We start from the raw sequence: 72,089 nt of genomic DNA, 5'->3' as shown, positions 1-72,089 counted from the left end.
AATTTTAAAAATTTAACCATAGTCTTAAAAAAAGGATAGAAAATTAAAAAAAATATATGTTTAAAAAATAGAAGAAAATAAAAAAATTAGCATTTAAAAAACCTTGCAAATTCACTGAAAAAACCATGGGTTTCACACACGTTATAGTTAGGAATTAGCATTTAAAAAACCTTGCAAATTCACTGAAAAAACCATGGGTTTCACACACGTTATAGTTAGGAATTAGCATTTAAAAAACCTTAGAAATTCAATGAAAAAACCAAAGGTTTCACACATGTTATAGTTAGCTGGACATTTCACTCGTAAAAAACCAATGAAATTCCCCCGTTATAGTTAGTTCAGCTAACTATAACTCGCGCGCCCGCAATGCACTGCTGATGACGTCACATATTACATCACTCATGACATGGTCAGTGACATCACTCATGACATCACTGATGACATCTCAAATGACATCACTGATGACATCACTGATGACATCATCCTTGTGATAGAGTGGCAGACCACCTCTGCCCCTAATATAACCTTTGATACACACATTCAAAAATAGAAATTAAAATTTTCAAAACAATGGACATCCCAATACCAGTTACAACAACCTATTCAGTAATTCTAAGATCCACATACACATCCACTCATTCACCAACAGTCCTGTACAGTCACTCATACATGTACTCACTCATCATATGTACTCATACACGTATACATCCTGTTACACAATGCCACTCATCCATAGAGGTACTCACACACATAGTCACTCATGCTAATAAAGAATCAAACATACATTTACTTGCATATACAGTTATACACACACCGCCACACTTACTTCTACAGAAACTTACACATACTTAGTCTTTTAAACAATCACTTATAGAAACACATACTTATTCATACAGGAACTCTTCCAATCTCTCACTCTCACATATACTCGCTTATATACACCAATTGTCACATATACTAGTTTAAAACATATGTAGTTACTCATAGAGACACTATTGAGACAGTCATTCACTCACTAACACACCCATGCACACACTCATTCACCCATAGAGTCCTGCACACATGCTGTCTTCAACACATACAAAGAGTGAGTCACTCATTCATGCACCTATGCACTACGTAATACCCCCCACCGAACCATACAGACATCAGACACTGATACTGAAAAAACCAACTAATAACCTATATAGACACCCATGTAGCTACTCACCAACCCATGCAGCCACTTATACACAAAGTGAGAGACTGATACAGATATTTACATATTTAAACATTACTCACTAAGCCATGTATTCACTAAGATACACTTAATCAGTCAGTTATACAATCAATTTTTCAAAAACAATTCATCCATTTAGACACTTATATACCCATTTATTCTTCCATCGACCTTGAGATATACATATATAAAACATATGTAATTTTCAGAAAAACACACATTCACTGGATGATGTCATCAGTGATGTCATTTGAGATGTCATCAGTGATGTCATGAGTGATGTCACTGACCATGTCATGAGTGATGTAATATGTGACGTCATCAGCAGTGCATTGCGGGCGCGCAAGTTATAGTTAGCTGAACTAACTATAACGGGGGAATTTCATTGGTTTTTTACGAGTGAAATGTCCAGCTAACTATAACATGTGTGAAACCTTTGGTTTTTTCTTTGAATATATATATATATATATATATATATATATATATATATATATATATATATATATATATATATATATATATATTCACTTAAAGAACCATAGGTTTCACACATGTTATAGTTAGGTGGACATTTCACTCGTAAAAAACCAATGAAATTCCCCCGTTATAGTTAGTTGAGATAACTATAACTCGCGCGCCCGCAATCCTCTGCTCATGACGTCACATATTACATCACCCATGACATGGTCAGTGGCATCACTCATGACATCACTGATGGCATCATCCTTGTGATAGAGTGGTGGTCGCGCGAGTTATAGTTATCTCAACTAACTATAACGGGGGAATTTCATTGGTTTTTTACGAGTGAAATGTCCACCTAACTATAACATGTGTGAAACCTATGGTTTTTTAAGTGAATTTGCAAGGTTTTTTAAATGCTAATTCCTAACTATAACGTGTGTGAAACTTATGGTTTTTTCAGTGAATTTGTACGGTTTTTTAAATGCTAAGTTATGTATTTATTATTATATTTTTTATATATTTATTTTACAATAAACTACGTATTAACATTTTTTTTTTAATGGTTTTTCACCGTGCGTGCACGGTGCGCACATGGTGCGCGCACCCCGCGATTTTTTTTAAAAAAAAATAAAATGTTTTTTTCTGCCTTCGGGGTCCTTCAGGGACCCCCTGACAAAGGCTAGGGGGTCAGGAACTCTCTACCCTGCCCCCTTTTCACGTTCGCCACCTTCCTTTTTCACTCTCGCACTCAAAACAAACAAAATGGTGGCCGACACTTACTGACTTCGACCAATTCGAACGTTGACTGACATGTAACCACCAATCAGAATTACACTCGCGCACGTTAGGGTGCGCGCACCGTGCGCGCACCGTGCGCGCACTGTGCGCGGCTATAGATATTTATGTACTTTAACTGCAATTTTCTCAGGAACTACTGAACAGATTGACTCCATATATGCAAAAGGCACATCCCTGACCTGAGGACTACCTCTTTGCCAAATTTCAAGTAATTCTGTTCAGCCGTTCGGGCTGTACCTTCGACTAAAGGTCCTATGGGAAAATGCATGGGGAAAACATGTTTTGGGACCCCCCTTTTTTCTTGGCCCCCGCTTGACGAATCCCCCCGAGACTTTCAGGGTAGGAGGTGAGCGGAGCGCCCCATTAGTTTTGAAAATTTCGCGAGGATTCGTCAACCGGTGCCAAAGTTATTCAAAATAGAATTTTGAGATTTCCTATGGAAACACGGTCCTAACTATAACTATCTACTGGCGACCACCAGTAGATAATATATGTATAATCACCATAGTGGGTAAGCCACTGAAAGCTCAAACCTTGGCTACCCTTGAGGTGTTGTTGGAACCTTGAGCCCATAATAAGCCAAGCTCTCATGTGTCTTCTGCCTGCCACCCCGGCTCTACTCTTCATGCACGTAGAGGTAAAACATTATAGTAAAGAAGGGTTGACAAATAGATACCCATTTAGTGGCTGATTTCCGCAAAGAGAAATCAGAAAAACTGGACTAATCATGGTTTCCCAGCTTAAGCAAACTGTGTCATTGTAGGCAAATATTTTACTTTACCATCCTCCTTTTTGTGCACCATCGCAGGTGAAAGCACCTTCAAATATGGGACTTCAGAATACCAGCTTTACAAAAACCTATTGTGTTTGATTAAACGGACTATAATGTGGCTCAGACTATGAGAATCTGGGCCACATACAGGGTTCACCTGACCAGTGTCCTCCCTCTTAGTTCACCAATGGCACTGTCACCACGGGGGGACGGGGTCAGAAATGGTAGTCTGTTCATGTCTAAAAGCGATTTACTTTTAATGAGTACTTCTCAGTGCAGTGCTATAATGTAACGTATTAATGTCAAAGTATCCACGTATTAAAGAAATGCACTTTTTGGGATTAAACGTTGTTTAATTTTACGTGATGTTTGTTGTAGGTTTTACATGGCAAACATTTTCAGGGCTCGGCTTGTGCATGGGCTCTAAGCCAGAACCTTGGCTCGGCTCGCCCTGTCAATTTGTTGGTATATATATATATTCCTTGACAGTTATTCCACCTGCAGCCACCAAACTCAGGATGGTTGCTTCCAAATCGCGAGGGTGGCACTCGCATATATATGTATATATATATGTGTGTATTGAAATGCGTTATGCTGGAATCTATGCTGTGAATAAACACATGTTGAAAAGAGGATGGGATGGTGGGCTTGTTTCATGGTGCTGTTCTTTTGGCTTGTGTGTTCTTTTGTAATATTGAACGCAGGGCCGGACTGGCCATAGCGGGCACCGGGCGTTTCCCTGTTGGGCCGCTAGGGTAGGGGGCGGTTTTGGCCCTCTGGGTGGCTGTTTTTGTTACAGGGGGCCTGCAATATTGTCCCCCCTATAACAAAATCGGCGAAACCGGCTTGAGCAAACAGCTCAGCCGCACCCCCCCCCCCCCCCCCCCCTTTGCCCCCAGGGGGCCCGGACGGTTTCGGTGCCCAGTCCGGCCCTGATTGAAAGCAGTGAGGCCCCCTTTACAAGCCCCGATCCTTGACTGAGTATATGCCCAGGCACAGGCATTTGATGAAGCACCCCCCGAATCGATTTGAAGATATGTATGTACACACACACACACACATATACACTTATCATGGCAGTTACGAGTTAGTTAGAGCACCTGTATTTAATAAATGCACATTCACACATGTATTAGTACAATGCAAAGGTTACATTTGAGTTTATTATGACACTACAGCACAATTTCCTAAAGAAAAACAATGTTTTGCTTCATAGATTGAAAGTAACAATAATTTTACACAGGGAAACAACTCTCCTAATAGTCACAAGGTTGCTTTAGTGTGATCTGCCTATGGTGCCAATTTGTAACACCTTGCATCCTGGTTTTCATTATATACATCAGTTAAAACAAGTGCACATGGAAAAAAATACCATGGCATAGAACATATATGCTTTGTCTCTCATGAGTCATGGCCCATCTCCAAACACAATCATAATAAGTACATATTTCACTCTGTGTACTTGTGTATATATCTATATATATATATCACACAAATACACAAACAAACGCACAGAGTGTAAAATGCTCTTTATTACCATACATTGTTGGAAATGGGGGAACTGTTACCCACTAAAGTCTTCTTGGGTGACATTTGTTTTCACTGCTGTGCGTGTGTGTATGTGGATATATATATATATATATATATATATATATATATATATATATATATATATATATATATATATATATATATATATTCTTTTTTGTTTTACCTATTCATTCTCCTTTTTTAATTTATATGTGTCAGGTCTACTCGTGACTGGAAATGTTTAGCCCTTTTGTGTGTCTTGGCTGTTTAAAATCATAATATCGAAAATCCTAATTTCTGACAGACATATTGGAAATTTTCAAGGAATTTACTTTACTGATGAAGCAGATCAAAATTGTTTTCGGCATCTTGAAAATTGCAATTTTGGTCAAAATCGAGATATGAGCGTTGTGGGAAATTACAATTATGCAGCCGTCATTTCGTATCTCAAAACACAAAGGCACTAGAAATCACGATTTTTCCATCATGGTATAGTTTTCCATTCGAATATTGGCGAGTTCACGGGCTTTTTCGGGTTTGTGTTCGTAAATCAAAACCAACCTTTAACAGACGGACTGATGGGTGGATGGATTTTACTCCGCTTTTAGGGACTAGACTGTGCGGTTAAAACACCTGGACTTTTATTCACAACACATCCTGTATAATACGCGCGCCTACATTATTTAGTCCTCCACCGGCTGCCAGACGATTGAGTTCTTAACCAGAGAGCAGCGACGGGTCGGCCAGAGTGGAAATCCTGTGGAGGTGTGTGCCTCCCTCCTCCCGCTGGGGGTGCCCTGCTGCCGTGGCACCAGGTCTCACACTGGCTCAGAACGCGAACCTGCACAAGAGAGAGAGAATGTTGTCAAGCGGGACTGACAGCTGAATTGACCAGTGACGATCATAAACACCTCACCGGGACCGGGGCTTCCGGTGACGTGCCCGGCTGGTATACAAAGCGGAAGGTGCGTCACACTATCAGGGGGTAAATGCGTGCACACGTTTCGCAATTCCTGTGAAGCCAGACATGACAGGCTGTCCCTACCGGGCTATTTGGCGGCGCCTTCTTCGTTGCCTGGCCCAGCACCCCCTAGAGACGTGGTTTAAGCAGCTTAAGTGGGCCTGTCATTGGGCTCATGGGCTAGTGAAGTGGACCACACGAAAAGGTGAATTCGTTGTTTATGGGCCTCTGTTGTCAGCAACCAACATGCTCATAAACTGACTGCTATGGAATGCCATGAACGAGGGAGGGAAGTGTAGTAGCAGCAGTTACTTTACTGTATAGAAAAAAAAGAATTATTTTACAATAATATATCACAAGATAAATAAACATTAAGATCATGAAAACATTCAAACTGCCACTAAGATGGACAAAATACATTTAGCTCAAGCGTTTAAAAGATGAAAAGAGGAAATATCGAAACTTTTGGCAAATTGTCAGATAAAACTAAAATCACTTGACGAGATACAATACTAATAGCGTGAAAGGTGAACCTGATGATAGCTTTGACAAACGCCCCTCTTAAATATTTTCTCCTAAGTTCCAATAATGACGGGCAGAAACATTAAGTGCTCATAGATTCCTCCTTCTACCTGCTAAGATCGCAGCCTGTGGGTGTTGTACACGGCTGAAAGGCACAGCGCAGCAACAGGGAAAGAGGAAGGGTGAACACTGTGGTGAACAGAGACAGGGACTAATAGAAGAAGTGCACGTTAGAGAAAAAATAAAGAGAGAAAAAGTAAGGATGGGAGACAAACGAAGGGTAGGTACAAAGTGGAAAGAACGGGAGGGTGAAAGAAAAGATGAAGGGAAGGTTGAAAGAATGAATGAATGAATATGAATGGATGGACCCTTGAAGGATGGATAGATGGAAGGGCGTCGGCGGAGTAATGGATAGACGAGTTAAAGAATCCAAAAGTGGATGGTTTGATGAAGGATGGACATATGGGGAAGATTGAAAGCATGTATGGGTGGACTATAAATCCACGGGTATATAGCCGGTGGATGATGAAAGGAGGGATGTCATGTATATAAGAAAGGGACAAAGTATGGGTGTATATATATATATATATATATATATATATATATATATATTATCTACTGGCGGTCGCCAGTAGATAGTTATAGTTAGGACCCTATTTCCATAGGAAATCCGCAACATTCTATTTGGAATAACTTTGGCGCCGGTCGATGAATCCTCGCGAAATTTTCAAAATAGGTGGGGCGCTACGCTCCGCTCCTACCCTGAAAGTCTCGGGGGGATTCGTCAAGCGGGGGCTGAGAAAAAAGGGGGGTCCCAAAACGCGTTTTTCCCATGCATTTTTCCATAGGACCTTTAGACACAGCTACAGCCCGAACGGCTGAACAGAGTTACTTGAAATTTGGCAGAGAGGTAGTCCTCAGGTCAAGGAAGTGCCTTTTGTAGGTCTGGTGTAAATCTGTTCAGTAGTTCCTGAGAAAATAGCATTTAAATCAATATATATATGTGGGCGGAGCCTAACCACACATCTCATCCTGAGATCTGATTGGCTGTCAGCACTTCATCCAAGAAGTGTTGGCAGCCATCTTGGGACCAATATACATGATAGCACCTCATTAAAAAGCATTGCAGTTAATAGAAGGTTTTAAGACTTTAGTTACATTATAAATCATTTGTTGATGGTACCATACTCATTTTAGGAATTGTGGTGTGGTCTAAGGTGGTTTTACCATGTGAAAATGCCTTCTGCTGTGATATCATGAATCATGTTTGAGAGAAAACTATTTTCTCATGCTTTTCCCACAGAGGTTTGGAAGGTGATCTATAAGCTAACTGAGAGCATATTTTCTGTAAATTCACATTATCTTTCTAAGTCATGTGAGAATGAAGTCTGACATTCTCAGTAAAACATGTAAATCCAACAAGGGCAGAGACTGTCAGTTGATTCCTTTGTGTTCTACTGCAGCTTTCCAGAGTGTTCCAAAGAACTACTAGAGCGCTAACCGTCCTACTTATGATAAATGTATGGCACACCTGAAGCCATCTTGCTTGGATTAAAGTGGTAACTCTTAAAACATTTAATTTAAAAAGGAACAAAATGAGGGGGTTTATTTTTCCATAAAAAGTATGATTAGTGCTGCAGAAAGAAAAATTAGGGCACATTTTGAGTGACTTCTCAAATCCTGGCATGCAGACTGAAACATGCACTTTCAATACCAGCAGCAGTTTTCCCTGGTGAGCAGTAGCTTTACTACAGTGATCTAATGAGCAAAAAGAGTGCTAACATTCTGATTTTATGGCAAATGTGTGACACATTTGAATGCCTTCTTGATGGAATCAAAGTAAAAAACTGAAAGTATTTCCTACTGAGGAGACTGCAGTAAATGAGGAAATTAGGAAACTTCATAACAAATAAGTCTCCCAAGATGGCCACCAGAGACAAAAGAGCCCAAATGTAGCCCAAATATCACCCAGATGTAGCCCAAGTATAGCCCAATGACAGAATGTCCAAGAATGTTCTTAAAAACAACTAGAGCACTTACTGTCTTCATTATGACAAAAGTATGGCACACCTGAAGCCATCTTGATTGGAATAAACTGGTAACACTTAAAACATTTAATTTAAAAAGGAACACTATGAGGGGGTTCATTTTGCCATAGAAATTATGATTAATGCTGAAGAAAGAAAATGAGGGCACATTTTGAGTGACTTCTCAAATCCTCTTCTATTTCATTAAAAAATTCTGACATGCAGACTGAAACATGCACTTTTAATACCAGGAGCAGACTTCCATGGTGAACAGTAGTTTTACTACAGTGATCTAATGAGCAACTAGAGTGCTAACATTCAGAATTCATGGCAAATGTGTGACATATCTGAATACCTTCATGATGGAATCAAAGTAAAAAACTGAAAGCATTTCCGACTGAGGAGACTGCAGTACATGAGGAAATTAGGAAACTTCATAACAAATAAATCTCCCAAGATGGCCACCGGAGACAAAAGAGCCCAAATGTAGCCCAAAATCACCCAGATATAGCCCAAATATAGCCCAATGACAGAAGTGTGCAAAACACTTATTATTTTGTGTTTTTGCAGTGTTATATAGTGCAGACTTGTCAGGTATTGGAGTGCTTTACATGAGCATTGGTTACATCACACAAGAAAAAATTCATTTTGGTTGTAGACATGGGGAGACTAAGTGATTTGACCAGAATCACAGAATGTCGAGCTGAAGCAGAAACTTCAACCTGGTTCCCCAGTTGCAAAGTCTGCAGTTCTGGAAGTAACACCACATCCTCTCCCCTAAGTGCAACATTTAATCAAGTTGTCAACTAGATAAAAAAACATAAAGATAACAAATAATTTAAAAGTGCTTTGTCGCTATTTGAAAACTCAGAAAATATGTCCTTATTTTAGTCTTTTAGAGCACTAACCATAATTTTGATGCCAATAAGACCCTCTCATATATGTAATTTCTAAAGGAATGCTCTAGGTATTACAGTTTTGATTACATCAAGATGATGTCAGGCGTTCCACACTTTTGTAATAAATATAGAATGTTAGCAATCTAGTTGTTCATTAGGATACTGTTGAGAGGCAGAGGCCAGGGGCACGGACTCTGAAAATTGAAGGCAGGTAGGAGGGTGCAAAGGCAACAATTTAACCACACTGAGCAGGCAGGAAGGGCCGTGGAAGCACAACAGACTGGAGGGCAGTGGAAAGGGGGGCAGGGGCAACAAACCAACAATACAGGACTTGCAAGAGAGGCTGTTGGAGGGAAGATCTATTACGGGTCAAGGAAGCTAGGGGCGGTCCCCAGAGCCCCGGGAGCCACCACAGAACTGAGCAGGAGAGTGAGTCAGGGACAAAAGGGGCACCTTAATTTGAGCCGGGGTGCCTAGGAACGCTTGCTCCAAAAATGAAGAAAACAGACATATGAGACATGGAATTGGAGGCAGAATACAATGGCAGTTTAATGAGAAGATGCAACTTCAAAGAAACCGCAGAATAGAGACATAAAGTACAAAATACAGAATCCAGATAATCATACAGCTGTCATGATATTCTCTGTATCTCAATTAATGGACTGACAGAGAGAGAGAGAAAACACATCTATAAATGCATCATGAGAAACAAGTTACACCAAGGAAAATGTTACCTAGGGACACTCACATTTACTCTTAGAGCAAGCATTCCTGCAATTACAATACATCTTTTAAATGCAAAAGTAAAGAGAACAATGGTTAAACATAACATGACATTTCATATAGGTAAAATAGAATAAGATACTTCAAGCAAAGCAGAGCAAGACATTTTAAGCAAAGGAAGACAAGAGCTCCCAGTTCTTGGGGAAAACCTGCACAGCCTGTTAACCTACATACAGACGGCGAGGTTGTCCGTCGATATCTGTGGGTGCTCCCTTTTTATATCATTTTGTGGGCTCCTTTGCACGCTACATCTACCTACGTATGCTACCCAAAGGCTTCGTCTGCAGATTTTACCAGACATTTCGTCATTTACCCACTTAATGCTGACAATGGACTGGGTGAAAAGGTCAGTCTCTCAGGCCAATCGCTTATCGTAAGTTCCATAGAGCAAGCAGAAAATAATGGGTATTGTACAGGAATTCAATATATTCATGTATAAAATCTCCTCAGTTCTCCTAACTTGACGCTCTGCGGTTGCCACTTCCTTAAAAGCGGGAAACCTGCCCAGGAAGCAAGTACCAGTCCAGGATGCAGCCTACTGTATGTCGACAGCTTCAGGGGGATGTTGAACTTTGATACCGAGCACGGAGCACTCGGGTAGGGTGGGGGCTACTAGTTTGGAGCAGAAGGCCTCGCAGACCTGCCTTCAGACTGCTATACACTAAAATTGCAGAGCTATGGTCAATTTAACAAAGAGGCCTACATATTGAACAGAAGGGCCTACACAAGGGTTTTATGCTGGCTGAGTGGTAAGGATGTCTCAGGATAATTATATAGCAACACAGGACCCGCTGGTCAATTTAATACGGCCTACAAATGCGGCTGGCAGGGCAAGGACAAGGGTCTCATACTTCAGGTGTGGACAGAACGGGCCAGGGGCCCCCTGTGATACAAAATCTACCCTCCTTCAAGGCTGTGGCAATGTAATAGACCATTGTGGGCAGAAGGAAGAGGCAATGGTAGTACAACCATACATGCCAACAGACCCGATTCAGCCAGGAAACGTCCAATGTTTTTAAGCTCAAATGGGCTTTATTTGATCTGTCTCCTGTCTACAATATCCTCTTTTTCAATGTAACTCAAAGGGGAAAATCAATACCCCAGTTTTTTTTCAAAATCTCCCTCTTACCAAGTTCAAAATGTTCGCAAGTATGGTACATTGGATCATGGAAGGAAATGGGATAGGGACATGGACTTGGATAACAGAGGACAGGAGAGACATGGAGAGGTGCACCAAACTGACCCTGCAGGGCAGGCATCAGGGTTTGCAGCAGCACAATACACCACACAGGGCATGCAGGACGGGAGTGCAGCACAACAATCCATAGAAAGCAAGAGGGAGGGGACAGGACCATGCACATGGACAACAGAGAACAGAGGGGCAAGAGGCAATGGTAGCTAGCTGACCATAATGGACAGACAGGAGAGAAGGCTGCAGCATAACAGACCATAAAGGGCAGGAGGGACGGATCAGGGGCATTACAATGGAACAGACAAGCCAGGAGGGAGGGAGTAGGGGTCTGCACATGTAAACAGAGGGCTGGGGGCAAGGGGGCAGGGCAGGAGCAGCAAGATGGCCATGGAGGTCAGGCAGGATGGGCACTAGAAGCAAGACACAACATGAAGAGCAACAGTGAGACTGTGATGGCATACACACAGATCATGGAGGGAAGGTGGGAGGGGGTCAGGGGCAGCTAACTGACCACACAGGGAAGGTGGGAGGGGCCATGGCAGCACAGAAGACCATGCATGGCAAGTGGGAGGGTTAGTGGCAGCACAATGGCTATGATGGGCAAGAAGGAGGGTGCAGGGGCATGCACAAAGGACGATGGAGGATAGAAGGGAGGGTCAGGACCTGTACACAGACAAGAAAGTTCAGGGGAAGGGGCCTCACAACAGACCACACGGGGCAGGCAGGAGGAGCAGTTGCAGCACAACAGACCAGGGAGGGCAGAAGGGTGTGGCAGTACAATGGACCATGTAGGACAGGAGGAAGAGGATAGAGGCATGGCATGTGGACAGGCAGGGTGGAGGTGGCAGGGACAGGTTACAGTCATCTGACAATGCTAGGCAGGTGGGAGGGGAGTGGCAGCTCAACAGAACACTCAGAGTAGATAGGAGTGGCAGGTCCATGGGACATGGTGGGCAAAAAGGATGGAGCAGGGGCATGCACAAAGACATCGGAGGGCAGGGGGAAGGAGAATAGGGGCAGCAAGCTAAGCACAGAGTTTAAGCAGGAGGTCAATGATGGGGCATAGAATTGGGCAATGGAGGGCAGGAGGAGTGGACTGGTACATCATACTAAATTGAGGGCAGTGGCAGCACATCAGACCATGCATGGCAGGAGGGAAGAGGCTAGTCCATGGATTCACACAACAGAGGATAGGGAGGAGGGGGATGGGGCAGCAAGCTAACTGTTCAGAGAAGGCGGGTATTAGAAACTTTATTGTTTTTAAAACATTTTGTCTGTGCAAACTACTTAAAATATGAACAAGTATGCAGCATAATCTCACTTTTATTCAGGAAGAAGAAGACGTTAGTGACTGTGACTCCGGGCTCACTTGGCAAAAACACCCCCTGACCCTCCACCCCCTATCGCAAAATGTAATGCCCGTGAAAAGGGTAGGTGAACACAGTGTTATATAGAACATAGTCCTGAGAGCACGATTGAAAATGAAAACTAGATATGGTGTATGGTATAAACTATGCACCAAAAAGTGTGATATAAGATGAACCAGGCGTGAAATATAATATGCAATACATTGTGCGCAATGACAGATTCATTGGAGAGCGCGAGATAGCACAGGCACTAGCGCGTGCTATGCGATATGCGCCTTGGAGTGTAATATGCACAGGGCAGTGTTGTGTAACCTAACTAGTCTCTAAAGTTGTAATATAAAATATGTGCTGGGGAGTGTAACGTTGCATATGCACTGTGACAAAGATATGGATCCCAAATTGTAATATGTATGGCATAGCACTGTGCGTTATAACATAGGCATCGAGGAAGGCACGTTAGATGGGGCAATATAACCCGTGCGAAGACAAGTGTGGCATGACATTTTCACGGGGTGGTGTTACAGTGCACATGGGCTAGAGAGTGTCATAGCATATGCACTAGCTAGTGGAATACAATACAGAGGTGTGTGGCACTCGGCAGGCAATGGTGGGTGTAACACAGCATTGGGCTCTGTCAGGAGCGCGCTGTGACTCGCAAGTGATGTTCGTCCCCTTTCCAGAGAGTAAAATAAAAAGTATTACACATCCGGCAGTGGATGTGTGTTTTATTAACTGTGAGGGGGGTTTCTTGCATAGTTTTGGTCGAATTTTTGTCGAATCCCCTTTGAATGGCTTGGTGTGCATGTGTATTAAATGTGCCCGTCAATAGCTACCCATGTTTGTATAAATAAACGACAAGGGTGTCTACCGGGATTAGGCACGGTAGAGCATCAGACATGTCAGAGCTTCACTAGTGGTGTAAATACATTCCACGTGGATTAATTGCATGCATAGTCGCCTTTTAATGAATATCACGCAAATCGTCATGGTGATAGGTACGTACGGTTTGTCCAGCATGTCCTAGGCGTGTCTATAAATATATATTTTTTAAAAATAATAAAAAACAGTGGCCGGCCCTGGGGATTGGGGTCAAAAAAATATAATTAGGAGACAGGCCCTGGGGGATGGGGTCATCAGGGCCAATAAATTAGAATAAGAAGGGGAACCACACAGCCCCCCTTCTTAAAAAAATAAAATAAATAAAAGACTGGCATCGTGCCGGAGGCCATGCCCCCTCCATGCAGCACTCTGCAAACGCGCCCCCAACAGGCATCTCCAGTATGCGCCAGGGAGCTGCGCTGCAGACAGGTGTTCTGAGGCCAAGCCCCTTTTTACACCTCTCTGCAACGCAGCTCTGTGGCGCTTACTGGAGGTACCTAGTGGTCTAGTGTGACCCTAGGGACCCTTAGGATTCAAGGGGACTTAATCTCTCAACTTAGAACAGCCACAGGGCGCGTTTACACAGTGGTGAAGGGAGGGGACGGGGCCTGAGGTGACGTGTGCAAACACGCACCATGGCACGTTTTAAATTGGGGATATAATTTCCCTTCAATACTGAGGGCCCCTGGGGGCTAACTAGCCCACCAAGTGCTTCCAGTAAGCGCCACTGAGCTGCATTGCAGAGAGGTGGTCCAGGCCGTGCCACTTTTTACACCTCTCTGCAACGCAGCTCTGTGGCACTTACTGGAGGTACCTAGTGGGCTAGTTGGACCCTAGGGACCCTCAGGACTCAAATGAACTTAATCTCCCAACTAAAAACGGACACAGGGCGTGTTTACACAAAGGTGAAAGGAGGGGACGGGGCCTGAGTTAACGTGTGCAAAAACGCCCTGTGGCCTGTTTTAAGAGGTAGTTTTAATCCCCATGCCCTATTATATACTAGGGGCTTATAGAGGAGGTAAGGCTAATCACAGGGGGACCCCAACGCATAATGTTCCCTAGTGTATGTAGGTGTTTTCACTGTATTCTAAGTGTCTTTTAACATAGCACTGGCTCTAGGACTGGTTAGTCAGACTCAGTTACCACCAGTATCCGTCTGAAAAAGTTGAGGGTACAGGATGATTTTGCAACAAGGCTTCTTTCTGCTCTTCTTTTTGTTCTTTCTGCACGTTATCCTTCTTCCTGCACTTATCTTCGTATTTGAGGACTTCTGTTGCTTCTTTCTGCACTTCTTTTGTTTCTTTCTGTGCATTTTTTCTTCTTTCTTCACATGTCCTATCTCTGTAGGTATAGTTAGAAATTAGCATTTAAAAAACCTTTGAAATTAACAGAAAAAACCATAGGTTTCAGGCACGTTATAGTTAGGAATTAGCATTTAAAAAACCTCAGAAATTCACTGAAAAAACCATAGGTTTCAGGGGTGTTATAGTTAGCTGGACTTTTCACTTGTACAAAACCATTGAAATTCCCCCGTTATAGTTAGTTCAGCTAACTATAACTCGCGCGCCCGCAATGCACTGCTGATGACGTCACATATTACATCACTCATGACATGGTCAGTGACATCACTCATGACATCACTGATGACATCTCAAATGACATCACTGATGACATCACTGATGACATCATCCTTGTGATAGAGTGGCAGACCTCCTCTCACCCTAATATAACCTTTGATACACACATTCAAAAATAGAGACTAAAATTTTCAAAACAATGGACATACCAATACCAGTTACAACAACCTCTTCAGTAATTCTAAGATCCACATACACATCCACTCATTCACCAACTGTCCAATACAGTCACTCATACATGTACTCACTCATCATAGGTACTCATACACCTATACATCCTGTTACACAATGCCACTCATCCATAGAGTTACTCACACACATAGTCACTCATGCTAATAAAGAATCAAACATACATTTACTTGCATATACAGTTATACACACACCACCACACTTACTTCTACGGAAACTTACACATACTTAGTCTTTTAAACAATCACTTATAGAAACACATACTTATTCATACAGGAACTCTTTCAATCTCTCACTCTCACATATACTCTCATATATACACCAATAGTCACATATACTAGTTTAAAACATATGTAGTTACTCATAAAGACACTATTAAGACAGTCATTCACTCACTAACACACCCATACACACACTCATCCACCCATACAGTCCTGCACACATACTGTGTTCAACACATACAAACAGTGAGTCACTCATTCATGCACCTATGCACTACGTAATACCCCCACCGAACCATGCAGACACTCAGACTGATACTCAAAAAACCAACTAATAACCTATATAGACACCCATGTAGCTACTCACCAACCCATGCAGCCACTTATACACAAAGTGAGAGACTGATACAGATATTTACATATTTAAACATTACTCACTAAGCCATGTATTCACTATGATACACTTAATCAGTCAGTTACACAATCAATTTTTCAAAAACAAATCATCCATTTAGACACTTATATACCCATTTATTCTTCCATCGACCTTGAGATATACATATATAAAACATATTTAATTTTCAGAATAACACACATTCACTGGATGATGTCATCAGTGATGTCATCAGTGATGTCATTTGAGATGTCATCAGTGATGTCATGAGTGATGTCACTGACCATGTCATGAGTGATGTAATATGTGACGTCATCAGCAGTGCATTGCGGGTGCGCGAGTTATAGTTAGCTGAACTAACTATAACGGGGGAATTTCAATGGTTTTGTACAAGTGAAAAGTCCAGCTAACTATAACACCCCTGAAACCTATGGTTTTTTCAGTGAATATATATATATATATATATACACACACACACACATACATACATAATATGGATGGATAAAGGTGAAGAGATGAATGAATGAATAAATAGATAGGAGGTGGAAACGGTGAAGGGGGTTGCAGTTTTCCCACTTGCTTTGTGCTTAGAGGGAGGCTTCACGTGGGGGTATGTGTGATCATTTTCATGCTACTCTCCTCTCGAGCACATCACCGTCCCCACAAAAGCCACCTTCCACTGAATATATAAACAGCGCAAGCGCACTTCCATCATTACAGAAAGAAACCTCGCACACAGAGCTCACCTACCCCAGTCACAGACATGCTCCTGCCAGTGAAAGCACACACAAAAAACTGTCACCACCACCACATACTCTTTCATTCTAGCCAGCACACTCACAACACCCGTTCAATACCACAGTCACGCTCCTCCCAGTGGGAGCACACACGGCATTCACCCACCACAGAGACCCTTTGCTACTGAACGCACGGACTTCTATTACCACCAGCCAACCACTGAGTATATACACACAGACACCGCCTTCTGCCCAGTAACACTGGCAGCACTGCAGATGAGAAGCGGTCTAGGGAGCACACATGGCACCCACCAACCACAGAAACCCGCCTTCTGCTACTGAACGCACGGACTTCTATTACCACCAGCCAACCACTGAGTATATACACACAGACACCACCTTCTGCCCAGTAACACTGGCAGCACTGCAGATGAGAAGCGGTCTAGGGAGCACACATGGCACCCACCCACCACAGAGACCCTTTGCTGCTGAACGCACGGACTTCTATTACCACCAGCCAACCACTGAGTATATACACACAGACACCGCCTACTGCCCAGTAACACTGGCAGCACTGCAGATGAGAAGCCGGTCTAGGGAGCACACATGGCACCCACCAACCACAGAAACCCGCCCTCTGCTACTGAACGCAGGGACTTCTATTACCACCAGCCAACCACTGAGTATATACACACAGACACCGCCTTCTGCCCAGTAACACTGGCAGCACTGCAGATGAGAAGCGGTCTAGGGAGCACACATGGCACCCACCCACCACAGAGACCCTTTGCTACTGAACGCACGGACTTCTATTACCACCAGCCAACCACTGAGTATATACACACAGACACCGCCTACTGCCCAGTAACACTGGCAGCACTGCAGATGAGAAGCGGTCTAGGGAGCACACATGGCACCCACCAACCACAGAAACCCGCCTTCTGCTACTGAACGCAGGGACTTCTATTACCACCAGCCAACCACTGAGTATATACACACAGACACCGCCTTCTGCCCAGTAACACTGGCAGCACTGCAGATGAGAAGCGGTCTAGGGAGCACACATGGCACCCACCCACCACAGAGACCCTTTGCTACTGAACGCACGGACTTCTATTACCACCAGCCAACCACTGAGTATATACACACAGACACCGCCTTCTGCCCAGTAACACTGGCAGCACTGCAGATGAGAAGCGGTCTAGGGAGCACACATGGCACCCACCAACCACAGAAACCCGCCTTCTGCTACTGAACGCAGGACTTCTATTACCACCAGCCAACCACTGAGTATATACACACAGACACCGCCTACTGCCCAGTAACACTGGCAGCACTGCAGATGAGAAGCCGGTCTAGGGAGCACACATGGCACCCACCAACCACAGAAACCCGCCTTCTGCTACTGAACGCAGGGACTTCTATTACCACCAGCCAACCACTGAGTATATACACACAGACACCGCCTTCTGCCCAGTAACACTGGCAGCACTGCAGATGAGAAGCGGTCTAGGGAGCACACATGGCACCCACCCACCACAGAGACCCTTTGCTACTGAACGCACGGACTTCTATTACCACCAGCCAACCACTGAGTATATACACACAGACACCGCCTACTGCCCAGTAACACTGGCAGCACTGCAGATGAGAAGCCGGTCTAGGGAGCACACATGGCACCCACCAACCACAGAAACCCGCCCTCTGCTACTGAACGCAGGGACTTCTATTACCACCAGCCAACCACTGAGTACACACAGACACCGCCTTCTGCCCAGTAACACTGGCAGCACTGCAGATGAGAAGCGGTCTAGGGAGCACACATGGCACCCACCAACCACAGAAACCCGCCTTCTGCTACTGAACGCAGGGACTTCTATTACCACCAGCCAACCACTGAGGGGCAGATTTATGAGCCCCTTGCGCCACTTTTGCGTCACTTTTAACATGGGAAAAGTGACGCAAAAGTGGCGCAAGGGGCTCATAAATCTGCCCCTGAGTATATACACGCAGACGCCATGGAGTCCACACAAGCCGCCTACTGTCCTGGAACACTAACAGCACTGCAAATGCAAAGCCGGTCTAGTGAGCAGCAGTGCACTCAGTCTGTTCACGTCATACAACGGGCATTTACAACACTCTCCACCGGTAAATGACTCTCCAGAGTGCCAGTCACGTATCCGAAAACAAAAACTAACCTGACAGGCCGTTTCACTTAAGACTATCTAGCAATAAACACATGTACTACATTTCATCCGCAACACGCCCACCCAAAGTCTCCATGGCCCTGTGTATAGAAAAGCTGGGTACTGAGAACAGTCACTAAGGAAGACAGATGAACAGGCGGCCAGCGCAGTCCGATGTCTGAAGGCGCACAGCCAACTTGTTGAAATAGACACCTGTTGGCAAGTACTGCAGGCACAGTGCGGACTCATCTTTGAACTTGAAACCTCAGGTTTCCCACACCATAGCCACCGCTGTCTGCTGGCACCCAGAACTTGTTTCATTTCCCCTCTTCTGGGTGCCCATCCAAAGCGTTCTGATGCTAACAAGGTGCTTTATGGCGCTTTACAAAAAGTGTGTCTGTCTGTCTGTCTATCTTTCTATCTGGCCTGCCCTGCCTGTCTGTATGTCTGTGTATCCTGTCACAAAGCGCGGGGTGATGGAGAATAAACGCATTTATAGGAGGTACCTTCACCTATATCATCCCTGATTCCTGCGCATGGTTCTTGGGACGCGGTTGGTTCTGTTCACCTGTGTCAGACTGCTCTGAAAAGTGCACACTTTAATGATTTAATTAGTGCCACGCATGTGACTACATTTGCGTTTCGTGGCATGCAAACTATCCGCACCTATGAGTCTCGCCCTAGTGGGCACTGGAAATGTGCAGCCATGTAATCCTTAAAAATGCTGTCCACCTGACTCCCCACAGTGCCTCGATGACGTCAACGCTGGATCCACCTCAACACAGGCAGGCCTCTTTTGGACAGGCGAAGGGTCTGCGCAGCAATCCGGTATCTTTGTAGTAAAACAGTCATTTGCAGTCGACTCTTTCCACTCAGTAACCATTGACCTGTTGAGTTTTATCGACTTCGGAAGGATCGATGCTTAATCGGCACTGACCTGCAGATAGAGGTGGACGAGTCACTGAAAGCTTGAACCAGGCGCCAGCATGAAGCCTGGACCTGGCTCAGCTCGAGGTCCTGTTGGAACCTCGAGCCCGTGACGAGCCGAGCGTTCATGGGGCTTCAGCCTGCCCTCTGGCTCCACCCTCATGTACAAAGAGGAAAACCAAAGCTTTGACATGTGAAGCATAAAGGAGGGAAAGATACATAGCTACGTAGTGGCTACTTTGTACGAAGCGAAAGCAGAGAACCTAGATTGTGTTTGATTTAATAGACTATAACGTTGCTCTATCTTTGAGGATCCGGGCCACATGGAGGGTTCACATGACAACTGACTTGCCTTTTAGTTTACTAATGGCACTGTCTCCAGGGTGGGGGCAGGGCAGGAATAGCCATGCTCAAACGCTATCACTTTTGCGCAGCGTCAGAATGTGGCGTATGAATGTCACACCACCAACACATGAAAGAAATGCACTTTTTTTCAAATTCTTTTCATTGATGACAGCTTCAACACTTTACAAACATTTTGCAAGTCAGTCCACTGCGGAGTACATTTACAATGAGTCATGCTTTACCATATCCAAATCTGCTGTGCTCTATCTGTTGATATGGTACCTGTCTAGCATTACGCGCTGTGTAGCGTGATGTGGCGCTGCTCCACCCGCGGAGGCTCGCAGATACTCCCTCTATACTCATTCCACTTTCCCCAGGTTTGTGACCATTTTCTGGGACAGACCCTTGATTCGTATATTGTCCTTTCCAGTAACATGCACCAGTCCATATCCCTCTTCCATGCAACGAGTGTTGGCACGTCTTGTGATCCCCGCAGTCCAGCGATGTTACGCTTAGCAATTATCCTTCCCAGCGTCACCCAGGTTCTCTCTTTACTGTTTTGGTCTGTGGGCCCCCAGATATTAATAGGCATAGTCCTGTCTTGGGTTCTATTTTCACCCCCAGCACTTCCCCCATACTTTGTATCAATGCTGACCAATATCTTGTAATGTGTGCACATTCCCGGACAACATGGATGAATGTACCCTCCTGGCCACACCGTGTCCTGCACTCAGAGTCGCCTCTGTAACCCATTTTCACAGGCGCTAAACCAGCTAGGTCTGTCCTGTGCAGCACTTTTAGTTGCACAAGTTTTAGTCTGGGGGAGATCGCGATTTCTGTGGGGGACGCCAGGGCTTCCTGCCACGCCTCGTCCTCCATATACACGACATCGTGTTCCCAGCATGTGCAGAGTTGTAGGAGGGGGTCAGGCATATTATTGATCAACTTCTGCTATGTCATGGAAATAGATTTATTTGGCATGTGTTCGTCCAGGATTCTGTCAAGAAATACACTTTTTTGAATTTTGAATCTTGTTTTGCCTGATGGGTGTTGTATTGTTTACCTGACAAAAATGTTCAGGGCTTGATATATAATAGATATGTGTGTGGTGTGCAGGTTTTCAACAGTAGGGCGGTGGGTAGAGAGTGGCTGTGGTGTGTGGGGCTGGGTGTGAGTGGAGGGTTAGGCTAGGGTGGTGGAGTTGTGTCGGTGTCTCAGGTGAAGTTAAAGCTGAGTGGGGAGTGTGTGTGGTGCACCGGGGCATCTGTGTGATGCAGGGGTGTGGCAGCTAGTGGGAGCTCAGTGGAGCAGTTGTGTGCGGCTCAGTGCCGGGGGAGCTAGGTGAGAGAGTGGTGTGCGCGTGGGGCGAGTGTGCAGGCCCCGGATGCGTGGTCATACCGGGGAGCTGGGAGAGCACGTGGGAGCCTGTGAGTGGAGACATACCTATGGCGGATGGTGTTCCGACAGCGGGAGGTAACTTCTCACAGTGAACGGGCAGTACTGTTGGGTGGAGTTACGTTAGCGAGTGCGGAGTGGAAACATGGGCGGGGCGGGGGCGATATTCAGGGGAGGGGCATATGCGAGGCGGGTGTCGGGGGACAGATGAATGCAGTGTCGCGTAGAGTTCCTGTACGAGGCGGGTGTGTGGGGGAGCCACAGTGAATTGGGGCTGCTCGTAGAGCTGTGTGTTACCCCAGGGTTACAGTAGCGAGTAGGGAGTACATGTTTGGGGTCGGCTGTGGGCTTCACGTAGCGGCGATTCAGAGGTCACTGTTAGGACCAGAGAAGTGTCAATCATGTCCCGGGTCAGCAGCCACTCCCACCTACAGACGCTGGCATGGATCATTCTGTCCTTCATCCACTCACTCACTGCCAGTTGCTTATCTTTGGTGGGGCAGAAGATAGACCCCGACTATTTGTAGGCCTCCGAGGGATCTTAAAACCCCGTGTGGGTGGGAGCGATGAATTCTTTGTGTGAATCTAGGCATGTCTGCGAGGTGCAGTGAAGGGTGAGTGTGCACACAGCCACAAGCAACTCCAGTGACTGAAATCATTTTAGTCCTAACTGCATTGTTCCCATGTGAGCTTCCTATTGCTTCGTTAAATTGTATTCTATTTCCTGTATGTGGCAGCGCCGGGAATAAAGGCTGCGCGCCTTGTTACCCCTTTTTACCCAGCGCTCTTGGTACAGTGAAAGCACTTCCCCTGCCCTCTCTAGGTGACGCCTTGGAAGTTATAAGCCTGCGCGGGTGAAGGAGGGTGGGGGCGTTGTTCAGGAAACGTCATTGTGTGTGCCTTGAAGCACCGGAAGCCGCTCCTGTGCAGTGGCCCCGAGGGCTCCCCAGTGCTTAATTTGTAAAATAATATGTGCCAGGGCTCTAGCCAGGAGACCACTGCCGCTTGCACCACTCATTTCTCCTAATCACGCTGCCAATACCAGTATCAGCACAGCCACCATCCACCACACACGTAGCAGTGCCACCATTAAGACTGCTAGGTCCCCCATCGCTATAAGAATGGCTTGTGCCACAGGTATTAGTCATTTAATGTATATTGAATCAACAAGCAAATGGTGTTGTGCTGCTCTCTAATTTAGGGCAGTATGCCACATGGTGGCGCTGTTTGCATAAGTGCCGGTGTTGACAATTAAGTACCAGTGCTCAGCACCGGAAAGCACTGGCTCAAATTAAGCACTGGGGCTCCCTGTTTCCACCACAGAGGAATCCCGGGGGCACCCTGACCATGGCGCATTTAGGGGTGTCTGTGCTTGGAAGAATGTCTTTACATCGCTCATTTGAACCTCCCCAAAACATCCCATCGCATCCCATATGTGTCAGGTTGGTGAGAACAGACGTGTTCAACAATGTGCTGTTGTGACAACAGGATGACATCAATCTGACGTTCTTTACTCTTGTGTTTGTAGATAGTGTTACCACGGTTATTTCACTGCCAATTCTGACTGGGCTACCCTACCCCCTTATGCATGAACTGTATTTTTGAAGACATAGGCACTTTTTAAAGTCTTATTTTTCGTGTTTTTATATGAAGCATAGACGGCATCTCTTCGCACTTGCATGCCTAGCGTCCTCCTCAGAGAGTCTTCTTGGCGCAAGGGGGCTTTTCTTCAGGAGGCCATAAACTGTGGGAGGTTGTGAACCCTGACTCTCTGGAGCATAGTGTGTGGAGCTGTAGTTGCATTGTTCGAACGTGCCATGGAGTGAAAAGCCTGGCAGAAGTGCAGTACGTGTGCCCCCTGCGCCCTGAGAAGCGGGAGAGTGCGGAGGGCGGGGCTCTGGCAGCACCATGGCGCAGAGCGGGAGAGCCGTAGGTGAAGTGGCCGGCTTTCCTTTTGACGAATGCGTGACTAAAAAGGACCCGCTCTCTATGTGACCATGTTGTTGGTAACATCCTATACCATAGGGTGGCAAGGACAATTTACTCAACCACAGGCAGGTAAATATGATAGGACCTAAGTTAGGAATCCACTGTACAATAGCCTAATCGATTCTAAATTGGAATCGCATCTAGGTTTCTCACATAGGGATCCGTATGCCCTAAAGAATGCCCCAGACCGTTTAGGCTTGCGAAAGTGGGCAGAAACATGTCGGCAAAATTTTGGGTGTGAGACATTACACTCCAGTACCCAAACCTTCTTTGTTTTTAATCTTACCTAGTGTTCCACTAATAAAGGTAAAGTTCCCCTATTATATGGTGTTGTCCAGTAAGACTTAAGCAAGAACTCCCTCTAACTAGTCAGTCTTCGAGGAGGTCGAGTACGCCCGGGTGGCATTGTCCTACCAGGGTGGGGAGAGGATTCCTATGATGAAGCATGACACTAATAAGTGTGTGAGGTTTCCTCTTCTATTAAGGATGACTTCCCCATAAGCCAGTAATCTCAATCAATCAATCAATCAATAATTTGTAAAGCACACTACATACCCGCAAGGGTTTCAAGGCGCTGAGGGTGGGGGGGGGGGTGTTGCTACTGGTCGAACAGCCAGGTCTTGAGTTGTCTCCTGAAGGTTAGAAGGTCTTTGGTTTGTCGTAGGATGAGGGGGAGGAGGTTCCAGGTCTTGGTGGCGCGGTGGTAGAAGGATTTGCCTCCGGCTGTGGTTCTACGGATGCGTGGGACGGTAGCCAGGGAGAGGTCTGCGGAGCGGAGTTTCCTGTTGGGTACGTAGAAGGAGAGTCGACTGTTGAGATAGGCTGGGCCGGTCTTGTGGAGTGCCTTGTGTGCGTGGATCAGGAGCTTGAAGGAGATTCTTTTGTCGACAGGGAGCCAGTGTTGGTTCCTCAGGTGGGGGGTGATGTGGTCGCGGCGCGGGAAGTCGAGGATTAGGCGTGCAGAGGCATTCTGAATTCTTTGCAGTCTGTTGATAAGCTTGGTCGGGGCTCTGGTGTAGAGGGCATTTCCGTAGTCGAGTCTGCTGCTGACTAGGGCCTGGGTGACTGTTTTCCTTATGTCTGTCGGGATCCATCTGTAGATCTTACGGAGCATACGGAGGGTGTTGAAGCAGGTGGAGGAGACAGCGTTGACATGTTTGGTCATGGTGAGTTTCGAGTTGAGGATGACTCCCAGGTTGCGTGCGTGGTTGGTGAGTGTGGGGGGAGTCCCCAGCGATGCCGGCCACCAGGAGTCATCCCATGCTGAGGGGTTGGGCCCGAGGATCTCCGTCTTGTCTGTGTTCAGCTTAAGGCGGCTATCCTCCATCCAGTCGGCGACGGCCTTCATTCCCTGGTGGAGGTTGGATTTGGCGGTCCTAAATCTAAGGTTTCAGGTCTTCAAAGTTTGCATCGGAACTATAGCCTACAATTTTGTTACTCTGAAGACACTTCTTTGTGTATCGCTGTCACCGTACAACTATATTGTGTTATATAGCTCCATGGATGGCGCCCGGTCCTGGCTCACTGCTGCCGGCCACTGGTGGACAGCACCGAGTGCACTAGTGCTCCCGACACCCCACGACCTTCACTTCCGGAGCAGAGGTATGGGCCAGCCTCACTTTCACCAGCGCATTCATTCTTCTAACCAGTCACAGCGGGAAAAAGCCATTACAGCGTGGCTGTTTCCCTGCATGCCATTACATCACCAGCATTAGAACGCATGCGATGTAACAACGCATAGCCATTACTACATATTTTTTTACATCGCATGCACTTTTACAACTCATGCGATGTAAAAAAAAATGGCGATCCACCTCGTTGTGAGGAAACAGAGGCTCTTCCGTTTCCTCACAACGACGTGCACCGCCCCTCAGAGCCGACATGAAGCAGGAACCAGGAGGAGAGAGAGGTAAGGGGATTGGGCCTGGGTGGGGGTTACTTTTTTAGGATAAGAGGGGGTCGGGGTGGGGTGTGTGTGTAGTGCAGGGTAGTGTTTTATGGTTTAGAGTAGTGTCGGGGGTCGTGCAGGATAGTTTTTAAGTGTAGGGAGAGGACTGAGGGTTGGGGAGGGTCATTCTGCGGGTAGTGTTTTAGGGTTTAGGGTAATGTCGGGGTTGTGCAGGGTAGTGTTTTAGTGTAGGGAGAGGACTGGGGTCGGGGAGGGTCATGCTGGGGGTAGTGTTTTAGGGTTTAGGGTAGTGTTGGGGGTCGTGCAGGGTAGTGATAAAGTGTAGGGAGAGGACTGGGGGTCGGGGAGGGTCATGCTGGGGGTAGTGTTTTAGGGTTTAGGGTAGTGTTGGGGGTCGTGCAGGGTAGTGATAAAGTGTAGGGAGAGGACTGGGGGTCGGGGAGGGTCATGCAGGGGGTAGTGTTTTAGGGTTTAGGGTAGTGTCAGGGGCAGCCGTGGTCGGTAGTAGGAGTTCCTGCAGGGCGGCGACGTCGGGAGGGGGAGGGGCAGGGTGGGGGGTAGTAAACTATGGATTACGGAGGTTTACAGGTAAGTAAACATATAAATTAATAAAACGAATTTCGTTGCGTGCACTGCATCCCCAAATGCGATGCAGTGCACGCAACGAAATTCGTTTTATTAATTTATATGTTTACTTACCTTTAAACATCCGTAATCCATAGTTTACTACCCCCGACCCTGCCCCTCCCCCTCCCGACGTCACCGTCCTGCAGGAACTCCTACTACCGACCGCGGCTGGTCAGGGGTTGTGCCGGGTAGTGTTTTAGTGTATGGAGAGGACTGGGGGTCAGTTTAGGGTTTGGGGTAGTGTTGGGTGGGTTGTGCAGGGTAGTGTTTAAGCATAGGGAGGGGACTGGGGGTTGGGGGAGGGTCGTGCAGGGGTAGTGGTTTATGGTAGTGTTGGGGGGTCGTGCAGGGTAGTGTTTAAGTGTAGGGAGAGGAATGGGGGTTATAGGGAGGGTCGTGCAGGGGTACTAAATTAGGGTTTAGGGTAGGGCATGGTAGTGTAAGTTACCTTTCATACTTTAACCATGAGTACACCTTTACCAAGCATGCTTTTGCATTGTAATAGCATGTGTGATAAAGGCATATTCGTGGTAAAAGTATGCGATGTAATGGTAGGTCGTTGTAATTGACAACACGTAGTAATACCCACGTTGTAATGGCTAGCGTGGTATTAGTAAGCATTGTAATGAGTCATATTCGTCACAGCGAGTGTGCTTGGAGACTAAGGACACAGCCACAACCCCAGCCCTCAATACACACACTCCCAGAGCAGAGGGCCAGGACCAGTACACACACTCACTATACACACCCCAGAGGGCCGTGTATACACACAAGCCCACCCGCACCTACATATACACCCATTAAGGCACGGTCTCACACTCACCACACAAACAAAAGCCCCCAGCACACGCACATCACACAGACACCCCCCATACACATAACCCCCTTCTGCAGTTTTACATATCTCTCTCACTGAGCTACACAACAGTACAGTACAGTCTAGCTCATCCTGATACACAGAGGCACACACACACATACATGGTCTCTCCCCCATACACAGAGATATCTCACACACCACCCATAGCCCTCATACACTCTTTTACACTCTTCTCTCATTGAAACACACAGAAGAAAAGGTGCACTATAGCTCATATCGATATACAGCGGTACCAGTAAACATACACACACATCTCCCACACCACACATTACTCTCACGCACACTTTTTTTTACTCTTCTCTCTCACTGAGACACACAATAGTAAAGGTGCAGTGCAGACAAAGGTCTTCCCACACACACATACACGGTCTGCCGCCCCCTCCCGCCCCCCACTGGGACCAGGTACCGCCCACCTGGACAGACGGAGAACCCATGGTTTCTCTGATGAGCTCTGGCGCTTCCAGATCCAGACAGCTCGTTAATTACAGAGGGTGTGTGTGTGTGTGTGTGTGTGTGGGGGGGGGGCGCTGCTTCAGAGTCAGAGGAAATCTGCTAAAGATCCTGACAGCAACTTAGGTGGCAAGGGGAGGAGGGCAGAGCAAATGTTGTGCCAGACGCTCTCTGCCCGTCTGTCCCAGGCCGCCTGACCGCTAGCTCAAGGGGCGACTGAAGGATGGGGGGAAACACGAGCTGCCGAAAGTGACCTTCACAGTGTGCGTGCGGTGGGGGGGGGGGGGGGTCACTGCACTGCTTGTGCAAGCACAACAGCTGCACCTGCCCCTTTCAAATGGTGCCACCTGCAGCTGAAGCCCCGGCGAGGGAGATGCAATGCCCGGTGCCAGCCCCGACGAGGGAGGTGCAATGCCCGGTGCCAGCCCCGACGAGGGAGGTGCAATGCCCGGTGCCAGCCCCGACGAGGGAGGTGCAGTGCCCAGTGGCTGTCCCTTCGTGCAAACTGGGACACAGCAGCCTTTGCCGGCTCTCTCTGAAGCCCTGAGACAAGCGGCCACAGCTTGTGCTTGACTTTTCACCCTCTTACTTCATGCCCCGCCCTGACACGCCCCCACCCGGCTGTTTCCAAGGACACTGTGCCCTCCAGGAGAGCCCGAGGCCGGCCGGTGCAGGGCTCACCTGTCCCCTACATTCAGTGTAACCACCGCAGATCCCAGCACTCTCAGGACCGAGTCCATTCATTGGAATAATGCACAATGTTCATACCATCCTTTAACTCTGCCCCCCCCCCAACACAGAAACACCAGGTTTGCATGTGCACGTTTTGGAAGTAAATGGCTGTGTCCATAGAAATGGGTTGCGTGCTGCCGCCGAAAGCTATATTTGTAATCGCAATATGTCTCGACTTTAACCTATAAGCAGGTCTTTCACGGTTAAACGGGTGCTATGCAGCGGCATCGATGACAGCGCGAACAGTAACTCGGAACATCACAAGATGCTGCATTAATTCAATATTCGCTCAGGAAAGAACAACAAAAAACGAAACGTGAACTTTTTTAAAGCGCCTGGTTCCTTTTAGCAGATGCTATCAGGTAAAACAAGAGTAATCATAGCTGCTTTATTTGTACTGGGGCGGGTATTATTTTCGGTCTGTTGAATGGACACCCGAGAAGCCGTATGCAGGTTAGATTACTATCCGCCCCAGAGAGGGCAACCAATTTATAAAGTGACTCTCTGTGGCTCCGCTCTCACACTATCCGCTTTTTTCTAAAGTTACACTGGTTCGAAATGCTTTGTTACTAGGACTCAATATGGGGGCATTGTAGAAGGGCATAAGACGTGCACCGAGACACCCACCCCCGTGGACACGCATGTGTCTATTTAAAATCTATCTATCTATCTATCTATCTATCTATCTATCTATCTATCTATCTATCTATCTATCTATCTATCTATCTATCTATCTATCTATCTATCTATCCACATATATCAAGCAGATATGAATACTACTGCAGCGACAGACAGACAGACAGACAGACAGACAGACAGACAGACAGACAGACAGATAGATAGATAGATAGATAGATAGATAGATAGATAGATAGATAGATAGATAGATAGATAGATAGATAGATAGATAGATAGATAGATAGATGGATAGATAGATATAGCACTGGAGATAGACAGATAGATATATGTGTGTATTTCTGTGTGTTCTATTTTAGAATATTTCGCCGCATGGTGCTTCGGACTGTTTAGGTTTAAGGCAGGACCTTTTAAATCCTTATGTTTAAAACACATTTTAGAAAAAAATGAAACCGCAGGCAGAGTGAAGTAATGCCTCGCTAGGTCAGAGATGATCAGGCTTCACTCAGTATATCAAGTGGCGTCACTTAGAAAAAGCTTACGAACTTTTCTTCAAACTTGTGAAGAAATATAGAGCGCCTTTACCTGCAGACCTGCTTTAGGGTTCACGGAGGGCTGCAATAAATGTGTATGCGACGCACCACACGGTTTACATTTGTAAATTGCATTTCCTGTGGCCCGACTAGTACTTGTAAAGGAGAAAGTACACGTTTTATTATTACATTTTTAATAAATAAAACGCAAGTCGCCCCCCTTTTTGCAACATACTTCTTTCTTCGTGTAACCTATCAAAGTCGTTCGAAATGAATTTTCTTGCCTCCTGGCCATTTGTCAACGCCAGAAGATAAACTGACTATTCAGGGGCTGGAATGTTTATTATACGTCTGAGGCAGGATTGGCTTTTTTATTTGTCTTTCTGCAGATCGATAATTGGTGAAGCATTCGCGGCTGCCTCTGAGGGGACCAGCAGCCAGTCCATTACGGGGAGAAGTTCGGCCTCGAAGTGGCGCGCAGCCTTTCATTGTCCCCCATCAAAGCCGGGGTTCGAGCCTGGGCGCCGGGAGCTGCGCACAAGAGTTAAGGGGGAAGGCTGGCGGTAAACACAGAACCGAGCCGCCCTTTGCAGCAGCCATTACCGCGTTTTACGGTGTCCGAGGGACTCTGCACAATGATGCACACTCAACCAATCAATCCTTCGAATGCTGTGTGTACGTTAATGCACATTTAAAACCGCCTCGGCTCACTGAAGCTGCTATCGCCCATTTCAGACCAGTCGTTTCTCTGGCACTCATATCCACATTAACACACTTTGTAACCGCCTTTTCCTGTTTGCTATCAGTATACGCATTAATGTGCACGTCCCTACCGCAATAATATCCCTAGTTACTAGTATGCCCATTATTGCAGGTTTCAGAGAGCTTTAGACTCTCTTCTAGTAGCCTGAATAATAGTGCACATTTAAGAGCGCTTTATGATTTTTTAATACGAGCATTTACAATAATGCACATCTATCTATCTATCTATCTATCTATCTATCTATCTATCTATCTATCTATCTATCTATCTATCTATCTCTACATTGCCTTTTTCAGGCCGCGTTATCCTCTTTAATACTAGTATTTACATGAAGACACTTTTCAGACCTCGTGATACACGCACTTTAATGCAGCTTTCAGACCGCTTGATTTTCTGTAATACCAGTGGTCACAATAAGACCGCTTTATTTTTTTTTAAAACAGCATGCACTTCAATGCACATTTCCGAGCACTGCATGCTCATAACCAATTATGCCCTATAATGCTAGTTTCAAAGCACGTTCATTCCTCTATCACAGTATGCGCATTAAAGCACATTTAACTCCGCTTTCTGATCTTCAATATGCACCTTATATACCCATATCAGACCAATTTAATTTTTCTAACAATAGTATTCATATTAAGTCACTTTTCTGGCAGCTTTATATCACTCACTTTAATGCACATTTCAGGCTGCTTTATTTTCTCTAATATTCAGACACTTTGCAGACCGCTTTATTTCATGCACATTTCAAACCGCTTCATTTTCTCGAATTTTAGTATTAATATTCAGACACTTTTCAGACCGCTTTATGTCACACTCTCAGGTACATTTGGAAACGTTTTATTTTCTCAAATCCTAGTAATAATATTCAGATACTTTGCAGACCACATTATAGCATGCACTTAAATGCACGTTTCAAACCTCTTTATTTTCTCAAATTCTAGTATTAATATTCAGACACTTTTCAGACCGCGTTGTAGCATGCACTTTAATGCACATTTCAAACCGCTTTATTTTCTTTAATTCTAGTATTATTATTATTAAGATACTTTCCAGACCGCCTTGTAGCATGCACTTTAATGCACATTTCAAACCGCTTTATTTGTTCAAATTCTAGTACTAATATTCAGATACTTTTCAGACCGCATAGCACTTTAATGCATATTTCAGACCTCTGCACGGCCCTAGAGCCCTTATGTGCATTGATGCAAACTTCAAAGCACGTTAATTCCTCTGATACAAGTGTACAGATTAAAACACATTTCACACCTCTTTATGCTCTTGAATGATATTATGCACCTTGTATGCGCATTTTAGACCGCTTTATTATCTCTAGCACTATTGTTTTGAGTTTAATCGGTCTATGTGCGATTTTACCTGCCATAAAGTATGAAAATTGTCGAAAGTTGTTTTTTCGAATTCCCGTGTTTCTTTCCTGAACTGTGTTCGTTAAACAAGCAAGGAAAGTGACGAAAATCACAGGTGCGGATAACTTCACGAGCAGGACTCGGTTTTCACAAGGGTCGAGTCACAGACTCGCGATTTACACCTTTCCCTGTCCCAACGCTGCCTTCAGGCTTGAGGACAAGTTGGCAAGCGTTACACAATGAAAGGAAAATGAAAAACGGCAAATCGCATGTTTTTTCCCACACAATCCGGTGACAAAAACAACATTTCATGAGCGATCAATATTAAAACATCTTAACGCACGAGAAAAGTGACCCCACCGTTACGATTTTGCATTTTATTAAGACCCAGCATTTACATCGCACTCTAGGGCTCTGCCAAACGGGCAGCGGGCGCATTTTAACTCACACTTTGAAATAAGACATGGCTGGATTTCAGATATGCTTATCGAACCCGGAGCAACTGCCAATATTGAATTTTAATGCGATGTGATTTTTGTCGTGTCAAAGAGGTGACAGTTTCTGCTCACTTTCAAATAAAATTGCATTTATGTTCCAGGTCGTTAATAAAAAGTTTTAATCTTGTGGGTTGTATTTAGCGCGTGCACCAACGAGTCGAGAAACGATACTAATCCACAAACAAGTTAATGTTTTAATGTGTTCGCCGATTTCTTTGCGAACTTTCCCTAAATTCGACAGGCACTGTATGTAACTTGTGTATCTTTTCAACAATTACTTCGTTTCTTTTAAGAGGAATCGAGTCTCTTATGGTGCCTCAATGCACATATGTATGTTTTATTGTAGTATAGCTAACCTGCGTCTCACTCACATATGGTTATTTCACGGACGCAATAGACCCCCGACCTTTCTTTATGAAATTCAAGCTAAATTGGGCGTTATCTTGCTTTGTATGTGTGTTTTTTTTAAGCTTTGAGTTTCTTTTTGAATTGTGGTAACATTGTCAGGCGATTTTTAAGACCTAGGAGGCCGTTTTAAGTCTCAGAAGTTTAAAAGTTATGCGAACATGTGCATGTACCACACAATACGTCTGATAGGGTGCGTGGCGTCGTCGAAACCAAAGTAAATACTTCTAATACATCGGCATTTATTTTTGTTGATAACCTCGTACGTAGTGGCCCTGGTCGGACCCCCATGCAGCTAAAATTGCTAAAAAATAGAGAAAACAGCGTCCAGTGAAGGCCAGGTATTTGATTTGTTACAGAAAGGCAATATATATATATATATATTTAGGCACCTCCAAAGGAACGTCGCGCACTCTCCAGCTGATTTTCAATTTGACATTGAGGAAGGCCACGTGGCTGAAACGCGTTTGTCCGTGTTGCAAACAATAAAAATTGAAGACCAGCTTGAGAGCGCGCGACGTTCCTTTGGAGGCGTTTGAGTAAATACGCGAGTCCGTCTTCGTGATCACGGCACCCCCTACACTGTGAGCGGCGGTTCCTGACGGGAACAGTGGAACGAAATATATATACTTATATCATTATTTTTTACAATGTTGACATTTTAGTGCCCAGTGGGAAATTCACAGGTTTTCTAATCTGTTGAAAGTAGGCTTTTGGGCCTCTTCGCCTCAAACGGTTCTGCACCGATTTTCCGGAAATAATTCGTTGCCAGTAACCCTCACGGCCGGGAGTGTGCCCTCACTGAGTGCACGCCGTGCTGTTACTTCAGCCCTAAAGACAGCGCCGAGCCTGCACTACCAGATGCCGCTGTTTACACGGCATTGTGTGCAAATTTACACACATACATACCACCATTTCATTTACACATGTGTACCTTACATGCCAGAAGACCGTGCAGTGTCACATTCGCTGATAAAAAGTAATGTCTTATGACACCTGGCACGTCTATTACTCAAGTAGCGCCTCTTTACTGAGGAGAGAAACACACGTGGCGCTACTAACTAGATCACGCCTTATTTGCATCATTATGCTTACTGCAATACGACGTCACAGCATTCACCTAAGGCACATCTATTTTCACAAACATGGAGTAAGCATGGCGCATGCCAGAAGTCAGGGGGCTATCTGAGGGCTCTCACCGTGAGCTGGAGGCAGGGGGCCACGCACGCCATGTTTAGCGGCAGCCATTCACCCCCGGAAGCTGAAGAGGAAGATCGATGTGTTTATGTACAAGTCTCCTAAAGTGCATAGAAATATCAGATGCGCGCTTCCAAGCGCTTTATAAAATAATAACATAATTATTAACCATAACAGCAATTACATTACTGTTATTAGTATTACTACCTAGCGTTCAGCAGCTGTTGCAGGCAGGCGCGGCTTTGGCGCGCATTGCGCATAAGGCCGCTAGGACAGGCGCAGGCCGCGCCGAGGCTCCCTCTGGAGAGGCAGGTGTCTGACAGGGTTCCCTGCACAGCTCTGACGCATGAACTGCTCTCTGTGAGCGGCTGCTCTCGGCGACGGTTCACCACTATTGTGCAGCGACGAGTTCCAGGTCTGTTTAAAGGGGAACACTGCACCCTAGCGGGGGTCCCCTGCACGTGCACAAATGTAGGCTGTGTCTCGGGTGGCCGGTGAAGGGCTGCTCTGTTTAGTATAGTGAGACATGACTCCCCACCACACACTTCTGCAGACAGAACAGGGCGCTGTCTGAGAATGTATATGTATCACGGTCCTGCTCTCAGCTCTGTCGGTTGCCTGACATTGTGAGACGTGTACATTTGCTCTGCAACATGGCACACACCGGGCCCCTATAGGAAGAAGAGAGAAGCGCGTCTATGTTATGACATGTTCACCTCTATGGTACACGGCCCACAGGAGAGGGGCGAGGGTGTCTGTATTCAACGGTACCTATCCCAGGTAAGCGACACGAGGGAGTTTCTGTCTGAGACAATTACACCTCTGTGTGCCATGTCGTCCCTCCTTCTGTGTAGACATGCCAGGGCGCTTTCTGAGACGTGTCCACCCCTGTGTAGACGGCGCCCCTTTCAGACAGGTGTCTGAGATGTGTGCGCCTCTGTACCGAACTGCACAAGTTGCACCTTTTCAGACGCAAGTCAGGTACGGCCAGAGGCCTATACACCCCTGTGATTGTGTCCCACCGCACCACCCCCCCCCCCCAGACATGAGATCTATGGACGTTCAGGTGAGGCTGCAGTTACAAGTGCACCCTCGCTTCCTTCTGCACGGAAGGCGCCCTCTGCGCTATCCACGACTGATTGCGCACCCTTGAAGTCTGTGTGCATTTATTACAGCAGCGCTCCGGTTTCCCCCGTAAATCTCCACATTTATGTCGGACCCTACAACATCTTTAACTATGACAGACAACTACAAAGACAACACTTTGGGGCTTATTTACTAGCCCCTTGCGCTGCCCGTACGTCACTTTTCCTATGTTAAAAATGACACAAAGTGGCGCAAGGGGCATGTAAGTAAGCCCCTTTATTGGTGGAGGGGTTTGTGACGTTCTAGCCCGAGAAGGCCTCTCAGTGCTAAACGTTAAGAGACGCATAGTACCGATGAGAAAGGCACCCTCAAATAATGAAGGCGGTAAAGTTTGCGAGAGCCCCGCCCCCTGTACACAGCACCCCGTGAGCACCACACACCGGCCGCTTCTTTAATGGCGAGGCCCACTTCAAGGATAGGTTAAGAGGGCCAGGCGCAGATGCATGCTCGTTAAAAAAACACATAAAGCTCCTCTCATCTGTTTTTTGTTGAGAGGCACACAGTGCGCTCGCTTCCCCTCCGGTTTGGTTTATCCATACACAACTTAAACTTACCGAGTACCTGAGGTACCATGAAAGGTGAGTCCTCGCAGGCAGCTCTGTCGTACACATCCTGTCTTGTTCGCCCTTACAGTATCAAAAGACATCTATCTATCTATCTATCTATCTATCTATCTATCTATCTATCTATCTATCTATCTATCTATCTATCTATCTATCTATCTATCTATCTTTCTTTCTTATCGGCATCTATACTGCATATATATGTCTCTGTCTACTTATGGACACACGTTTTTATATGGATATATATGTTATATTTGTCTCACTGTCTATACAAGTATTTCGAGTTAAATCTGCCTGGCTTGCATACAGCACCGCGGGGGTAAGCCTGCGTGCATTGTGCAGTTGACGCTGCCGGTACCAGCCCCACCCCCCAACACACTCCTGTTTCTCACAGAGGCATCGCATAGTGCTGCGGAGATCAGAAGGGGGCACGGCCTCTTTTCAGGCAGAAGTAGAGATGTGACAGGTTTTGTTGAGGGCGCCACAGAGGGGGCTTTTGTGGGGCCGTCACTTTCTTCCCCAGTAAATGCCCCTGTCTGCAGCGTGACTGCCCCGGGCCGCTCTCTGGCCGCAGAGGCCGCAGGGGCCAGGGCTGGTGTCAGGGCTTTATATTGTGAGGGTGGCCGCAGCCCTGGGCTCCCTGCCCCGGGCCGCAGCCCCAGCGCCGGAGGACAATATGTTTGTCCCTATTAAAAAAACACAGACATTTTCAGAAGAGTGCAGAGCCTCGAAGGCCGCTCTTCACAGCGAGGGCACCTCTATTGTCAGCGTGGCCCCGTCACCTTGAGAGAGCTGGCTTCTTCCACCTTCCCATGGCACCTCAATGCCGCCCTTGCACAGGGGTATGCAGAGTGTAGCACATTGTACTGCAGCGGATAGATAGATAGACAGACAGACAGACAGATAGAGATAGACAGACGGATAGAGATAGACAGATAGAGATAGACAGACAGAGATAGACAGACAGAGATAGATAGACAGACAGAGATAGATAGATAGATAGATAGATAGATAGATAGATAGATAGATAGATAGATAGATAGATAGACAGACAGAGAGAGAGAGACAGACAGAGAGAGAGACAGACAGACAGACAGAGAGATAGAGAGAGATAGAAATATAGATAGATAGATAGATAGATAGATAGATAGATAGATAGATAGATAGATAGATAGATAGATAGACAGATAGATAGACAGACAGACAGACAGATAGATACGTCAATTCAGTGATTAATCCTCCCAAGAACGATGAATTGAAAACTATTACATCTTGTAATGCCAAAGTCTGTTCTGCGTTTAGAAACGCCACTACCGCACTATGAGGTGCCTTATACATTCGCAGCTTTATTATTGTTGTCATCATTGCTAGATTTAGTATAGTAGTATGCTTGTGCGTCATGTGAGTCGGTGCGGGGGTTCTTTAAGAGTGTGAGTTCCAGTGCGTGGTAATGTGTGTATGACAGTCTGTGTAAGGCTGCTGCAGTGTAGGTCATGACGCGTCTTGGCTCCTTTTAGATTAAGGCTGGCAAGCCCCACCAGTTCTACCGTTCACGGGCCGCTCCAGGGGCGCCTCTCCTCACACAGTGAACTGCCCGCCCGTGCGCTGCGGACGCAGCTATTTATAGCAGGAGTCCCGGAGACTGACGGCAGTAATGGAAGCTTTCCACCCAGACTCAATATCCCCCACAATTGGAAACCCGTGGTGCAGTCACGCCCAGCTCCGAAGGCAAAGCTGCAAGGTGTGTGGGGAACCAGCATGGGGTGCAAATAAACGCAACTCACCCAGAAACTCCTAGGAGGGGGTTCGTGCACAGCCGTTTCAATAACTCCGCTCGGATGCTTGCGTAAGATCCCGGGATGTCTGAGTTTAAGTAGCTTTTAAAACGCCAGTCCTACACGGCTTGCGTAATGAAAGAGCTACCTTTAAATTGTAAAATTCGCTACAAACACGCCGCGCGCAGGGAGCCCGCTCGGTCTGACACAGACCTGTTTCAAAAAATAAAAAATAAAACCGGTGGACAAGTTTAAAGAGGACTCAGTTAGCACAGTCATCTTAGAAACCGGAATATAGTTTCATTACGTTTCCTTTAATAGCTACGTGCACAAGGAAGCCAAGGGGCGCATGTGCTGTCTTGAAGTGTTGTTGCGGGTGGCGCAGTGCTTATTTTGTAACAAAATAAGTCCTCATTAGGAGGCCACTTCAGCTTGCACCGCCCATTACCACTGCCAGCGCTTCGAATTACACTCCCAACACAATAACTAACCATCACACTCCTACAAGTGTGGCAATTTAGGCTACTCCAGTCCCCGAAGCTACAAGAGTAGCTCATGAGGCAGGTATTAGTCATTTTTAATATATATTGAAAGAATGAACAGCTCTAAATTACACAGACAGTGCCACCATGTGGCAGGCTGTAATAAGTGCAGGTTGACAATTAAGTGTTGTCCGAACACGGTACCTGCTCAAATTAAGCAATGGCGTGGAATATGGGTGTTACCCGATATAAGATGTGAGGCAGTGTGTATAAATACAAGCGACAGTGAGACAGTGTGTATAAATACAAGAGACATCCGCAGATTCATTGAGGAAGGGCACCATTACAGTCACATCACAAGAGGCTAAGTGTGTGCCTGCCTGACGTGGGGCACATCTATTGTGTAATGTCAGATATCAATAGTATGGTGTGGGGCCCAGCGTAGTATCATGAACAGTTATATACTATATTTACTCCCATTCCTATGGTCCCGTATTGCTTTTGAAGTCATTGTGTTTAGTTAGTCAAGTTTACTTTTACAAAATGGTACCCTTTAATCAAAAGGAATAATAAGAAGTGCCCACTCATGTCGCGGATCTTTGGTGTGTCATATGGATATAGATGCTTGTGTCAAAGGAGTTTGCTATAAGTTTCATTCCACTATGGCGCCTGGGGCTCCATTGCCCAACTCGAGTAGACTGTTCCTTTGTGCAGCTTTATTAGCCAAATATACAGGTTGGCTTTGGCAACTAATTATATGGCTTCAGTGTGGTGTTGGGCACACGATAGGGCAAGGATTTCAGTCTAACTTATTCCTTTGAGGGTAGAGCTAATTATTGAAAAGGCTGGCACATGCTGAACAATAAACATTGATGATGGTGAGTGCTGTGGGAAGATTTGTAGTGGGAAATATGTTGCATCCAAAATGTGATGGATACATTGATTCAAGGGGGTCTGCATAATGTGCTGAGTGTCTGTGTAGTGTTCTTTTGTCTTTTGTGTTAAGTGTGTGCGTATATATATATATTTATATATATATGCATATGTGTCTCTCTCTATATATAGACATATATATTTCCGGGTGGTGCATCTCCCGTGGCTTGGAGGCTGCGTAAAAATAAAATCCCACAAGGAGGGCTCATATTTTTAAGTGGGAGGTGTGGCATCTATGCCAAAATGACTGTCGCACCTCTGAAGAGTGCAATGAGCACGAATCGTATCAGGCGTGAATCGACAGACATGCTGTAAACTGGATCCACCCGCTGATCCGGATTTTACCTCATGAAGGTTGCTGCAGTTGATGTCAGAGTGCGTCTCCACATGTGGGAACCTCGGAGCTTTGATTTTTACGCGGCCTCCCATCTGCGGGAGATCCACCACCGAGACATTTGGGGCCAAGGAGCTCTGAATCACGGAGTCTCAATGTGGAGGCATCCATAGAGGATTGACAAGCCGGATGTGCGAGTTGAGGCCCATTGGTGGGCTTGAAACGTCTCAGACAGCGGCACACAACTGAGGCACACAGTACAAGACCGACAAAGCAATGCGGGCTCATTCGAGTCGCCCACTGGAGGGCTCATATTTTTAAGTGGGAGGTGTGGCCTCTATGCCAAAATGACTGTCGCGCCTCTGAAGAGTGCAATGAGCACGAAACGCGTCCGGCGTGAATCGACAGGCATGCTGTAAACTGGATCCGCCCGCCGATCCGGCTTTTACCTCATGAAGGTTGCTGCAGTGGATGTCAGAGTGCGTCTCCACAGGTGGGAACCTTGGAGCTTTGATTTTTATGCGGCCTCTCAGCCGCGGGAGATGCACCATCTGGAAATTTGGGGCCACGGAGCTCCGAATCACGGAGTCTCAATGTGGAGGCATCCATGGAGGATTGACCAGCCGGATGTGCGAGTGGAGGCCCATCGGTGGGTTTGAAACGTCTCAGACAGCGGCACACAACTGAGGCACACACTACAAGACCCACAAACCAACACGGACTCATTTGAGTCGCCCGCTGGAGGGCTCATATTTTTACGTTGGAGGTGTGGCCTCTATGCCAAAATGACTGTCGTGCCTCTGAAGAGTGCAATGAGCACGAAACGTGTCAGGCGTGAATCGACAGGCATGCTGTAAACTGGATCCGCCCGCCGATCCGGCTTTTACCTCATGAAGGTTGCTGCAGTGGATGTCAGAGTGCGTCTCCACAGGTGGGAACCTTGGAGCTTTGATTTTTACGCGGCCTTCCAGCCTTGGGAGATGCACCACCCGGAAATTTGGGGCCACGGAGCTCCGAATTACAGAGTCTCAATGTGGAGGCATCCATGGAGGATTGACAAGCCGGATGTGCGAGTGGAGGCCCATTGGTGGGCTTGAAACGTCTCAGACAGCGGCACACAACTGAGGCACACACTTCAAGACCCACAAACCGACGCGGACTCATTCGAATCGCCCACTGGAGGGCTCATATTTTTAAGTGGTAGGTGTGGCCTCTATGCCAAAATGACTGTCGCGCCTCTGAAGAGTGCAATGAGAGAAAACGCGTCAGGCATGAATCGGCAGGCATGCTGGAAACTGGATCCGCCCACTGATCCGGCTTTTACCTCATGAAGGTTGCTGCAGTGGATGTCAGAGTGCGTCTCCACAGGTGGGAACCTTGGAGCTTATATATATATATATACACATACATCCAGTGTTGGTTGCCACGGGTAGTTATAGTTAGGATCATGTTTCCATAGGAAAAACATTTTTTTGTCTGCTTATAACTTTGGCGCCACTTGATAAATCCCCACAAAATGTTTTAATAAAGGTTCTTCTACCTCAGCTCCATCCTGAAAGGTTTTGGGGTGTTCTGTCAAGCAAGGGCAAAGAAAAGGGGGGAGTTCCAAACCAAATTTGTTCCCATTAAATTTTCCATAGGAACTTCAGACTTGATTTACACCAAATTTGGCAGAAAGCTGGATCTTAGTCCAGAAATAGTGCTTTTTATGATTTAGTTTCAATTTCTTTACTAGTTTTTGAGTAATTAAGGCTAAAAAATGTTGTACATTTCAAACCATGGAGGATGGGGTCCCTGGGACCAGTATCGGCTCAGGGAGAAGGGCAGCGTCCCTCCCTCCCCTTAACAAATATGTTTTGACCCCAGGGGATGGGGTCTACGGGGCACCTTGTTACTCGGAGAGGACAGCTGTGCACCCTCTCCCCTTACAAATGTGTTTTGGAACCAGAGATGGGGTGTCCTCAGGCACTATAGGCTCAGGGAGGGTGGCTGTGTGCCCTCCTCCCCTTAATAAAAAAAAAGACCCTGGAGGATGGGGTCCCCTGGGCCAGGTGCGCCTTGTGGAGGGGGCCTAGTATCCCCCTCCCTATAACAAATATGTTTTGGCCCTGGGGGATAATGGGGCCCCCAGGGCTCTTAGTGGCTCAGGAATGGGGGACATGTGTCACACTCCCCTTAAAAAATAAAAAAGAAGCATATGCCTCATGCGATGGGGTCCCCGGGCCCGAAGTGGGTTGGGGAGGTGTGCCCCCCTCCACTTAAAAAGAAAAGGCCTCGGGATGGGGTTCTCAGGGCCTGAATTGGCTTAGGAAGGGGGGCAGCATCAATGAGTTGGACACCGGTCCTGGCTGCCTACAGGGGATTGGCTTCATGTATGCTAATTAAATGTTACTTCACTTAAAAAAAAACTAAAAATTCACTGAACCAAATGTTGAAGTAAGGTTATGGGAACATGAAAATGTCAGTGACAACATAACGTTTTAAAAATACAAAACCACTGAAATTCACAAGTTATAATTATCTCAAGTAACTAAAACTCATGCGCTATGGTAACTGTAACTTGCGCCCTAACCATGCACTGCTAATTACTCCACATATTGCATAACTCATGACAATTTCTATAACATTATTGATAATATCAGTGCAACATTTGCCATGAAAGGAAACTATTAGATGACAGGGAAGTTATAGTTTCTTGAGATAATGATAACTGGTGAAGTTCATTGGTTTTGTATGTTTAAAAAGTTATGTTACCACTAAAAGTTTTACCTATCTATATTACTTTAAATTTTGTTTACTTAGTTTATGCATACATCTATCTGTTATCTATCTATCTCTCTCTCTCTCCCCCTCTCTCTCTCTCTCTCTCTCTCTCTCTATATATATATATATATATATATATGTGTATATATATATATATATGTGTAAATTCATTAAAAAAAACTAAGGTTACATGGGTGTTATAGTTAGGCTCAGATTTCACTCATACAAAACCAGTGAAATTCAGCAATTATAGTTGGGTAAGCTAACTATAATCTTACGCCCCTGCAATGCACTGCTTACGACCTCGCATATTACATGGCCAGTGACATCACTGATGCCATCACTGATTACATCATCCAGTGAGTGTGATTGTTTTCTAAAAGCTTATGAGTGTTAAACATATAGACCAAGGTACTATAAAAGTTAAAATAGTATGCTTTCTGTACTACTAATGTGTGATACTGTTTTCTAGCATATATTATGTGAGTGACTGTGTGAGTGTGTGTATCTGTGTGTGAGTGGGTGTCTGAGTGCCTGTATGGGTGTGTGAGTGGGTGAGTGAGTGGCTGTATGGGTGTATATGGAGGTGTGTGAGTAGCTGTGTGGGTGAGTGAGTGGCTGTGTGAGTGACTGTATTGGTAAGTGAGTGGGTGTGCCAGTGGCTGTATGGGTGAGTGAGTGGATATATGGGTGGTTGTCTGAATGGCTATAAGAGTGAGTGACTGGTTGTGTAAGGGGCTGTATGGGTTAGTGAGGTGCTGTTTAAGTGGGTGTTTGGTTCAGTGACCTGGTGTGTGAGTGGCTGTATTGTAGAGCAAGTGTCTGTGTGTATATATGTATAGATGAGTGAGCAGATGTGTGAGTGCTTTTATGGATGTGTGAATGGGTATATAGGTGTATGTGTGGGTGTGTGCGTGAGTGTGTGAGTGCTTATATGGATGAGTGAGTGGATGTGTGAGTGACTGTATAGGTGAATATGTGGGTGTGTGAGTAGCTGTATGGGTGAGTGTGTGGCTGTGTGAGTGGCTGTATGGGTAAGTAACTGATTGTATGAGTAGCTGTATGAATGTGTAAGTGGCTGTATGAGTGAGTAAGTGGGTGAGTTGCTCTATAGATGATTGAGTGGTTGTGTGATTACTTGTATGGGTCTGTGAATGGGTATGTGAGTGGCTGTGTGAGTATGTGAGTGTATGTATGAGAGGTTATATAGGGGTGTGAATATGTGTATGAGTGCTTCTATGGTTGATTTATTTCGTCAGTAATGCCATCAGTGATGTCATTTGAGATGTCATCAGTGATGACACTGACCTTGTCATGAGTGATGTAATATGTGAGGTCATAGGCAGCGCATTGCTGGGCATAAGTTATAGTTAGCTGAGCTAACTCTAACTTCTGAAATTCACTGGTTTTATATGAGTGAAATGTGAGCCTAACTATAACATCCATGTAACCTTTGTTTTTTCTGTGAATTTCTAAGGTTTTTTAAATTCTATTTCCTAACTATAATGTCCCTGTAACTGTTGTTTTTTTAGTGAGTTTCTAAGATTTTTTTAATGTTGTTTCCTAACTATAACGTCCCTGTAACCTTTGTTTTTTTAAGTGAATTTCTAAGGTTTTCAAAAAAATGTATTTCCTAATTGTAACCTCTAACCTTTGACAGTAAGTGTGTGAGTGAGTACATGAGTGCCTTAGTAGGTCTGTGAGAGGGTGTTAGAGTGTCTGAGGGGATCTATCATTGGGTGTGTGAGTGTTTGAGTAGGTGTGTGAGTGTCTAAGTGGGTCTGTGAGTGGGTGTGTGAGTGTCTAAGTGGGTCTATGAGTGCGTCGGTGAGTGCGCGCATGAGTCTCTGATTGGGTTTCTGAGTGGGTACATGAGTGTCTGAGTAGGTCTGTGAGTGAGTGCATGAGTTTCTGAGTAAGTCTGTAAGTGAGTGCAAGAGTCTGTGAGTGGGCGCATGAGTCTCTGAGTGAGTTTGTGAGTGGGTGTATGAATATGCGGTATTGGGTCTGTAACAGGGTATGTGATTGTCTGAGTGCTGTCTGTTTTACCATCTTCTGCTCTGTTTTGCCTTTTCTGCTTGCTTATCTGCTCTCTGTTCTGTATTTATTGCTAATTTTTATGCTCCCTGTTTTACCTTCTGCGACTCTGTTTTGTGTTTTCTGCTCTTTTTTCTTCCCTCTGTTTTGCCTTTGTTCTGCTCGTTGTTTTGCCCTCTTGTTTGTGTTCCCTCTGTTTTGCCCTCCTCTGTAAATGGAAAGGGGGCCATGTGGCCCCTGTCTCTAGGACAATTTCAGCACCCACCTCCTAGGGCCAGGCAAAAACTTATGTGGGAGGGGTCCCTGTTCCGGGCCGATTTTGGCCCTGGGGATCCCATCCCCTGCGGCATGGCCAATATACAGTTGGGTGAGGGGGTTGCACAGCCCGGCCATGTCTCCTGGGTGCCCTGAAGCTCTCCCAAGGCACCCGATGTGCACCATGGGGACCGCGGGGGCAGCCTCAAGGACTCCGTGGTCCCAGCCACCTCCCCGCCTCCTGCAGGAGCCACCATTGCTACAACTCCCACCATGTAGGAGCAATAGTTTAATCTCTTTCCCTGCCCGCATGTCTGCAGTTAGGAATGAAATAAAACTTCCACTTCCAGCAGGCGGGAGTGCTTTGACAGCTCCCGCCCGCTGGAACCGGAGTGCGTCCTTTTACTTGTTGGGAGCTGTCAGCTCCAGCCAAATAAAAGCAGACAGCTATGTCCTGGGGGTGAGCACCCAGTGACATAGCAGGAGCTGGTCCCCAGGGTTATAATTGGCTCCTGGAGGGTGGCTGTGTGCCCCCCTTCTTTCTTGAACTTGGCCAAGGAGATGTGGTGGTTCCTGGGGCTGGGGGGTCTGTGCAGGTCCCCCGCAATAAATTTAACAAAAGCTCTGAGGAAGTGGTGGTTTACAGGGCTCCACACAGCCCCCCATTCAGTTTATTCTTTGGCCTGGGGAGGTGGTGGTCCACAGGGCCCGGGAGGGTCTGTGTGGTCCCCCACATTAAATTCAGAAAAAGCTCTGAGAGGTGATGGTGGTCCCCAGGACTCAGGGATATGTGTAGACCCCCTATTAATTTTATTTATAGCCCTGGGAGGTGGAGGTCCCCTGGGCGCCCCCACGCTTTTATATTGACATAAACTCCAGGGAGGTGTTGATCTCTGGGGCATAAAAAACTCCATGGAGGAGACCACATGCGCCCCCCCTCCATTAATTTAATAAAGGAGGCATGCCCCTGAGACCTATCAGGGGGCCTAGTTACAAAAATCGCTGGAGCCTGCACTCATTTTTGTTTTCAATTTTGTTGTGAATTCATCATGATTTTGCAGCAAATTTCTTTTTTTAATGTGCTTTTTGCAGATGGACCGCAAGTCCGAGACTAAGAGGTCAGAGTATTCCTACCCTGCCCCCATTTCTTTTTTTTCATATTTTGTTTTTGGTACTCGGCTGAAGCCAAATCCCAGGATGGCTGCCAACACTTACTAGTTGGCATCCAATTCGAGCTCTAAAGATCTGTGCATAAGCTTGTTATTATTGGCGAATTAGCCACAATGGTAGCTAAACAAATTTGGATTTCTTTTAATTCCTCACAAACTACTGAACAGATTTACACCGAATAACTGAAAGCGTGATCTGAGTAACCAAAGCTACCTTTTTGCCAAATTTGGTGTAATTCCTTCCAGCGGTTCGGGCTGCAGGCGTGTCTAAATACTCCATAGGAAATAACATGGGAAACACACTTTTTTGACCCCCCCACCTTTTTCTCTGCCCCTGCTTGACAGAATGCCCAAACGTTTCTATGCACAACAAGATTCACCGGGGCACTTTTCTTGGATTAAGATATGGGCAAGTCAAAAAACAGGTTTCCTACGGAAACATGGTCCTAACTATAACTGCCTACTGGTAACCACCAGTAGTTAATATATATGTGTGTATATATATACGTATATATATGTATATTGGCGGCAGTCACATTACATGCAACGCAATCACATTTGTCGTGGACTACTTGGCCCAGCATTCCTCGCTCATGGAGATGATCGGTCTATTCAGACCGGGTTTTCTGGCATATTCATGGCCCAGCATCCCTTGCTCAGAACGGCATGAGCGGCCCATCAAGGGCGGGTCATTTGGCAATTTTAAGGGGCAAGTCCACCGAATGCACACCTTCAGAACTTCTTTGCCTCTGAGGCAGAAGGTTTTCCGCACTTCGAAACGCGTTAGGCTCTGGGACGTTGCTGAACTGCCTATGCGAATGATGTTTCATTTGCGCCTCTTGTACCAATAAAAGGGTGTTACCCATGAACAGCTTCAGAGTGCTTCCCACAACAGGGCAACCTTGGAACTTCGATACATACATATATATATTTAACAAAACTACTTCTTGCGAGAGAGCAGAGGCCACACAGGGGAACACCTTTGGAAGCACTTTATTGGTGTTTGGCGAATGCATTTCGGCTTATCATCAGCCTTCTTCAGAGCCCAAGTGTCCAGGAGGCTTGCAACAAACTGTTGGTAAGTCCTACCTCCTTTTTACAAATCCGCTCCGCCTCCTAGGTGTACGTTCACCTGTGCTAGTTCACTTTTGTTGAAGTGAACTACAGGACCCAGAATCCTTTGTTGTGGATCCAGGTAGATGGTGCGGGGGGTGAGATTGACACCAAGTGGTTGTGCTGGGGTGCAGGGAGTGATGCTTGCAATTTAAAACCAATTTCCTGCTTGTAATTTCCAAAAGAAGCGCCTCCTCGGCTCCCCTAACCGCTTCAGCCCCAGAGACCAGGAGCACACCGCCCAGCATGAGGTTAATAACCTCACAAATGCCTTATCTCTTCCTGATATCCGCGGCGGGCCCAGAACATCTTGGAAAACAAACAAAACAGCCACAGCAGAGCCAGTGAAGTCCGGGCCATCTTAGGATGACTAATAGTCGGACTTCCCACTAATCAGGGAATACCTTTGTCGCAAATGTCTGCCACATGGCAGCCAGGGCGCTAGGTTTGACGGTTTTGCCTCACACATTTAAGGCATGATGAGCACTAGTCACACTTGTTTCACACACAGGTAGAAACATGACAGTGTATAGTCTTGCACCTCATTAGGAGAGAAAGCACTAAGAGATTTTATATGTCACGCTACTTGTGCTGTGAGATCACATACTCCCACTAACCAGGGTATTTTTGTCACCGCTTTGGCCAACATGTTTGAGGTTGCTATGGGGACACAGGATGCTACAAACATCTGAGATAGCTCCACCAGCTAGCCACACGCTAGTGCGGACACCGATATGCAAATCACGAACCCATACCTTCAAGACTTACTCTTCACAACTAGATTTAGCAGCATGCCCCACTACGGATTTTTCGCGTATCATTGTAAGTAATGTATACCAAGGTGTTCAAATTGGCTAATCTTGTGATATATTGTATATGAAGGACGAAGCACTGTCCACTGTATATGCATGTTAGACTAACATCAACATTGGTGAACTGTAATTTGACCACACTTAGATGGCGAGCATTTACAGAGACGTAGACTCTGATCAGCTGCATTATGTTCGTTGTCTATGTCTACTCATTCAGGAACTGTATGTAATTGACTGCAACCTGCTATTCCGTTGTGTGAACAAGACTTTTCGGATTCTAAACGCATCACGGAGGGTTTATGATGTTAATAAACCCCCATAGCTAACTTTGGTGTCCTGCCTGGTTACTTGCTTGAGACCCGAGAGCGCGATTGGGACTTCGTTTTGAATTCATATTAATTCACCGGTTCTCTCCGCTGGCATCGCTCCACCCCTCTACGGGCCCAGGATCTCGGGAAGGAGTTACTTCTGAGTGGATATTGATGGAGGAGATCGAGGGCCGGACAAAACTGATCAACTCATCACGGAAGGGCAGCTGCGAAGCACGTCCCGGATCCCCCAGGAGCACCGATCCTCACGCTATATCGGGTCCGGGATACACCGTGAAGGTAAGGCAATTGGGGTGAAAGTAGGTGGGAGGGACGAGCCCTTACAAAGATGGAAGCATTACTTGTACAAGTGATACATTTAGACACAAACGAAGCTGGACATTTCTGAAGTTATACTGCAAGCTTTTCTCAAAGTATACTTGGTATTTTGCTTAAAAACTTTTAAAGGGTGAACTGTTTATAGACGGCAAGGGGAACTCTGTACTATTTACGGAGGGGTCACGCAATCAAGCAGGCACCAAAGGTCTGTGGATAGACACTATTAGACTTATGCAGCATTATGGAGGATGAAAGGGAGCGGAAAGAGGCGGGACAAACACTATTTGCACAAGCACCGGGTGTAGCCAGCAGCCAACTGGCAACTATCCGTACCGAATCAACCACATTAGATATACTTAGAAAATATGAAAAATTGCACAAGCAAGAAATTAAGTGGTGGGAAGCGACATCCTTGCAGGACTACATTGATAAGAAGATGGTGCCCCGTGAACTTAGAATCTACATCACTCCCTCCTACGATTCACCTGACCCGGCCATGTTGGAGGAATGGTCGGCGAACTCAGCCAACAGTTCGAGAAACATGTTAGAGATTCTAGTGAAGTACGCGTGGTCTGACAGAGAGAACATCAAGAAGGAAATTGTACGTATTAAAAGCGATTTGGCCAAAAACGCGGAACAAGAGCTGATCTCAAAATTTCTTGAGGAAATGAAGAAGAGGTTGAGACAGGTGGAAGATGACATAAAGGCAAGGAAACAGCGCAAACTCCACTGCGACTGTAGAGACTACGAATCTGGCAGGATACTCACCCTCAGTCACAAGTACGATCACCTCTATGATACCGCGATTGGGAAAACAACAACGACAACAAGATCCAGAGCGGATGATGAGAAAGGTGTGGAAAGTACGAGTGATACGAATACAGAGGCCTCTGACTTGACAAGAACATCAGAAAGCTTGCTGTCAGGAGATGGTGCGACACGTCCCAAAATATTTTTTTTAGACGAGTACCGGCTCATGAAATGGAGCCGGCAAACAACAAGAGCCACGTCCAAGACGAACTACAGCGAGAGCACCCCAACAGCGAGAGGTGGAAGAGGAAGAGGAAAAACAAGGGGTACCAGAACAAGAGACAGAAGAGGTGCCGGCAGAGGAGAGAGAAGAGGGAGCGACAAGGAGCAAGTGGGATACAAACAGACACGCTCCAGGAAACAACTATGATGGATGAAGCCACTGTAAACCAAACCATCATTAACCTTTCTCCCAGACCCATAAGCACTAAAGACAAAATCCGAGTTCCGAGCACGATGAGGAATTAACCATGGGTGATATAGATACCCTGGTGGCACTACATGAGTTACAAGGAGATCCAGAGGGGGCATGCAGCAGCACAGATGTCCATAATATTTTAGATGAATTAGAAATAAGACATGATAAAGCGGCATCCACCAGTTTCAAACCTAAATCAACATTTTTACCGACCATGACTCATGACAATATATATACCTTCCAGGAACAGGTTGGCAGAGAATTACTGAACTTGAGACAAAAGAATTGGCCTAAAAAGATGAAGAAGTTCAAGCATAATTTGACCTGTGCTCAGAGAAAGGCTATGCAAGCACTGGCAGAAGAAAACAGCATTGTTATTAGGCCTGCAGACAAAGGAGGGAACATTGCGATTCTTACCAAGGACATGTATGTTGAGGAAGCCCTATGACAACTACACGGCATAGATACTTATACCATCAGCACCAGAACGGAGTATAATAACAGCATTACCTGTATCTGGGAGAAATTTGGAGATTGGAAGGACAAGGGACTCAGAGAGTGGGAAGAATACTGCTTTCTCAAAAGAGATTATCCTGTCCTTCCAGTTATGTATCTACTGCCCAAAGGTTATAAAAACAGGGACAACCCCCCCAGGAAAACCCATAGTTTCCTCCAGGGGCAGCGCCCTAGAGAATGTATCACGTTACGTTGACTATTTCTTGAGGGACTTTGTGTACATACTGCCCTCATACGTAAGAGACACTGAAGACTTTCTGATTAAAATTAATGACTTGGCATGGCAGGCAGAATACTTGTTGATAACCATGGACGTAAACTCACTGTACACAGTGATTGACCATGAACAGGGAATAGAGGCCTGTGCATGATACCTCAAATGCAGACACATCAGATATTGGTTACACAAACAGATGATATTGGACACGATCAGGTTTTGTTTATCTAACAACTTTTTCATGTTGCGTGGCGAGATTTACAAACAGACCCATGGAACTGCGAAGGGCACATGTTTTGCGCCCAGTTTCGCGAACCTGTTCATGGGGGCATGGGAAGAGGACATTAGGCAAGACACTAACCACAATGCAGATTTCTCCAAGGTTATCTTAAGGTTAAGATATATCAACGACCTATTTGTGGTATGGCAAGGCAGTGAACAAGAAGCCCTGAGGTTTGTAGACAAACTGAATCAGAATACCAAAAACCTTAGACTCACAAGTACCATCAGCAAAAATGAGGTAGAATATCTTGATGCCAAAGTGCAAGTGAGGTCCAATAAGATACAAACTTCCCTCTTCAGGAAATGTACAGCTGGGAATACCTTATTACATGCCATGAGCAGCCACCCAGATAACCTTAAGTGGAGCATCCCGTACAGGGAAATGCTCAGGGCAAAAAGGAACTGCAGTTCTGGTGAAGGGTACCTCAGAGAACAAAACATCATGCTGAAGAGATTCCAAGAGAGGGGTTGCCCTGCCTAGGTCCTTAAGAGAGCTGTAGAAAGGACAGAAAAGGTAGGAAGAGACAGCATACTTGGGGATACAATGAAAACCACCGAAGATAGTATTGAGAGTGCAGAGACACGCATTATCCTCACATACAATGGTAATGCTAAACAGATACGCAAAACCATCATGCAGAAATGGGATTTCCTCAAAGGGGACCCAGTGATAGGGAATACCATACCCACCAGACCCATGATCACATACAGAAGGGGACGCAACCTTAGAGATCTCTTATTGCATAGTGACCTGGAGGACACCACTGCTACTAGAAGTATAGACTTGCAGGGCTTCTTCCCATTCGGCCACTGAAAGGCCTGTTGCAACAGTCATTGTAGGTAAGAGTTCTGGAACACCAACACCAACAACATGATAAGCATTAAACAATTCCTGAGATGTAGCACCACTTTTGTGGTGTATGTACTAGAATGTCCCTGTGGGTTGAGATACATAGGGAGTACAACCCACATGGCAAGAAAGATAATCCTAGAACACATGAGGGCCATCAAAAACAGAGACAAGCAGTACCCGATCACACGACACTTTGAAACACATCATTTTTCAGACAGTGCCAAATTATCGTACTATGCAATTGAACAGGTGTTGGGCAACAAGAGAGGGGGCAATCGTACCCTTAGACTCTGACAGCGAGAATCAAGGCACATTATAGGGATGGCTACACGCTACCCAAATGGGCACAACCTGGATGAGGAAATGGCAATAAACCTGCAAGAATACTAGGGACCGTTCTAATGTTTTTTGATTTATTAGTGTATATAACAACGGAATTATGTGTCTGATTTTTTTCTCTCTTCTTTACATCTTTTTCAGGAGGAAAGGAAGGGACCATGTCTCGTGCCTGTGACGGGGATCCCTAACCTTTTTGTCGTGACACCATTCAGCTGCGACCATGTCCACAGATAAGACCTTTTGCACTACATTTGGTGTTATTACTTATAATTTCCTATTTTCTATGTGCACTCAATAGGTAGAAGGGGCAATGAATTTAGACAGGTTGGCAATTATTCGAGATATATTTCCTAGTACTCACGCCACAAGAGGGCCATCCATGGATGGTTATTTGGTCGTGTACATTATTTTTCTCCCATTCAGCAGGGATTGATAACAGACAGCAGAGTCTCTGCACCCTAAGATGATATCCTGATTTTACCATAGGATGACCAATAGTCGGACTTCCCACTAATCAGGGGATACCTTCTTCGCAAATGTCTGTCACATGGCAGCCAGGGCGCTAGGTTTAACGGTTTTGCCTCACACATTTAAGGCATGATGAGCACTAGCCACACTTGTTTCACACACAGGAGGAAACATGACAGTGTATAGTCTTGCACCTCATTAGGAGAGAAAGCACAAAGAGATTTTATATGTCGTGCTACATGCACTGTGAGATCACGTACTCCCACTAACCAGGGTATTTTTGTCACCGCTTTAGCCAACATGTTTGAGGTTGCAATGGGGACACAGGATGCTACAAACATCTGAGATAGCTCCACCAGCTACCCACACGCAAGTGCGGACACCGATATGCAAATCACCATCCCATACCTTCAAGACTTACTCTTCACAACTACATTTACCAGCATGCCCCACGACGGATTTTCCGCGTATAATTTTACGTAATGTATACCAAGGTGTTTGAATTGGCTAATCTTGTGATGTATTGTATATGAAGGACGAAGCACTGTCCACTGTATATGCATGTTAGACTAACATCAACATTGGTGAACTGTAATTTGACCACACTAAGATGGCGAGCATTTACAGAGACGTAGACTCTGATCAGCTGCATTATATCCGTTGTCTATGTCGACTCATTCAGGAAGTGTATATAATTGACTGCAACCTGCTACTCCGTTGTGTTAACAAGACTTTTTGGAGTCGAAACGCGTCACTGAGGGTTTATGATGTTAATAAACCCCCATATCTAACTTTGGTGTCCTGTCTGGTTACTTGCTTGAGACCTAAGAGCGCGATTGGGACTTAGTTTTGAATTTATATATATATATATATATATATATATATATATATATATACATATATATATATATATATATATATACATATATATCGCTGCTCCCAAGGTTACCCTCCTGTGAGAAGCACTCCGGCATAGATGGGTGCACAAATGTTATTGCTGAAACTGTTTACCAGCCCTCCGATGGGCCTCGATGTGCGGTCGTGTGCTCAATCTGTTTTCTGATGTCTCCTGAAGTGGTCTGGTCAATACTAGCCCCATACGGCCCCTTGCTTTTAGGGTGGTGCTTCTCGGCGGCAGGGCTGCCGCCAATTACCGCTGCTCCCAAGGTTACCCTCTTGTGTGAAGCACTCCGGCACCAGTTTGAGGCACAAGGCTTTATTATGGTATGCACACCATCCCGCACCTCGATCCTTTAAACAGCTCTGCCTTTCTCCATGCCTGATGCGTTTCGGGATACAGTATACATATATATAGGTACATATATATATATATATATATATGTTTTCCATAGAAAGAGTGTTTTTTGGTTTGCTAATAACCTTTGCCCCGTTTGACAAAACTCAGCAACTTCCTGGATAATTTCGAGGTGATCTGTCAAGCGGGGGCTGAGAGAATAGGGGGCCCCAAAACACAAAATCCCCATGCATTTTCCAGAGACTTCTTCAAGATGGGCTACAGCAAAAACTGCTAAATGGAATTACACCATATTCGGCAGGAAGCTAGATCTTTGTCTGCTTTTTGTGATTTGGTGTAAATCTGTTCAGTAGTTTTAGAGATATTATGGGTAAAAAAATATACAGATATTCGGACAGTTGGGCTTGCGAGAATCTCGTGAGCATTCTGGGGAAAATTAAAAAATTGAGCCTTGTGATTGGGCAAGAAGCCCGGTTTTCCCATGAGCCTCACACTATTCCGGGAGCGTGAAGGCTCCTGCGAGTCCCGCGAGTGCTCTGATTGGCTGGCTGTTGGAGGATTGGAAATGAAATGGTGGCCATTACTGTTTACTGTGAAAAATTGCAGGTGCTTTGAAATGAAGTAAAAAAGCTGTATAAGTGGGCAGCCGAAAGGCATACTGCCCCCCTAGATTTGGACAGGAGGCCTCTATGGAATACTGCTGTGAGGAAAACAAATGTAGATTACTTTTTTTTTTAAATAGTGATCTCACTGGACTCTCCTGGGATTGTGACTAGTAAGAAGGAGTAGGTGAGTTCTCAGTACATTCTAGTAGCAGAAATACATATTGTGGCCCTTGTTATTGGGAGGAAGTGTGTAAGACATAAGTAATGTGAGGCATAGAAGGTTATTTATTTTTCTAAAAAAGGAGTAGTTGACATTTGAATACACTCGGGTATGCACACTTGTTACTGTAGGAAGGAGTCGTTGAGATGGCCTTTAACAGAGTCTACTATTTACATCCATTGGCTTGGGAAGAGTTATGAGTAGAGTTAAGTCTTTCTCCACATCCTACTATGTACACCCATCATGCAATAGAGGGGTCTCAGAGGAGAAGCCAGCCCCTCCCCACACTCTACCATGAACATTCACAATCTGAGAGAGAGGTCTGAAAGGAGAGGCCAGTCCCTCCTCATATACAACTATGCACATTTGACATCTGTGAAAGAGGTCAGAAAGGAAAGGCCTGTCCATCCACACACCCTAGTATGCACACCCAGCATCTGAGAGAGAGGTCTCAAAGGAGAGGCCAGTCCACCCACACACCCTACTATGACCATCCATCATTTGAGAGAGAGGTCTTAAAGGACAGTACAGTTATTCCGCACTTACTACTATGCACACCTGTCATCTGAGAGAGTCGTCTGAAAAGAGAGGCCAGTTGCTCCCCATACACCCTACTATGCACACCTGTCATCTGAGAGAGTCGTCTGAAAAGAGAGGCCAGTTGCTCCCCATACACCCTACTATGCACACCTGTCATCTGAGAGAGAGGTCTTGAAGGAGAGGCCAGTCCATCCCCACACTCTGCTACAAACACTTGTCATGTGAGAGAGAGGTCTCAAAGGAGAGGCATGCTACTTCTCATACACCATACTACTCACACCTGTCATCTGAGAGAGAGGGATGAAAGGAGATGCCAGTCCCTCTCAACTCACTACTACACACATCCGTCATCTGAGGGAGAGGTCTCAAAGAAGAGGCCTGTTGCTCCCCATACACCCTACTATGCACACCTGTCATCTGAGAGAGAGGTCTTGAAGGAGAGGCCAGTCCATCCCCACACTCTGCTACAAACACTTATCATGTGAGAGAGAGGTCTCAAAGGAGAGGCATGCTACTTCTCATACACCATACTACTCACACCTGTCATCTGAGAGAGAGGCATGAAAGGAGATGCCAGTCCCTCTCAACTCACTACTACACACATCCGTCATCTGAGGGAGAGGTCTCAAAGAAGAGGCCAGTTGCTCCCCCTACACCCTACTATCACACCTGTCATCTGAGAGAGAGGTTTTGAAGGAGAGGCCAGGCCACCCACACAGTCTACTATGAACATTTGTCATCTGAGAGAGAGGTGTGAAAGGAGACACCAGTTCCTTCCTACTCACCACTATGCACACCCATCATCTGAGAGAGAGTTCTCAAAGGGGAGGCCTGTCTCTCCACACTCACTACTATGCACACCTGTCATCTGAACTAATACTTTACATTATTGCAAAAATTGATCACTCTCTTTCTGAATTATAATTATGTCTCTAATATAAAAACACTTACAAAGCCCATGAAAAGTATTGTGTTATTAATGAACTTGCGGGGAAGATCTCTCAATGTGACATATACAAGACCTGAGGAAATAGACAATCTCAACTGAAATATTGAAATATCAGTATTATACTCAAACATCATTTTTTAGAAAGAAAAGAAAAGGATCGTGGGGAGTCAAAAGTAACGCACAAATTCACAATACCGCAAAGTTTTATTTTTGTAATGTGTGATTGTTTTCTAACGTTTTAGTAAATTGTGCAACCTTTCCTATTTTGTTTCAATAGAAAGTGATTCCCTTTCAAAATAATGTCCACCCATGGGATATATTATTCAGTTATTCTACCATACATACACAAAAATAATTAATTTACTTATTGAAAAAAACTAAAAGATGTGTTTTTGTTTTTAAGAAAACCCTAGAAATTTACAAAAAAAACTAAGGTTAAAGTAACGTTATAGTTAGGTGTGATGAAAAGATCTGTTTTCATATTTTAAAAACCCTAGAAATGTACTGAAAAAAACAAAGGATAAAGTAATAGTTAGGTGAATTTGTCAGTGACAACATTAATGTTTTGAACTAAGGAAAAGTTAGAAATTCTGCATTTATAGTTACCAGCGCTAACTATAACTTGTGTCCCCGCCATGCACTACTTGTTACCTCACATATTACATCACTCATGACATGTTCTATGACATAATTTATGGCATCACTGATGACATCTCAAACAACATCATTGATGACATCACTGATGATGTCATCCAGTGTGTGAGTTTGTTTTATAGTTACAGTTGTAGTTACATAGTGGTGGGTAAGTACCATATTACATGTCTACCTAATTTTGTACTGTCTGGTTCCTGCTAATCGGTTTTAAGTGTTTACAAAATACATGTACTCCTAATGCACCATAGGTGTGTAGAGGTATTGAACATGTTATAAATGTTTGTATTGAAGAGTAACTCTATTCGAAGGTAACAGTTGACTTGTGTTCATTATGTTCCACACAAGTCTTTTAGTTCTGCAATAAAAGTAGGAGGGGATGTAGCCTTACGGCTAGAGCGGTTGACCTCGAAGCTGGGGAACCGGGTTCGAGTCTCAGCAACGAAGCTCAGCATCCTGCGATTCTGGGCAAATCACGTAATCTCCCCGTGCCTAACAAAAATTAACGTGTCCATCTGTAACAAAACTGGTGCTCATGTAAAACGCTCTGATATCTTCGGGTCTAGTTTGCGCTATATAAACTCTTTAAAAAAAAGTATTTAACATGAGTAAGATTCTACATAGTAGATACTAACTTATGTAAGCAAAATTGAGTTATTATATCGTATCGTGTCAGTGTGACACTTTCTACATAACGTAGAAGACTGTGTGCTCTACGTACAAATATATGTGCATATGCTTGTTTTGCTTCGGAAGATGAGCTATCTGTAAAGTTTTCATCACAGTATGAAGACTGCAGGTAGTATGATCTTTAGCACCTTCAGACCTTGGTTATTTTAAGTAAATAGTCGCTCTTTGGATAAGTTTAGTGAAGAGTGTACACTGTTCTTAGTAGATACTTTTAATACTCTGGTGTATTTCTCATGAGAGGTTCACTGTCTGCAAACCGTGGGGTACGGAGTAAACTCTCTCCATAGAGTAAACAGTGTTAACAGTACCCACTTCTCTACTCGTGGCAACTTTATTTGTTAATTTAGGTTCAGTGACTGTCAGGGGTTTGATACAGATAAATGCTGTCCATAGTAGGGCATTCATTTTGGAACAGATGTTCAGTATTTTTCGGAACTTGGCTTTCTCTGAACAGTTGTACATAGAATGAACACCATGCTCGATGAGGATTTCCCATATATCTGTGGTTGATTGTTAATATGAACTATGCTACCTGTAAAGTGTATGGCATTGGGTCTATGTTGCACATAATGCATGCTTTCTACATGTAAGGGAGTTGTGTCTGTGATGGAACTAATGATGCCTCATATTCTTCTGAGCTATTTGTACTTACTTTCAGGCCTCTAATGCATTAGTAATTTATAGAGCAATATGGGGGGAAATTAAGTTTGGATGATGTCATCAGTGATGTCATCAGTGATATCATCAATGATGTTATTTGAGATGTCATCCGTGATGTCATAAATAATGTCATAGAACATGAGTGATGTAATATGTGAGGTTATAAGCAGTGCATGGAGGGGGCGCAAGTAATAGTTACAGCTGCTAACTATAACTGCGGAATTTTTGTGGGGTTTTTTCAGCTCAAAAGGTTAATGTTGTCACTGACAAATTCACCTAACTATAATGTTACATTAACCTTTGATTTTTTTCAGTGAATATATATACATATACACATACATACACTTACCTTGCATACGACTCGTGTGGTAAAGGTATTAAGTGGCAAAGGCTATTTTCCAGTGTGATAGTGCATAGAGTGGCTTCAGCATCATTGATAAAGGTCATAGCCGGGTCTGGTGGCGCAGTGGACAAATGCATCCACTGTAGGGGCCTGTGTTCGACCTCATGGTCACAGGTTCTAATCCCGGCGGGTCCACTCAGCCTTTCATCCATCTGAGGTCGATAAAATGAGTACCATTGAGTTGGGTAACAATATACATCTGTTATTCAGTGCCTTGAGACATTCGGGTGATACCTGCGCTATACAAAAGTACATGTTATGTTATGTTATGCTGGGTATAAAATGAGGCAAGACACGGTGTGAAACCAGGTACAGCGCAGTGTGTTTTAGGCACAGCACAGTGTGATGGTTGTCACTTGCCAGTGTGATTAGTGACAATGCACAGAGCAGATTGTGATATAAAGCACTGCAAGTTGTGTTTTGGGGCACAGCTAGAAAGTAGTAGTGTACAGAGCGCAGTGTGATGGGGTACAGCTAGAGTGGGATGGGGCACAGAGCACAATGTGATGGGGTTTGTAGAGAGTGTGACGGGGCACACCTGGAGTGTGGTGGGGCGAAGAGCACAGTGCGATGGGACACATTAGAGTGTGATGGGACAGAGGACACTGTGTGATGGGGCAGAGCTGGAGTGTGATGGGGAACATAGCACAATGTGATGTGAGGCACAGCTAGAGTGTGATGGGCACAGCTAGAGTGTAATGGGATACAGCTGGAGTGTGATGGGGCATAACACGGAGTGTGATGGGGCCCAGCTAGGGTGTGATAGGGCACAGAACGTAGTGTGATTGACACATAGCACATTGTGATGGGGCACATCTGGAATGTCATATTGCACAGAGCACAGAGAACAGTGTGATGGGGCACAGAGGTCCATGTGGTGGGGCACAGAACATTGTGTGATGGGGCACAGCTAGAGTGTAATAGGGCATAGATAGGATATGATGGGGTATGGCTGGAGTGTGATGGTGCACAAAGTATAGTATGATGGGAAACAGATAGAGTGTGATGGGCACCACTAAGGTCGAAAGGGCCACAGCCGGAATGTGTTGGGGCACAGCAAGAGTGTGATGGGGCACAGAGTGAAATTCGATGGGTAACAGCTGGAGGCACAGTGTGATAGTTCACAGGGCATAGTGTGATGGGGCATAGTGTGATGGGGCACAAACGTCAGGGACACTGTGTGATGCGGCACAGCTAGAGTGTGATGGGGCACAGCTAGGGTGTGATGGGGCACAGCTAGGGTGTGATAGGGTACGGCTGGAGTGTGATGGTGCACAAAGTACAGTGTTAATGGGGCACAGATAGAGTGTGATGGGGCACCACTAAAGTGTTACGGGGCACAGCTGTAATGTGTTCGGGAACAACTAGTGTGTGATGGGGCACAGAGTGAAATTTGATGTTGCACAGCTGGAGGCACTGTGTGATAGTTCACAAAGCACAGTGTGATGGATCACAGCTAGAATGTGATGGGGCACATTTAGATTGTGATAGAATACAGCTGGAGTGTGATGGGCCACAGAGCACAATGGGTTGGGGTGCAGAGCATATTGTGATAGTTAATGGAGTGGCTTCAGCAACATATATAAAGGCCATGCAGGGTATGAAGTGAGGCATGACACAGTGTGAAGACAGGCACAGCACAGTATGACTGGAGACAAAACACAGTGTGATAAATGGCACATGCCAGTGTGATTAATGACACTGTGCAGAGTGGAGTGTGATGGAACGCACTGAAGGATGTGTTTTGGGGCACAGCTAGAATGTGGTGTGTGCAGAGCACAGCTTGTGTGTGATAGGTCCAGCTAGAGTCTAATGGGACACATAGCACAGTGTAATGAGGCACAGAACACTCTGACAAGCGCGAAATATAACGAAGCGCGCACTTAGGACTCGGCCCCCCGGGCGCCCGGGCATGCCCTCATCGAAGAAGTAAACAGGACGGCAGCCTCAACTGCTTCCGGGTCAGCGCGACGTCACTTCCGGCCGGAGCCGGCACCTCAGGGGGAGGGGGCGAAGGCCTATTTAGGGCAGCTGGCCCTGGTCCTCGCCCTCTCTTTCTTTCCTGCGCCGGCCTCGGAATGCAGGGGGCTCCTTCAATCTGGGAAGAGGTGACTTAGCCATGGTGTATTGAGCGTTGCTCGGAGGTAAATGAACGGGGTTTTTTGCGGTGGCGTTGCAGGGGTAGCCGTAGATTGTTTGTGTAGGGGAAGGGGCGATGAGATCAGGTGTCTCTTCACGCTGAAGGAGTGTCCGCTTTCAGCCCTCGGTTCTTTCGTACGGTGTATACTGTGTTCAGTACATGCAGGGCCGGCCCTGGTTTAGCGTTGAGGCTGCGCCACATTGGTTGATCCAAGGCAGGAATGTTCCCGGTGGGGAGTGAGAACAGGGGAGCGCCTGCTAGAGTGCGGAGTTATCTAAGGAGGGGGGGGGCGGCTGCAGTGAGTTGTTTTCTGTGGTGGCGTGGTGGTTGAGGTGGAGTCTTGCGGATTTGGTAGCAGTGCCCAACCTCGCTGTGTGCCCAAGTGTGGCATTTCACTGTGTGTGAGAGTTCGAGTGGCCCTAGCGCTGCCCTTGCACTATGTCGGTTTCTGTGGTGGCCTCGTTTTTCCCTTCATCCCAGGAAGCTCTGGCGCGGTGGTTTGGGAGGGAAGGCGCGGGTTTTTGGTGGATCTTTGTTTCTGACCTGCGTGGCTAAGGTGGGTTCTAGATTTCTCCTTGGATTGGAGCGTAGGTGTTGGCCGTTAGTTCCCCACGGACAGGTATTTAGAAACGTTTCTGAGGACTTTTGATACCTTCTGTTTAGGCGTAACAACAGACAAACATTTGATTGTTGAGCAATCATGCTGTACAAATCACTCACTAAAGTAAATGGCAAGTGGGCATACTTTATACATCTTACATAGATTCATGTTAATATCTCCAAAGGCGAACTGCTGTAGGGCAAGAGGTTGGATGGGCCCTTTGGATCCCTGGCTTAGCGCGGATGTTGTAGCTGTGTGGTATTGTGTTCATGGCATGTCGGGTGGGGGTGCGCGAGTGGTTTGGGTAACTTTCTCGACGCATGTGCATCCCTGTTTGACCACTTCGCTCGCGGGCGGTTGGTTAGTACTGCGCTTGAATGTTTTAAAGGTCATTTTTATTAAAGGTCAATTTTGCCATGGCAGACGTCGGTTCTGCCGTTTCATGGCCGGTGGTTACAAAGATCCATGTCACGATACATGCAGGATGCCCCCCCCTCCCCCCCACGATACCGCAAACAAATTGGTTGTAAAATGTGGAGCGTGTATAGCTCAGGCTTTGCCCTCAGCATGTCCTGCTTGTTCAGCCACGGTGAAGACAGTAAAATAGTGCGAGTTATTCACAACACGAGTGCTTCGGGGAGTTGAGTGTGTACTCCGGAGCTTCGCCGCGTGATCGCATTTGAAAGAGTTTAACAGTTTCTTCTCCCCAGCCCCCTCCTTTAATTTCCCCTCACGGGGATGCTGTGACTTGGCGGGGAAAGATATGTGAAATAGTTCAGGATTGGGGCCTGGTAGATTCGCCGGATAACGAGGGTGAGTGCGAGGGCCTGGGCGGTGTGGTGGCGCGGGCCTATTTCGCAAATTGATTGAGCAGTTGTGGTGTCTTGGGCCTATTTCGCAAATTGATTGAGCATATTCTTAGGCTCCACGTGTGACGATGGGGGGGGGGGGGTTGTGCTATCGGTACGGCCGACATGGGCGCCCGTTTCTCCTTGGGGATAGCTTCCCGCTGCCGTCACTTTGCTTTTCAGCCCGTGTTAGGGAAGCGAGCACTTGTTTCTGCACTTAGGAGGGGAGAGGGTTGGGCACTTATAAAGCAATGAGAGGTACACGCAGGGGGAAGAAACGTGGCGGACGGCTGCGTGTTGTTCGAGTTTGAAATTGTACCTTGGGGGTGGACAAGGGCTGTGCTCGGCAGGTGGTATAAAGACTCTGGGGACAGTTCCATTGGCAATCTGCTGCAGGTCGCTTCGGGGTTCCAGGCGGGGTCGAGACAGCGGGGTTGCTTAGTGGGGAATTAGGGGAGAATTGAGCTCTTCTTTTCTGACGCACATTAGAAGTTATTAGTGACTGGGGGTGGGTTTACGCGAGCGGGGGGTAGTACAGTATAAAACCCCTCCAAATTTATTGTACTAATTGGATTTATTATTGGAGTAGCCCACAGTAGTAGCGGGTCAACCTGCCTTGGGAAACTAGGAAAATAGATTACATAGCCTTCTTTCGAAGGCTGCTGAGTCTTCAGCGGGGAGGTTGGCTTTGGGAGATTCTGGGGCCTATAAACGTCTTTGTATTATCAATGGGTATGTATCGCGCACAGGCAGGCCTTGTCTCCGATACAGGTAGATCAAAGCTTAGACAGGTTCTACTATTCTAAAACCGATATAAAAACGGAATACACAGTGCCATGGCGCACCCAGGCCTCTTTGTCAGTAATTTCCGGTACACTTTGTTCGTTGATCGACGCTTGGTTGCTTGGCTATTTGACATGAGTACGGTGTGGTTTATGGACACCAACCACGAGTCGGGGATTTTTATGCATCGAAGCCCAAGCCCGTTTGCGTGAAAGTGGCGTTTGCGCTGATCAGCGTTTAGGGGCGCTACAACATCGGGTGTCACATGGGGCTGTACGGTGGGATTAGATATGAACGAAAGGCAAACACGAGGCGCACCGGCTCACGGGCTTTCACACAAGTGCTAGGCTTGGGGGCCTTGGGCTCTGTCGATGGTTAGGGGGTGGGAGGAAGGGCCTGGAAGCCACTAGCGTGATCTCAGCGCTTGCCCCCCCCCCCGGATATAATAGCACAAATATGACACGTTGGCGTTCATAACGGCGGCAGCAGTGGGTTTAGCATGGTGGGAAAACAGAACAGTTGAGTGTGGGGTAGGGCGCTATCCCGCGTCTTGAGGGAAGCCGCACCCTGTCCTAGAAGGATAGGGATTTGTGGACGCACGCATGGTTTCACACACGTGGGGCCTGCCATTTATTAAATTATTGGTTGAGCCCGCCCTTGCGGCCTTGCGGGGGCTGTGGTGACTGCAATAAAAAAGGTAAAGTACGTATTAAGTACAGTATTTGTTGGAGCCGGCGCTTGGTACAGCTGGGACATGGCTGGCAGTTACTAGTGCTACTAGATGGCCTGGTCGGGTACAGGGTTCACCGAAGAGCACCTTCGGAATACGGATGGGGTCGAGGGATACGCGGGGGCGAGGTGTTCGGCATCATTGCCCTTGGTAGGCAGCATGTAGCTGGTTTGAAGATTAGTCACACCTTGTAAGGGGCTGGTAGTTGGGGCGTTTCATTTCAGTGGACTTCAGGCAAGAACCCTCCCTTCGAGTAACACCACACTAGACTGACTTTCAGGTGACACGTCCATTATACGTTTCGTCGAGTTTGGGGCTCCCAATAAAGCGGAGGGGTGGATGTTGGGTAAACCAGGCATAACACATTGATGGTGTTTATCTATGACGTGGGGTTCATGTGAAGCACACATATCCCGTGGGTTCAATGTTGCGCTGCGCAGGACTTGGGAAAGACTTTGGGAGGTAGGGCCCTCAGCACACCTGCAATCAGAAGGCATCCCTGTTGCGCAGTGTCGCTCAGGTTGCCAGGCGACACATCTGAGTGAGGTGGAAGCCTGCTTAGGTAGTGAGGTCAGGGGTAGGGGGCATTGATAGTCACGGGGGAGCCTATATCTGGTACATGGACGGAACCGGGTGGTGGTCATTTTCTGGGCAAAACTGGGGGTAATTTCTTCCAGAGGTTAAGGCGTTAGCAAGAGGCGGGCGAGGGGTCCCTTACTTCGAGAGCAGTTATCTGACATCCTTACCTGATTTCTTGCATCACGGCAGGGGGGTAGGGCGCCGGTGGGGGCTTTCCCAGAAGAAGCTGAATGGTACTGGCATCGTGACTCAGGGGGTTGGGAGGCTGGGAAATGCCTGGACACTGGGTTAGCCTAGGGAGGCAGGCTCCCTACTGACGGAAGTCTGTAACCGGAGCAAGTTAAGAGCGGTTCTGAGGCGGTGGGTGGCCGTACAATGGGGTATACATGGCTGTTGGGTACCGTGACAAACGCGGGCAGAGTGGGTGCATATTTCTTATGGGGTTATTTCCCCACAGCGGTCGATTTAAGGTAGTGGGCCTCAAGAGTCAGACTAGGACCCGTGACATGCACAGCAGGATAGATAATTCACTGGCAAGGGTTAGGTAGGGTGGTCGAAGAGAGTAACTGTGGCCTAATGGGTTAAGGTCCAGGATGCTTGCTCTCCATGTTACAGGTTCAATTCCCATTGTTCTGTTCAGACAGATGTCGTTTTCGACATGGCTGATCCTCAGAGCCCACACAGTGGCAGCGGGTGTCAGACGTTGTGTGGGACTCCCGTCCCCTGAGTGGGTTGTCTTGCATTGCAGAGGTAACAAGACTAATCCAGCCATTTGAATCAGGCATGCTTGGCCTGGACTTGAGGGGAACTTAGTGGTCATATGGTGGGGTGGGGAGGGCGAAGGGCGGTCGGCCCTGGTCCCCCTTGTGGCGGTAAAGAGGCCACAGAAATTGCCTTTACATTGTTAAGGGGAGTCCTCCTGCATACTCTTTAGGCCAGCACTGAGGCGGAGAGATGGTAAGCTCACCCCAGAGAGAACGGGACACCGGCTGGGGGCAAGGGCGCCAGTTTTAAAATAGGGCATGGGGCTTCCGCCCCTGGTTACTCCCTACGAACGCCCGATGAGCAGCCTGGTGGTGGAGGGGTGGGCCCCTCAGGTGGCGGATCTAGACCAGAGGACAGGGGCTCACCCTTCAAGGACGCAGGTGGGTTGCGCCTTGCGTGGTTCTCAGTTGGTTGGGGGACGCGAGCCAGAAGGCCCCTTAGTGCTGGAGCAATAGACAACGTTCTTCGTGTAAGTAAATTGAGTTCTCCCCGACTTGCGGATGGAGCATGAAGCTAGGGAGAACTTTAAATTAAAATGGTGATTAACGTTTTGAATTTGATAAATACAGATCATATCAAATTGTTTGATTTATATATTGTCATGTTTGTGTGAAGATTTGTAATAAACATGGCCTTTTTAACCCACAGCTGGTTGTTAAGCATTGTTTCGTGGGTTTGGAGGAGGGCTGGGCCGGGTGCCATCCTGGGGGGTACGAGTCCTATGACAAGCGCGAAATATAACGAAGCGCGCACTTAGGACTCGGCCCCCCGGGCGCCCGGGCATGCCCTCATCGAAGAAGTAAACAGGACGGCAGCCTCAACTGCTTCCGGGTCAGCGCGACGTCACTTCCGGCCGGAGCCGGCACCTCAGGGGGAGGGGGCGAAGGCCTATTTAGGGCAGCTGGCCCTGGTCCTCGCCCTCTCTTTCTTTCCTGCGCCGGCCTCGGAATGCAGGGGGCTCCTTCAATCTCCCACCCACCCGTCCCCAAGGATAGAGTTTGGTGAGGTGTTGGATTTAGATTGGAGAGCGGCGGTAAAGAGGCCACAGAAATTGCCTTTACATTGTTAAGGGGAGTCCTCCTGCATACTCTTTAGGCCAGCACTGAGGCGGAGAGATGGTAAGCTCACCCCAGAGAGAACGGGACACCGGCTGGGGGCAAGGGCGCCAGTTTTAAAATAGGGCATGGGGCTTCCGCCCCTGGTTACTCCCTACGAACGCCCGATGAGCAGCCTGGTGGTGGAGGGGTGGGCCCCTCAGGTGGCGGATCTAGACCAGAGGACAGGGGCTCACCCTTCAAGGACGCAGGTGGGTTGCGCCTTGCGTGGTTCTCAGTTGGTTGGGGGACGCGAGCCAGAAGGCCCCTTAGTGCTGGAGCAATAGACAACGTTCTTCGTGTAAGTAAATTGAGTTCTCCCCGACTTGCGGATGGAGCATGAAGCTAGGGAGAACTTTAAATTAAAATGGTGATTAACGTTTTGAATTTGATAAATACAGATCATATCAAATTGTTTGATTTATATATTGTCATGTTTGTGTGAAGATTTGTAATAAACATGGCCTTTTTAACCCACAGCTGGTTGTTAAGCATTGTTTCGTGGGTTTGGAGGAGGGCTGGGCCGGGTGCCATCCTGGGGGGTACGAGTCCTATGTGATTGTTCACAGAGTATAGTGTGATGGAGCACAGCTAAAGTGTGATGGGCACATCGAAAGTTGAATATGGTGGTGTACAGAACCCAGCGTCATGGGGTAAACTAGAGCGTGATGGTTCACAGAGCACAGTGTGACAGGGCACAGACCACAGTGTGATGTACCCAGGACACTGTGTGATGCGGCACAGCTAGAGTGTGGTGGGGCACAGAGTAGAGTGTGATGGGGCACAGAGCAGAATGTGATGCAAGACACAGCTAGAGTGTGATGGGGCACAGAGCAGAATGTGATGCAAGGCATAGCTAGAGTGTGATGGGGCACAGCTAGAGTGTGATGGGGCACAGTTAGGGTGTGATGGGGCACATAGTACAATGCTATAGGGCACAGCTAAAGTGTGATGGGGCACAGAGCAGAGCTCGAGAAAGCTGGCGCATAGGTGAGTTGTGATGGTGTTCAGCTAGGGCGTGGCGAGTACACAGCGCAGTGCCATGAATCCCACAGCAAGTCATGATGTGGAGCACAGCCGTAGTGTGGTTTGGATCATGGTGTTGTGTATTCATGAGACGTCCCCTGGCTGGTGCCATATACTACCTAGTTTTAAATCAGGAAGTAGCAATAAACTGGGTTCGTCGCTGTTTATCATATTTGCAAAGAGACGGTTTACTAGCGACAAAGGCGCTTCGATGGGGTGCCTGCCCCGATCAGACACTAATCTGCCCTGACACCCAGCACTGCGCGCCCGCACCTATAATAAACTGACGCCATGACTCGGCCAAGGGACACCATCGCAAGCTAGGCCATTTGGTGGCATGGGCTGTTCCACTCGGCACTGCCAATCTGGAAATGCATCGACGGGGAACAGGCTCTCGGCGTGGAGACCAGTGCCTGCGGATTAGCAAAGTGGAGTTTCGGAGGCAGGGTGGCCGGCTGGGCTGCGCACACTGCCCGGCACATCCTGGGGAGTTCGGACCCAAGTACCAGGCCCTGGGCCCTATTGCCTGTACCGGGGGTTGACTCTTGAGGGGGCGGGAGAGGGCGAGTCTATCGGATTCAGCTGCCATAAGTCGCTGGGGTGATAACCTGCACGTCACAAGCTCGACTCAGCCTTTCACTTGAGTACATTTGGCTGGGTGGCAATTACACCTGTTATTTCACGTTATTAGGTAGTGATCTCAGCTTCTGTAAGTTGTTGTAGTAAAGTATACCTAATAGCAAAGCTCCCCTTGGGCGTGAGGGCAATTGGTTTACTAGCATTGAGCCCCCTCAGCAGGCTCTGGGAAAAGAATTGTCGCAGGTTGACGTCACTGCACGGAGGGCGGCGCTCTCCACGCGCCTCAGAAGGAATGGATTAGCTTGAAGGGCCACACGAGAAGCCGTGTGTTGTGACGTGAAGCTGGTTCCCAGATAGCACGGCAGCCGGCCCATTGAAGGCGGCAGTAGTCTGCTTCAGTGGAAGCAGGGCCCACCTGTGGAGTGCCGACGGCCTCTGTACAGCAGGCATCGGTTACCCTATAGCGCCGCGGCGCTCAGTTGGATACCCACTGCCCCTCGACAGACTGGCTGCATTGGGGGAGGGGGGAGGGGGGCAGCACTGAGAGGGCCTTCATAGCGCCGGCTCTAGTCTGTGTACCCCAAACAGCGCACCTCAAACCTTGCTCCTCGCTCCTACTCTCAAACCGGGCCCGGCGCCCAGGACCCCGCTGATAGATTGAGGTCCAGACCGGCACCCCAGACCAGTAGAGTCCCGCTCATACATTTAGGCTGAGCCCGAGGTCCCAGACCAGGGGACCCCTCTCCTGCACTCAGGCCGAGCCCGGGGACCCAGACCAGGAGACCCCGCTCCTGCACTCAGGCCGAGCCCAGGGACCCAGACCAGGAGACCCCGCTCCTGCACTCAGGCCGAGCCCCGGGACCCAGACCAGGAGAGCCCGCTCCTACACTCATGGTAAACCCTAAATCAAGTCCAGGAGACCCCGTTTCCACACTCAGATCGGTCTAGGGGGGCCACACACCCACCAGAAGACCCTGCTCCAACACTCGTGCAGAGCAGGTTCCTCAGACCAGGAGCCCGGGGGTCTTAACTAGAAATATAAATATTGTCATTAATAGAAGACACTTCTGTGCGTCGGCCTTTCAACCTGGAAGGGAATCTTGTGAGTGAAGTATATACTCTAGATACCTTACTGACCGTGTGATGGAGATTGGCAACAATTCCTCGCTAACAAGAGTAAATGTGGTCTGTTTCATTGCAGTGTTTTAGTTTACCACTCAGCGGACTCCTGAAGAGCATTGCTACGCAAAAGTGTGTGGTTTGGTTCGAAGTCAGTGACCTGTTCGTTGACGCCGCTGAAATTGTACACGGCGTTGGTGCCTCCTGAGTGTATTATTGTGCTTAATTTGAGGCGGTGATTGCAGGTGGGGTCCACCGGCACACCTTTTGGAGACCGTTCCCCCACAGACTTTACTCCAGAGCTAGAGAGGAAAAAACACAAAAGGGAAAAAGACGGATGGAGAGAAAGAAGGAAACAAGTTACTGAGGAGAGAAAGTAGGGATGAAAAAGTACCTACAAGGGTGAGTGAGACCAGGGGCAGGGCGTGTCTGGTGGGGAAATAAAGAGGTATGGGGTGGAATCAAGGTTACCAGCCTATGGCCACGGCACGCAGGCTGAATAAAAAAACAACAAAAAAACTCTGGTCCTCGGCACCACTTCTTTTCCAAATAAAGCAGTTTAAACGTCAGTGCAGACTCTATTGCAGACCGCTACCCCTTCCTGACTGCATGACTCCATAAACCCCCTCTCACCATGTCGCGGTGACCCCATTTCTCCCCCGCGCACGTCCATCTCCCAGTACAGAGGCTGGATGTAAACACACCCGCAGCCGGTGACACCCAAGCACAGCCCCGCAAATAATGAAAACTCTTACTTGCCGCGGCTCCCTTCTCGGCGCTGCGCCTGTCACCGGCTCCATATTTCATCCTGGCGGCCCATGGGGGGCTCGGGGCGGTGATGCGCGGAGAGGCCCGCGGCGCCCCGCGCCCACAGGCTTTGAGAGCAGATTGAGACATATCGGTCCCCGATAAAAAGAAGCCTTCGGTTGGGAGGTTGCTCACAAACTTTGGCCTCGTGACTGGCATTCCTGAGAGACACGCATATTTTAAAACAACAAAGCCGGGCGGGAAGGGGGGGGGGGGGGGCTCAAGGAGAGGGGGGCTGGGAGAGAAGTAACTGAGTGACAAACATCTGTCAGTGTGGGGTCGTGTCGTGTCTGCTCCCTCCTCACTGAAACTCTGACACAGCTTCTCACTCCAATGTGGGGTGGTGTCAGGGGTATCTTGGGGAAGAGGCGGACTCAAGGGTTCAACAAAGGGGGAGAAGTTAAGGGTAGACCCCAGCGGCCTCCCTGACTGGCATCAGTATATGTTTTGGAAGGGGAGGGGGCAGAGGAGTGCACAGGAGTTTAATGTGGTGGGTGGGGGTAGCAGGTATGGTTGTCTCTCTGGGTGGCATCCGGTTATGTGTGAGGGCAGAGGCGGTACATTAACCAAACCGCAGGGGAGTCGAGGGCAGGCGCAGGCGCCTTGTCTGAGTGGCATCATAGAATGCCCAACAGAGGGGGCACAGCTGGGTGGGGCGGGTTGGGGCAGGTGGATGGTGCTGGTGTCACATGAAGCACCTCTAAGTGACACCAGCATACGTTTTTGGGGCAGAGGCGGACGTATGAGCTTAATCGGAGGGGCTTGTGGGACTGGTATAAACCGCCTTACTGGGGGTCATCAGTGCATATCTGAGGGAAGGGGCGGGCCCAGGGGCAGTCTGGGGTGGGGGGAGCGGCCAGCATTGGGAGCCCAACTGGAAAAAGGGGAGCCATGGGCAGTGCTTAATTTGTAAAATATGAAGTGCCAGGGCTCTGACCAGGAGGCCACTGCAGCTTGCACCACCCATCGCCCCTGCCATCTCTGCCAAAAGAACTACTGACCATCTCTCTCGCATGTGAATGCGACAGTTCAGATTATTCCAGGTCCTCAAAGCTAAAGGAATGGCTGGGGAGGCAGGTATTAGTAATTTTTTTATGTATATTGTTTTCCTAAACACTGTTATTCTGCTAATCTCTAAATTACATGAGCAGCGCCACCTTGTGGCAGACTGCCCTAAGTGTGGTCTTGACAATTAGGTGCCGGCGCCTAGCACCGGAAACCAATTAAGTGCCGGTGCTCAGCACTGGAAAGCTCCGGCCCAAATTAAGCACTGGCCATGGGGACTCTATTGCGGCACTTCTGAGAAACACTAGTGCATGTTTGGGGGGGGTAAGACAAGCATAAGGACACCATACGGGGCCCCAGCGTGTTTCTGGTGGGCTGGTAGAGGCGCAGGGGGCACCTCTCGTGGCATCAGTGCACTTTGGATGAACAAAGGATGGAGATGCGGGCTCTGCTCGGTGGCCTCAGTGTGTTTTTGAGGCAGATGACTAGTACCAGCTGCTTCTACACCGGGGCCTTAACTTTGGGGGCACACTGAGGCAGACACAAGGGAGCCTCCATAGGGTACCCAGCAGAGCAGGCTGGGCTGTACCCCATTCTGTATGGAAGGGTAGCGTCTTGTCCCTGCACAATGGCCCAGCCTCGGAGAAGTCGAGAAAATGCCACAGGTGGGGGGACCGTAGTGAGACTGGTCAGATATACACTCAGAAGCATGTTGCAGATTCTGCGATAAAAGGAACCAATGCAATCTGCCATTCTTCTGTTAGAGAATATACCATTCTCCTGCTCTATTTATTACACCTCACAAACACAACACATTTTTAGTTTCCATATTAAAATACAATATGTACAGAATATAATCATGATTATCACATGGGCTTAACTAATACATGTAATTTCCTAGCAAATACTCAAAAGGAGTCATGGTTGGCCACTCCTCAGGCACTTGTGGTATCAACTGATTCAAGTGACTTGGACCTGGGATGAAACCCCTCTGGTCCCTCCATAAGTTGTCCTTTACAAGGCAAACTCACCTGCTCCCTCAAGACAGAGGGAGCTTGGGCCAGCATAACAGCTGGTCCCCAAAACAACCATGCCAGAGGCAACCCAACACAGGGATCCCCCTAGCACCCATAGGAGATGGGCCATGGCAATTGGATCATACTCTGGTCCGCAGTCGCAGCTACCATCCCCCGGTAACCCCAGGCCCGTGTAATGGAGCACCCTGTGCAGCAATGGATAATTGTTGCAGCCGACGTCCTCAGCCTTCCAGTGGAGACCGTAGTACCCATGTCCCACGTGAGCTGAAGGCTTAAAAAACTGTTCCATCTTAAATTAGTCTGCACTTATATTCTTGATGCTAAGGTTCTCTACCAGTTTTGTGGCCAAACACAACTCCTCATCCAACCACAAAGGATGATCACACAAAAGACACCTCACCCAGTGGACTTCATATAGGAATGGGGTGTGGGGAAAAGAAAAACCTCAGTGCTGAAGGGGCAAGGGACGCATTGGTCATCCCAGGGGCAGCAAGACAGCAAGGTGCCGATTGGTAGCCCTGCCCAGCATTTGATCTCTCCCGCTGCCCCTGATCACTGCCCAGGCAACCCTGTTGCTCCTGTGGTGACCAATGGTTGTTGACCGCGGTAGACTTCAAATTTCAAAATGCAGGCACCGTTGAACACTGCCTCTGACTGGTCTGATCCACCTGCACCTGTTTCCGGTTCCTGCAAACTTGTGCCTTGGCCCCTTGTCCATTGTCGTCTGGCCTTCTGTTCTAGGAGTAGTCGGCAGAGTCAACAGTAGAGGATATTACCTGCCTAAAAACGCAGCAGCACCAATGAAAACAAGTACATAGAAAGGCAAAGGGGCCAACTTGTGAATGTGAGGCTCTGTAGCTCGACAACAGATGCATACAAGGCATAGGGAATGTATGACGATTGATGTTTACTGAAGTCACCACGCCTGGGTATGATGGCTGCATTTTTTCAGAGTATCACACCTCGGTGGGGCACGGTGTGAGGACCGGGGGCCTGAGCCCTGGCCACCCCCTTTTCATCAGTGGCAATTACAACAGGAAGAGTGGCTCCCTGGCTCTGGGGACAGCCCAACTTATAAATGTATGCCCACCCAACCTCTTAGTTTCATGTCCTCGTCCTCTTAACTGTGTTGGATTCTAGATGTTGTGCTGTCATTATCATCGCATGCGGTGGTTTGCTTTATATTTTACTTGACATCTTGTGATGTGTGTTTGATTTATGTTGTGTTTAGCTTGTACTTTAATAAACATTACCCGTTTACCCATTACCAGACTGGCGACTTGTCATTGACTAGTTTGGGCTTGAGGGGGTGTGATCCAGACTGGGGTCACCGGGTTCTATTACCAGAGTGCCATGCCTCGGAGTGGCGTGGCGTTAGGACCTGGCACTCTGAGTACTGTGCCCGCTCCTGCACAAAGAAAGTGGAAGTCACTAGCGCAATCTGCACATCACATTCACCCCACCTCCACGATGGCCGGGGTCTATTTAGGCTGGGCTGCCCTGGCCACTCCGTTTACTTCAGTGGCCATCGCGACAGCGTGAGCAGATCCTTGGCACTGGGGACAACACAATTTACCCCATCCCTCTTTTCTTTTGCGGATGGTATTGAACTCCATGATGGCTTCTCAACAGCAGGGGGCCTCC

This window comes from Triturus cristatus, chromosome 2_1 (assembly GCF_964204655.1).
Source record: "Triturus cristatus chromosome 2_1, aTriCri1.1, whole genome shotgun sequence".
Classification (NCBI taxonomy): Eukaryota; Metazoa; Chordata; class Amphibia; order Caudata; family Salamandridae; genus Triturus; species Triturus cristatus.
The sequence above is the reverse complement of the archived record's forward strand: the minus strand, read 5'-3'. Positions refer to the sequence as shown.